The sequence below is a fragment of the Cavia porcellus genome, unplaced genomic scaffold (genome assembly GCF_034190915.1).
Source record: "Cavia porcellus strain 051 isolate PalLab524CR breed Dunkin Hartley unplaced genomic scaffold, mCavPor4.1 scaffold_12, whole genome shotgun sequence".
Classification (NCBI taxonomy): domain Eukaryota; kingdom Metazoa; phylum Chordata; class Mammalia; order Rodentia; family Caviidae; genus Cavia; species Cavia porcellus.
The window spans coordinates 72,023,231-72,095,319 of record NW_026947495.1 but is presented as its reverse complement, the minus strand read 5'-3'; the positions used below and the strand labels follow the sequence as shown (position 1 = coordinate 72,095,319).

Genomic DNA, 72,089 nt, shown 5'->3' with positions numbered 1-72,089 from the left:
ACTTTCTATATTGAGAAGACAGCATAGGGGAGGAGAAATATCCTTTCGTCAACCATCCTAGGTTTATAGGCAAGGTCTTTATAACAACACTGAAGGATACAAAGTTAATTAGCCTAAGTTTTACATGACATGGGAATTTAGGTTGAGAATTGCACACATAAGGATATGTATACAAACCTGTCTATCATTTTCCTGCATGGGGAAGTGTGATTGGGTAAAAATGTGTGATCAGCGGTAAGTGGAGGGAAACACTCATGGCTTGTTTGTTCATATTCTTCTCTGCAGCTGCTCACCTTCAGAGATATGAATATTCTTTTCCTCTGGGGAAGAAAAGGGCACCTCACAGGTGAGAGTCTAATGATCTGCATCAGTGGAAGGTCAGAAATATTTTCTAGGGTTTTTTTTTTTTTTATGTGTTTCAGGAAAGAAGCACAGGAGAAGAACAGAGAGTGACCTTCTTGCTTTTTTTGTTTTATCAAATTTTTTTTTATCTCCAGATATTTTGGATAGTGTGTCCTGAACCCATCAATAGCATTCTTAAGATGTTTTGTTGTATTTGTGGGAACAATGAGATAATGCATGTGATAAAACATAAGTTTCCTCATAAGTCCAGGATTTTAAAAATCAATATCCGTTTAGCTATACATTGAAACATGGTCTAGAAGTTAGAAGCCACTTTGTTTTTCAGGGGTCACACTCATAGGCAGAGAAGATGACCTCCAGGCTCACAGCAGTGAAGCAGCCTGTGCAAAGATGAGAAACATAGGGTCTAAAAGAGACAAACCCAGAAGCCTGAGAGCAAAATGAGTTGGAATTGATCTTTCAGATACAACAGGGAATACAGAACATTCATCCTGTGGAATCATGATGAAATGATGGGAAATGAGGTTGGACAGACAAGCCAGGACCAGAACATGAAAGTCATGAGGACCTGTAAAAAAATTTAGCTATTAGCTGGGGGTATAGCTCAGCGCTGTAAGTGCCTGCTTGGCAAATGCGAGGTTGTAGATTCAATTCCCGGCATACACACATACATTAAAAAAATTCAGATGTTAGCTTGAAAACAACTGGGAATCCTTTGTGAATTTTGGAAATAGAATACCATGAATAGTTTTGATTTGTAGAAAGATCACATTGGCAACAGAGAGGAGACAGGGAGAAAAACTAGTTGAAAGACTTATAATAATCTGTATGGTCAGCTTTCCTATCTCTGAGACACAATCCTACAAACCACAATTTAATGAAAAAGAATTTTAATTTGGCTCATGGTTTCAGGAGACTCAGCCCAGGACTGAAATATCATGATGGAAGGTCATGATAAAAATATAAAATACTTAAGAGGCAATCTAACAAAGTCAGGAAAAGCTCTCTACATTGAGAACTATAGCACTCTGAAAAAGGAAATTGAAGAGGATTTGAGAAAATGGAAGATATACCTTGTTCTTGGGTAGGAAGAACCAAAATGGTGAAAATGGCCATACTTTCAAAATTTTGATACAGATTTAAAGCAATCACAATTAAAATATCAATAGCATACTGAATAAAACTAGAGAAAACATTCCTAAAATTCATTTGGAATTAAAAGAGACTTACAATAGCTAAAAAAAATTCTGGGCAACAAAGGCAAGGAGGAGGGCATCACAATCCTTGACTTGAAATTATACTACAAAGCGATTGTAATAAAAACAGTATGGTATTGGCAAAAGAAAAAGAAAAGAAAAGAAAAGAGAAGAGAAGAAAAAAAAAAAAAACCCAGACCAGAGGATCAATGGAACAGAAGAGAAGATGTAAGAAGATGCAGAAACAACTTAAAACACAGTCAATCACCTTATCTCTGACAACGGGGCCAAACATATTCACTGGATAAAATGTAGCTTCTTTAATAAATGGTGCTGGAAAAACTGGCTCTCACATCCCAAAGACTAAAACTAGGCCCATGGTTATCACCATGCATTAAACTAAAATTAAAGTGTATCAAAGATCTAAATTAAAACAGAAGCATTAAGTCTACTGGAAAATAAAATAGGTAGAACTCTTTATGACATAGATGGAGGTGAAGACTTCATGAGAAAACTCTGACTTCACAGGAAACATTACAAAGAATCTACAACTGGGATTTCATCTTATTCAAAAGCTTTTGCACAGCAAAATAAATCATCAACATAGTGAAGAGAGAACTGGGAAAAAATCTTAGCCAGCTGCTTCTCAGACAAAAGACTAATATCTAGAACATATTTATGATCATTTTTTCATGCCTAAATCTTACAGCCTGAACAACTACTGCTAAGATAACAATATGCCATATATTAATTAATGTTAATTTCCTACTTTTTGAAATTCTGTATCATTTCTATCTTTTTTTTTTGTTTTGCTTTTTAAAATAAAAAAATAAAAAGGAACTGAAAATGTCAGGCTCCTTCTCCTCCCAAATTTAAAGACCCAATCCAGAAATGAGCATCTGAGATGAATATACAGTTCTCAGAAGAAGTGTAAACAGCAAATAAATATATGGAAAAATGTTCAATATCATTGGTCATTTGAGAGGTGCAAATTAAATCAATGTAGATATTTCATCTCACCCTAGAAAGAATGACTATCATAGAAAAATCAAACAATAACAAATGCTGGAGAGGCTGTGGGGGAAAAAGGAACCCTTCCCCACTGTTGGTGGGAATGTAGACTGATGAAATTACTATAGAAATCAGTTCAGAGCTTCCTCCAAAAAACTAGGATTAGAGGTACTATTCAAACCTCTGATCCCTTTCTGGGCATGTTTCCAGAAGAATTAAAAGCATCATATAACTATGATATATGTGTATCCATTTTTATAATAGCATAATTTGTCATAGTTAATCTTGAAAACCCAAATGCCCATCAATTGATGAATAGATAAAAAAGATTTTTTTATACAATGGAGTAGTTTTCAGCCATAAAGAAAGATAAAACTTGAGAAATATATAATGAATGGACCTTGAGACCATGATTTTAACTGAAATAAATTGGACACTTGTGTAACTACTGCATTTTGTCTCTGGTGAGAAACTTAGAAGTATAAATAAGAACAAAAATATATACTAGATATTTTGAAGCAGGAAGAAAAATTTCAAAAGGAAAGAGGAACAAGGGAGTGGAGGAGTAGAAAAAGAAGGCAGGGAAGAGACAAAAGAAAAGGAAAAAATGAAACAATACTTCAAGGGGAAGTGGAGTTGAAGGGAGGGGAATGGGAAAAACAGGGAATGAAGGTATCTCATGTTCAGGCACAGACTCCCTATGATGAATGTGATCGTTGTGTATCTCAGTGGTTCCAATAACGTTAATTAAAACAAGGAAGTCATGGGGACCAAGAAGTAAAGGAAGGGAGTCATGCCAGAGAGGAAGGGGCAACGGATTAGACATAGCTCCCAAGAACACACCTCCATGACTCCCCTAGATACAGCCACGTGTTTATTAATCTCTTGTGCAGATCTCAGGCAAAGCACGATGCTATAATTAAGGTAAACCATCATGTAATCCAAGTGAGATGTCTTATAAACCTGAATGTCTGCATGGATAGGGAAGAAGGGGGCATGTCCAAAACTATTTAGGAAAGGCACTCAGGGCACTGATAGCGCTATTGGAATCAAAGAGTGGAAAATAGTTAGATTCAGTTCGTCCTAGCGATAGGCTTCAGTGCTATTTTTTACTTGGGCAACGGCAAAAGAAGGCTGAGAATGTTAGGTCAATTCATGCTGCTTTCTGCCACTAATGATGCCATTATTTGTAAAATAATTTCACGTGTGCAATCTTAACCTTTCATAGAAAAGAAAATTTGGCCACTTGGATGAGAACTGAAAATGTACATGAATTTATTTATATGAGGAAAAAATTGGAACTATACATAATGACCATAGTGACTTCATTTTTATTTATGTAATTTCTGTCATGGGGAGTGACCAAGTAAAAAGTATCATAAAACAGCGAAGGGCTCAATGACTTAGCCAATTTTGTTCTTTGAAGAATATCTGTTTAAATAAACCAGAGTGATTGAAAGAGTAGGTTTCAGCTAATATAATGTAACTAGGGAAATAAAGCTCTTTTTGTTTACAGTTTCTGCAATCTGTATGCATTTCAATAGTTTAGTAGGGTACTGGAGATCTTTTGGTCATTAGCAGTGATTGCCGGTGGTAGAAAAGTTAAATAAATGTTCTTAACTTTCCAGTGAAAGGTATGCATAGGTATATTTAGGGATTGAGGAGTGTGTAAGTGTTCATAGATGGACGTGGGCTTTATGCACACCCTCACATATTGGGCGACAGGAGCATAGAGTCAGTTTAAAACATGCAGGCTGAACTCACCGCAGTGAAACCTACTCTCATACAGGGGATGAATCAGTGGGGCATCAGAGAGACCTTGTTGCTTTAAACATGCATATTCGACTTAATCAAGCTTCTAAGTATTATGAGTACGAAAGAATAATACTTTCCTTTCCTAAAACAGTCATATTCACTTTTAATTTTGAAGTTAGTATATTTCTCTTCATGAATGTGTTAATTTAGTAATTAAATCTGTGAAAATTTCTGATACTTTGTTTTTTAAAAATTTGGCAGTTTGTCGTAATGACTGCTGAGGTCAATACAAAAAAATCAGAAAAATGAATGGGAATCACAATAATAATTTTTACAGGAGCTGTGAAGAAGCTGAAGTCTAATGATAACTTGCAGGCTCCTATGGCAACTAGCACAGAGCGCTTTACAGCACAGAGACGCCAGTTCGGAGTAATTACTGAGATGCAAGTTGAGGCGTTAGGTTTGATATATTGCGGTCTTTTCTATCTGTCTTAATTTGCTTCCATGGCAACTGTTGCTATTTCACCCACCTGCCTACCATCCAGCTAGTGGCATTTTCTTTTAATGAGAGATATTCTTTAGTTGGATTCAGTTGCATTTACCAGCATCTAGTCGGGTTTTTAAAAACAATAATTCAACCCTTAATTGTAGACATTTTCAATCTTGAGATTATTGTTCTGCAGAGAAATGAATGTGTAGACCTGAATTTCTGGGCTTTTTATGTACTTTATGGAAACAGTAATTGCATTTTTCTTTAAAACAATGGCTTTGAAGATGTTAGCAAAATAACTGTTTAATACTCATGCCACTGGAAATGTGAGTCTCTGGTCCCAAATTTCCCCTTTAGAAAACTGAGCAGAAACCAAGCCATGAAGAACTCTAGGTCCCTCTGCCAATTAGCATTATTCTTTAATAATGTCAATTAATTGTTCTAATGTTGTTTCAATTCTTTCATATGATCCCAAGATATTGAACAATATTTACTATGCTGTATTTTTCTGTGAGCAGAATCTGGACTTCAGAGGGGGAGACCCAGGTCAGAGCCTCATCTTTGCCCCATGAACTTTGCAGCCTCTTGTTCCTCACCTGCCTCATTTGACTAGCACAAGATGTGTGATCTAATGGTATGCATGACAGTTCCCAGCACACAGTGAGAAGTAAGCACATGCCACATAAGTTATGGCCCTATTTCTGTCGTGAGGTTGAGGCAGATCTAGAGATCACCTAGGGATCTTTGAGAAGAACACATTAATTCTCATTTTGTATTTTTACTTAATTTCTTACACCCAAATGACTTTAAACAACTTGTCAGCCTGTTTCAGCAGGGACCGTATATCACAATAACTTATTATTGTATATGTTACGAAGAAGTAGCAGCGAGGAGTTTGAATATTCCTGACAAAAAGAAATAAATATTTAAGGAAAGGGAGGTACTAATTATCTAAATTCGATCATTGCATATTACATACAAGTACAGAATTATTGCAGTGTATCTCATAAAGATATACAATTTTATGTGTTAATTTAAAAGAAATCAAAAAGAAAGAGAGACAAACTAGAAAACAACACAAATATTTAGTACTTTTCCTATCAAGCTTTTACTTGAAGTTCAGAAATAGTCTTTGGTAACACAGTTCAAGGGAATTATCATATAATAATGTGGTATTTGCAGTGATCAACTTTGAAAGTACATTTTTGTCTTACAGGACATAAAATAACAAATATATTTTATATCATTATTGAAAATAAAATATCTACTATGTGTACTGTTGCTGTCTCTGTTTGCATGATGGAAAGAGAAATTACATTTAAACCTAGATCAAGTGTGCAGGGCATTTCAATTCCAGATAAATCAAGAATAAAAGTCCTTTTCCACTGGCTCAAAAACTATAGAAAAGAAATTTAAGGGTAATATTTTTCACAGTAATTGAACAACCAATCAATTTCAGTTTTACCTTGTAGGGTTCAAGTGAATCTAGGTTATGGGTGAGAAAAAAAGTGAAACTACTTAAATTTCATTTGGACGCATTTTCTTCTTTCCAGGGACTGTCCTATACAATATTTATATATTTCTATGAAGAAAAACAGTATTAAAATTTAATATTTATTCAATGTAATATTGTATATAAAAATTTCCCTAACTCTGTTAGCATAATTAAAATATAAACATTTTGTATAATTTTATATAACAAAATTCTCTATGGGGTGGAAGGAGAAAACCCATAAACTAAATAGTGTTTGCAAGTAAAAATACTTTAGGTAATTGAATAGAAGTAATACGTATATCCCCCAAATAGGGCACTTTGGCATTTAAGAAGATAAAGAAAGCACAAAATTTTCTCTGACCTTCTCTCCCCCTGTCCCTTGAAGCAGGCCATAAAAGGAGTCTCTGACCTTCTTCTAAAGCACATTGTAAGACTTGCATTGCATAAATAACTTCCATGGTCCTAAAGGAAAGGGACACTGCTATCCATGAAGATGGAGATGCCAAGAAGAATCTGAACAAATGGCCCTGCTGTTTCCCCCTATTTATTACTGTTAGATCATATTGATCTGATCCCTTTATATTTCTGCACAACTGTCTATAGAAATACAAAATTCCTAACTTCTTGAATCTTCATTGCTGAAGGCTCCTGTGTCATCTAAAATTTAAACTAAAGGAATTTGTATGCTTTTCTCTTGTGAATCTGTCTTTCTGATAGCATCTCAGCCAGCAACATAGTGGGTGACAGGTGTGGAAAGAAAATTTTTCCTCTTTCCAGTATCCATTACTCTGATATTTCCTCCAGGTTTTTCTAGCATTAAATGAAAGAGGAGCCATCACCCTGTTGCTAGAAATCCATGCATCACTTTTTCTCTCCTCTTGTGCCCTATAAAACCGGTTGCTAATCTTACTACCAAACTGTTCCAGCGCTATGGGGCTCTCTCCATTTACATGGTCGCTGTCCTAATTTGTACATCTTGTGCTGACTCCTGTGATAGCCTCCTAATTTGCTTCTCTTCATCTGCTTTTACTCCCCTAATCTATTCTTTGCAGAGCAGAATACTAAATATAAAAATGCAGTGAGGTTAAAACCTCTATCAAACCCTTTCTGTATCTTTTCCTTGTATTAAAGTGAAAAATGTTTACTGTGAGTTAACAACGCTTTACCTGATATGTTTCAACTCATGGTTCAGTTACTCTGCCCTGGAGCCTTGAACAACTCTACGCTTTCCTGTTTACATGTTTTCATTCATTCTCTCCTGTGTTCCACACCCTTTTCAGTAGTCAGTGGTCAGTCATGCAGATGGATGTTGACCGAGATAGTACTGTACAGTCGGATTTAATTATCCATTCATCAGTTTAAGAGGCTTTGGATTTTTCTACTACTTTGCTATTATGAACAATGTACAATAGTTACATTCATGTACACATTTTTGTACATATGTTTTCATTTCTTTGCAATGTATACTTAAGTGTGGAATTGCTTTGTCATATGGCAAATTTGTGTTTCACATCTTGAGAAACCATAAAGCTGGTTTAAAAATAACTTTACCCTTTGTATTTGCACAGTAATGTAATTCTAATTTCTTCCTGCCTTCATTGACACTTGTTAACATCTGTCCTTTTCTGCTTGTTTTTGTTGTGCTGAGACCTTTGCCATCCAAGGCAAAAGCTATTACTGCAGCACATTTCTCACTCTGGTGATATCTCTACTTCCTAGGTGACAAGTGCTTTCTCTGCGTGATTTTGATTTTGATTTCCAAACTCACTAATGATACTCATCATTTTTCCTTGTGCTTGCTGCCCACTTGTATACTTGAGAAATGATCTGGCAATTACGTTCTTAAATATGAACAGCTAACCAAGGATCTGTGGATGTAGAGAAAATCAAAGGTGACATAAAGTGAGATCAATGTGTTTTAGAAAAGCTTTAGAAAAATAATGATATTCAAGAGAAAAAAAATAAAGAAAATCAGCCCAGATAAATATCCTTGGACAGATGTAAAGATTTATAACAAAATACACAATATTCCTTTGCTTTCAAAACTCATCCCACTGTACTGGCCATTTTCTGAAGCAGTTTTGCAAATTCTTTGTGAAATGTGATAAAAAATACCCCAAATGTACAATAGATCATGTGACTTGGGAAGAAATTGTTCAAAAGAAAAGAGAAAAGGAAAAGGAAAGTAAGGAAGAGAAAAGAAAAAGATATACAAATAAGATAGTTAAGATAGTTACACTGCTAGTTGCTCTTGTCAATGAAAATAAAGATTTGTCCTTACATTGTTTGGACAGTACTTCAGGCCTGTATCTTGCACACTGAATAACTATTCTGAAGATAACAATGTACAATGTGCTAACTATTATTACTCTTTTATTATCTTGTTCTGAAATTCTCTGTTTTTGCTGGACTTTTTTATTTTTTACTTTTAATTTTAAAATAAAAAAAGAATAAAATGATGATATAAAATTTAAAAATAAAACAATAGGAGATTAACGGTGGCTCATATATTGCATATTGTTATCTTCAAAGTAGCTGTTCAGATTACAAGTTGTAGACATGACAAAATGATCAAAGGCACAATGAAAGCAGAAATTGTTCTTTTCGATGATATATGTATATATATATGTTAACTATACTACTAATATTTGTTTTTTCTTTTTAAAAGAAAAAAGTTACAGAAAATGCTTCTGCCATCCAACATAAAAAGAGGTTCATAGAAACATCACCGCAATCCTCCTCCCCCTCATTCACTAGATCTTGCACTTTCCCCAAAGCCAAAATGGCCACAAAGGATGAAGTCTTGAATTAAGTCAGGACATCTGGGCAGTTTCAGCAGGGCAGCTAACGCCATGGAACAGGACTTCCAGAACCCCCGCAGAAAGTGACGAGAAAAATGGGTTTCAGGAGTTTCAACTGAGGGACAGGACTTAGAGAACAGGAGTCGAACATCTTTTTTCTGTCCTAAGAGTTAAGTGAAAGAACTGAGACATAGGATTGGATATTCTGTTGTTTATCTTTTATAAAAAACCCAAAGTATAAATAAACAGCAAAATAAAAGATAGAGAACAGGAAATAAGGAGGTAGACCTGCTACAGATGGAAATGGAAGGGGAGGCAAAAAGAATTCAGATGTCATATGCACACACACCAACTCTCCTCAGTGAAGATATTTGTTATATACTGTAAACATATACTGATCAAAAGTTTAAGTATTGACTATATTTTTTATCACACTTGTATGGACAGCAGGCTCATTGTCCTACTTGTGGTTTCTGACCTTCGGGACTGATATGGGAACACATCAGCCTACAATTTGGGATTTTCTATCCTCAAAATACAGATTCATCCAGTATTAATGTCAAATTGGAAGATTAGCTTTTCTGTGCTCACCAGGTAAAAATGGAAAAGTCCCAGCCTCACTCGGAATTGTACTGCTCTGGGATGTCAGCTTGTTGGATCTTAAGTTGCTTAACTACTAATCATAGTTAAAAAGAGAATTTGCTGTTCCCGTCTCCGAGTCTGTGTCTTTGCAATCTCATTTGCTAATTTATCCTGGTTTCAAGCTAGAAGGAGCAGGGTTCATGTCAGAACCCAGGAAGTCTCATCTAAATCCTAGTACATCCAGTTCCTAGGCTCCTCGTATACTCCAAGACTGCCCTTTCCAGGGATGACAACAAAGCAAAGATGTTAGTCTTTCAGGGCCTTTGTCTTGGGCTAAGTAAAATGATCATTCTGCATCAATCTTTTGCTACCGTATCTTTCCTACGAAGGAATTTCCCATCTTAAAGTTAACAGTAAGTAACTTATTTAAAGTCACTTACTGTTAACTTTTAAGTGAAGGGCAATTACTTCTTCTCTGCTCTTTTCTTTTTATTCACTACGAAATTAATAGGTCTCTTCTCCTCTTTAGGGCTAGGCATTACTGAGCACACTGAGGAGAAATGAAAGATAAACCCAGTACAATACATAAATTAGCTCTGGAGTGATTTTTTAATGCTGTGTGATAATGATTTCAGTTTCCTTTATATCGGGAGTATCTGCCACCACTGAGGTTTTTATAGACATCAGAAAACCAACAAGAGAACAAAAAACCTCCTTGACTTTGGTGTATAAAATTAATACTAATGATTGCCATCAATAAAAATAATGAAAACTGCTCATCATCTATGGGTAATTACCTTATGTGCAGCACCTATGATGAGTGTCATTAATATCCATCAAATTATTACTATAGATTTTATTTGATTACAACACTTCATTATGCTCAAATATGCCAAGGTTCTTTGGTTCCACGTCTGCAATTTTAAGTTTGAATATTCCCTGCCTCCATCATAACTTGCTTTTCTTCTAGGTTAGTAATCTAGGTCAAAGTTACTTTCATTCCTAAGTGTCATTTTGCACACTTGTAAATAAACACTGTTTCCTGGCGTCCTTGGGAGAGCTGAGGGGGACCATGCAGGCAGCGTAGCTGAAAAGGGCCAGGCTGATTGCAAACATGACTCGCCTGCTCATTTCTCCTTCTGGCGGTTTTCAGTTTTTGCCTTTTGATTCCTGTCATTTCAGGTTCTTTCCTTCCTGTATCCATAACTTTCTCAATTCCTGTCTTTATAAGTTACTGTGTGTTTTATGTAACCTGATCTCTCCATCCTGGTACTTGAGCACTCAGTACTGAAAAGTCTATGTGTCCACGGGCTGATTCCTCTACAAACTCAGATATGATCTTGTGAATCCCCAGTATCCTTTCTCTGTCCTGTTTCTTGTGTTTGCTTAACTCCTTCTGTTTCACAGTTATGCCAAACGAACATCCCAATAAAATCTTCTAAGACTCGTGCCTTAACACTCAGACAGTGACCGCCGCATCACATAAATTGTGCAGATCCCCTCAGATCTGTGACTAGATTGGCCGGCATGGGGCTACGCTTAGAGGACCCTGTCCTCTTCAGTGCTCTTGGGAATAAACGTTCACAGTTCTGTTGGAGGCACATCCATCACTGGTGCCCTGATGCCCTGCTCTGGTTCACTCTCTCTAGGCTCCTGCTCCAGTAACTTCTCTGTTTCTCTCTCACACTGTGTCTTTTGCATTCCCCTCTCTCTCTGTTTATATTTCCCTTGAACCTTGACTTTCTCCTCTCTAAGCTCGTTAATGTTTCTTTAAATCTAAAGACCTCTCCCTACACTCTTTTCTCCATTAGCCAAGGGTTATAGCCTACATTTTTCTCTTTCTGTTACATCAACTCTATTGCATTCTTTTACCTACTGATTTTTTTTTTTTGCAGTATTGGATTGAATCAAGGGCCTTTGTGCTAACCTCCCTGCCTTTTTCCTCCAGTCCTTTGTTTTATTTTAATTTTGAGACAGGTGCTGATAATTCACTGTTGCCTAGCCTGGGATTTGAATTGTTGATCTTTCCGTGTCAGTTTTCTGGGTTATAGACATGTGCCACCGTGACTGGATTATTTACTGAAATTACCACAAGTGATATGGTTAAAGTTTAAAATTTTCTCCTAACTGCCAGATTTTCATCCAGGTTTAATCTTTATCTTGGTATGCTTTGAAAGCATTATATTAACCTTAAAACTATGGGACCTCTGTAGGCTGCTTAAACTGCACAATTTGAAGGTAGGGTATCATTGCTCTCCCTCATTTTGAATCTTCTTAAATTTTTCTGGTTTGTCATGTTCCACTCTGTAGCTTTATATCTGGATTTTTCCTTCCTGGCCTGTTCCTTGTGATTTGATCACATTTTTCATTGCGTAGATTTTGGTTTTTCCCCAGATATTTGTCTTTTCCATCAGCTGTGGTCTTACACTCTTGTTATAGATGAGCTACCTCCTTTGTATGCCTACTATCGAATTCTGAGGATGTGGAAACCCAGCTTTTATCTTGTGTTCTATTCACTATTTAGGAGAGTAAAGATTGGTTCGGCCTCAAAACAATGCAAGGGGTCCTCATGTGAGTGAAGTTGACAGACTAAGATTATCAAGTTAGTAATTATCACATCCTCCCCAGTTCTCATGTGGGTGGAAGGTCATGGGCTCATGGGAGATGCTAAACGCACCTGTGCATAAGAAGCCAATGCCAGTGGATGAGTCCACTCATGAGTCCCTGGCTGAATGTGCTGATATGAGGTAGGTTAGGAAGTTGGAAGAGGCAGTTCACTGACGGAGGAGGCTTGAAGGGTAATTCTTCCTAACTAGGAACTCTCTGCTTCTTGGGCACCATGATGTGAGCAGGTTTCATCCACTAAGCTCTTATTCCATACTGTTTTTCCCTTTAAGCTAGTCAACTATACATGGACTGAGCCCCCTAAAACTGCAAGACAAAATAAATCTCTTCTCTGCTAAGTTGGAGGTGTTGGGTGGTGTCTCTCAGTGGGAAGAAAGTGACTAAGATAGTGAGTAATGATTAGATGCGAGTTATGTATTTGAAATTTAGTATAGTGGTCATAAAAAAGTGTATCTTCATTTGCTTTTTCCTCGTGGCATTTTCTAGCAAGTGGAAGAAAGGAGGATGAAAATAAATTACAGAGTGTGTTGTGATGCTCTTGGATATATGATGTAACCCATTCTTTTATTTTCCAGGTTTCTTCATTTTATTGCTCCCCTGTACACAAACCTTAAATTTTAATTTTTTTTTTTTTGCAAGGATCTATGCTTGGGTTAAGTGTTCATTTTTAATCAATCACTGAGACAGGAAGGATGTGGAGTGATCCACTCACCTCACCCTTTGCTGTACAATGATAGTTTGTGTGGGTCAATGGCCACATGGGGACAGCACGGAGTAGGAAAGAAACAAGAGAAATAGCAAAACGCACTGTCAGTGTGGTCCAGTCTCAGAGTTCACGTGCGACTGAAGGTAGTGCCTGAACTCCAGTAAGTTACTCAGCTGTGTGAGCCTCAGGCTCTTCATGAGATCGGCTGAGACCTTGCCTGACTTTGGGGAAGCATGACAAAAGTGCTTACAATACCTTGTATGTCTAGCCCCTCCTGTCTTGTACTATAAGTTTTATAGAATCCTAGACTTCCTTCTGTCTTTGACTTTCTCCTTTCCGAAGAGCTCTCCTTCCTGTAAATCTATGGCCAGTCTCATTTCCACCCCTTCAACTTTCATCTAAACCTCTGTATCAGCTTTCTCATTTCAGCTCATTCTTTACACCACTGCCACATTTATTTTTCTAAAACACAATACAGCGATGCCAGTCTCATCTTCAGACCTCATCATCTCTGTATTAGCTCTCAGTGCTTCTCGACTAAACCCCTCCCAAGCCCTTGATGGATGACATTCTGTGTTTAGAAATATCTGCGGAGAAGTCCCCAGTGTTGTAAAAATATTCCCAGAATGTGAGCTGTAATTTTATTTCCTTATTTTCACTTTAGTAAAAGCAGTTGAGAGAACAGTAGAGGAAAGTTTTTGTAGAATTTATTTACAAATATGTTTTAATTTTTTTTTACTTTTATCATAAATACTTATATGAATCTATGGTAAAGCAGGTAAGTTTTTGAGATAAAATTCCAAAATTATGTCAGAAGTTTGTGTTTTTATGTATTTAGTCTCTGCTTGCATCCACTATAGATTTTCTGCAGGTTATTTCATGTCAGTGAGTTCTCAAAAGAAGTGATAAATATTTCATATAGGAATCTCAGAAATAGTGTGTATAGGGGAATAAAACTTCAAATAACACAAGGTGCTCATTATTTTATAATGACTTGTCACTCTGATGGGTGCTTTTACTTAGGAAATGTCCAATATATCTGCATAAATGACATTAAAAGTATTTTAGGTAAGATTGTAGAGGTGGATAAAGTTTTTGTTCTTAAGTCAATTTTTTAAAAAAAATCTATTGAGATGTGATCTATGTAGAAAGAACTATACATATTTAATGCATATAATTTGATGATCCTGGGTGTAGGCAAACATCTTTGATACTATTCAGTCATCACAGTCAAGGTAATAGACACATCCATATACCCAATATTTCATGGTCCTTTTTTCAGCTAGGAAGAACACTTAACATGAAATCCAACTTTGAAGTGCACACTGTGGTACTGCCCATCATTGGGACTGTTATTCCTCAGATCTCTAGAATTTGTCAATCTAGCATAAGTAAAATTTTAGGCCCATTGAGCAGAGACTCTATTTCTTCCTCCTGTCATGTGATGACCAGTGTTGGGCGGTGCTATGCTACAGTGCTCTGCCTGCTAAGTTACTAATTAGAGTTTTTAAATAAGCAGTTGCCCTGCATTCACAGTAATGCTCTGAGTCATATAATTGGCAGCACCTGAGCTCAAATTGATATATTTTCTCAGTAATGAATTTTAAAATTCAGTAGTCCAGAAGAGTGTATTCCCTTCTTAGCTGCTGAGGTGAGAGGGTAACTATGAAGCCCAAAGAGTTTTTTTTCAAAGTAGTTTTAAAATGCTTTTATAGAAATCACTGTATTTGTTATGTGAGGATTTTTGTCTATTAATATAAAAGCATTAAGTTATTAAAGTAACCTCAGTTATTTTTGTGGGACTGATAGTTGAACCCAGAGCCTTCACTGTGAGCTGTATCTCTAGACCTTTGAAAACCTTTTTATTTTTATTCAAGGTGGCTCTAGGTCATTAAGTGGCCCAGGGTGGGTTTGAACTCACAATCTTCTTGCCTTGAACTTCCAGAGTTGTGAGACTATGGTGATATTGCACCTGGCAGAAATATTTTTCAAATGTTATAAAAAACCCCACAAATTTAGAAAATTTCTGGTATTTATTTTATATTTGTATTCAAGATCACTGATTATGTAAAAATTTGATATATGTTCATTTTTCTAGAACACAAATGGATCCCATCAACTGTAGTATCCACCAGCTGGAGTTCATAAGTGTCAGGGGAATTAGCTGCCTACGTGGCTAGGACTTTATAGGAGCCTCCAGTAAGGAAGACAATTATTCACCTTTTCCTGCTACATAAAAGTTCAGTTCTAGAATCCAATTTTGTTCTTATAAGCTTTGATTCTTCCTTAGAGGTAAGTACATCAGTGGGAGATCCTTAGTCATCTGCCATTTGCACCTTCATGTATAAATAGGTGTTCTACCATAGTCATGAAATTCGATGTATAGCTTTAAACTTTAGGAGAGCATACAGAGAAGTTTCAGGCTTCTTTCTAGTGGAGAAAATCTTGACTTGATAAGTAAGAGCTGCTACTTGGGTTTTGTTGTTAGAGGACCGCCGTGTGATTATTTACTCTATTTGTTATTAGCTGGGAGATTTATTCCACACTTACTCCTGTGTTCTCATTGATAAGATGCTAAAAGCACTCACCTCATGGGCAATTGTGAGACCTAAAGGTTTAAGGTAGTCAAACCTTTAACTTCATGGGGTTGGTTATCATTGCTATTATAATCATCATCACCACCGTCATTACTGAGTCAGGAGGGACCTGATATTACAGTGAGTTTTGTTTACTGGTGACAAACCATCAGTATTAGTGATAAAGTAAAGGCACTTTTGAGTTTGTCAAGACTTGGTGACTTCTTTTGCGAGGGTTTCTGAGTCTCCTTGATTCTTTCTGAGTGTGTCCAGGTTTGCTTGAGATCAATGGAACATGGAATTATATTACAGGTGTGCCATATGCTTCACTGTGCCATATTTTAATTATGGGATTATTGTAACCTTTTCTGTTATATGTATGTCTGAAGTCAAGGAGGTATAAATCATGACTATGAATTCATTTTGCTTTTATAGAAGAACACTATATTATAAAAATAGTTTTAACTTTTTATTTTTGTTTTGAAATCATATGATGCTAATATATGTGGCTTATAGATTTTACCTAGCACATTCAGAATTATTTTTTCATGACACTGTTCATTTTGAAATCATCGATTTCTTTGTTTTGAACTGCAATCCAGAGAAGGAAAACATCAGTGGAGGCTTTGAGACTGCTAATTCTTCTTATAATTAAAAGATAAACTATTACAGTGATAATTCCCAAATTTTCAGATATTTTAAAAATCTTGCATATTTTACATACATTGTGATCAGTATTATTACGACAATGTCCTTTCCTAATAGAGTATAAAGTTGAAAATCTTCAAAGTCAAATATAAACCCTTAAAATTTTCTATTAATTGATTTTTGGATTATTTCTAATAAAAAATAAAAAAATCCTTTGGTCACTATTTCTGTACTTGTATTGGTATTCATTAAACCAGACATAAAACCTTAAAAACATCAACAATTATATCTCAGGGAAAGGGAGGATAAGTCAGAAAGGGAAAATAAAAATTATCTAAATTTGTGTAAACACACTTAAGATAGCTAAGATGATTGTGCTACAAATTCTATTAGCCCTTGGAACAAAACAGTTCCTATTCATAGGACTGGATCAGTTTTGCATTTTTGTGTCTGGTGATCTGAGGAACTCTTGAAGATCACTATTTAAAACAGCAACCTCAGTTCTGTTCGTACCACCTTTATTTGAAGGCCTATATTATCACTATTTTGGGCATTTTGCTATTGTTAATTATTTATATTTTTTTGTTTTTTGTTTTTCTAGTAATTTTTTTTTTAGTTCTTCCCTTGAATGCAGAAAGGAGAGATGTACTTGTAGAGGCTTATGCGTGCCTAGAACTTCTCTAAACAGTTTACAAGAATCGATTGTATTATGTGTGATGAAATGAAGTTACTTTGAAGAAAAAGAGACATTCTGATATCCATTGCTGATTCCATATAGTTGTGCTATGAAATCCAGTAATGCTTTTATTCTTTCTTCAGAGTGGTTTAGTCTGTTTTGTGTAGTTTAATTTCAACATATATGAAGGTATGGACAGCTGTTTTGAAGAGAACAAGAGACATTACGGCAGCCATTGTTGATTTTCCTATTGTCTGGTTTTGAAGGCCTGTACTCCCTTCATTACTCCATTCTGATCAGTTAATTCCTCAGTGTGACTGACGTTTTCGAAGAAAATAAAGGCTGGATAACTCTGTGACTCCACCTCTGCAGAGGACACCTCTGGGACATCTGGACATTAAAGCGTATTGTATTTTATGGCCTATGATCTTAATGTGATGGGATATGTCATATAAAATTATAGATCAAGCTAAGATAACTGTCGTATGATATTGTTTCATTTTTTGGTAAGCAAAAAGACACACAGAAACCCCAAATGAAACATTTAATATGATACTGCAAAGATGTACCAAGTTTGTACATAAGATGATACTAATTTTCTTTTCAAGCATTTTCACTGAGGCAGATCATAAAGTCTACCTTATACATTTTCTCTTTAAAAGTTGATTCTTTGGATCAGATGGACTTGACCCAGTAAGGTCCATATTACATACTGCAGAAAAATTCTGACTAAATGGTGTCATAGTATGCATTTTAACTGGAACCCTAATAAACACTACTAAATAACAATATATTATTTTAAAGTACTATTTTTTTTACTGTTATCCTAATTATTTGTAAACAAAGTATTGATAGGGAGAGAAAAAATGCAATAAAATCTAAGGATGGTTATATTCACTTTTGTTTTCCAAATTGATCAATCAGGTAAAACCTCCACATCTAAGTATCCCATTTCAGCGGTATCTTTTACATGCAGTATATGTATAGCAAGGCCTCTAGGTCCTTTACAAACTGGCTAGATGATCAGTGCACATTATTCTTTTTTGTCTGCTGTGTATTCAACTTTATGTGAGTTGTCATCTATAAAACATACTAGGTCTCATATTAGTTTTCCACTGTAGCATAATGAATGCCTGCAAGTTTAGTGACATAAAGAACATTAGTTGGCCACAATTTCTGTGACCAGCCATGCAGCAGATTTGTCCTAGCTCCTCTGCTCAGAGCCTACAGAGCTGAGCTCATAGTGTCAGCTGGGCGGGGCTCTTAGCTGGAGCTGGGGACCTTTTACCAAACTCTTTAAGGTTACTGACAGATCCAATTTCCTGTGGTTGTAGGCTCATGATGACTTATTTGCTCAATACCAGTGTGAGATTCCTGAGTTCTGTCTGTTAAGATAAAATCTCATATTATGTAATATAAATATAGGAGTGATTTCGCCATTAGGGTCCCACAAGCTCTACCCACAATAGAGGGAAAGGGAATTCGAAGATGTGAACCCAGAGGCAGAAATTTGAGGTTCACTGTAGAATTCCTGTGAACACAGGTGGTTACCAGTGTCCCTAATTTATGTGGATGCAGAAAACCAAACCAGCCAAACAAACAAAACTCACATAAATCCAAAACATTGAGAACTTCATTTTTATTCTCTTTGTGTTTTTTTCCTTAGCAATTCAAGCAGCTACATTTTGGTACTATCTTGCATGATAAGCTGTAGGTGTTTCTGCTTTTATGCATGAAATTTGGACAAGCAGGTGGCAATAATTTAACCTATGTTGCTTAAAAATAGATAAGCTATTTTAGAGATACATAAAATGTTGTTAACCTCATTTACTAACAAGAAAATGATATCATAAAATACTTTTTTGCTAAAATTGATCAGTTTGAGTAGTTAAAAACAAGTCAGTAAGGACGCTGGGTGTGGTGGCACATTCCTGTAATCACAGCACTTGGGAGGTTGAGGCGGGAGGATTGTTGCAAGTTCAAGACCAGCCTAGGCTACAAAGTGAGTTCAAGGCCAGCCTGAACTGCACAGCAAGACCTTGTCTGAAAAAGACAAAAATAAACAACAGCAACAACCAAAAAACCAAAAAACAAAACAAACAAAAAGTCAGTAAGGATTGCAGGTGAAGTACAAAATTAAGAAGAATTTTTGAGGTTTTTAAGAACGGACTCTACCATTTTTTGCAATGGAATAGTGAGAAGCTTGGGGGAAATTCTTCATGTTAAAATGAATTGTCACCCATAGTTTATACTCCCCTTGCTGTCTTGTTATGTGGTGTCACTCTTTGGTTTTAAAACTGTTGTGAGGTAAATATTCCTCCAGCCGTAACGTCCATGTCACTTTTCTCTTTTATTTGTCCACTTATTTATTTTTATTGGCACATTTGCAGAACATCATATTGACATTCTTGGCATGGCTTTGGTGACACACCTCAGTTCTCCTTTCCAATCCTTTCCCTCCCCCTTTCCCCTACCTCCTCACGCCATTTGGAAAGATTTGTCTCCCGACATACTAAAATCCGTCACCTGTTTTACTTTTTATTCGTATTTTGGATTTCTGTAGAAACTTGTGTGTCTGATTTATTTTACTTAACATCATGGTCTCAAAGTACATCTATTTTTCTACAAATAATTCAAATTTCTCTTGTCTTATTAAAGAGGAGAGAATCAAAAGTTTCATTTTCTGAAAGAATTACTTTAACTGATGGTGAAATTCATTGAGAAAGAAATGTATAAAATAAAATCCTGTATTTTTTATATTATTGGGTCATTTCAGTGCATGGTAAATCAATAGAGGAGAGACTTTAAAGGCAAGGCAATAAAGGATTTCAAGTCTGTATGAAGTGGAAGTGGATCTTTCAGAGGATCCTGGAAGGGCTTAGAAGCACTGTGAGAGGAAATGAATTAGAAAAGGAAGCAACAGCAAGAACAGTAACCTAAGTTCACGGCTACTTTTGTGGGCCAGGTGACCTACACCCCAGCTCTTGAGTCCAGACAGATAATTAATTTTATTAACTCTTGTCAGTTTATTGAATGTGCACGAGGCCAAAAGTGAAGTCTTTGCATCTCTAACCTCTGTTTTCCTTCTGTAATTCCCAGAAGAAATTAAAACAGAAGTTCAGTTAAGAAAGCCTAGCTTCAGTTCTAGTGCTCTTTAATACTGGCTCAACTGACAGAATTTGTGGTTAGTGTTAGCAGGGTCCTTGAAGTGTGAGATCAATGAATAACAATTCCCAAGAGCTGTTAAAAATAATATAGAGAACTTAAAGTAATATTTGCAGAGTTTTAGAATTTTCCAAATAATGTTTTTAATCAAAGCAAATGGAAGTACATAAAAATTATGTGGAATTTTGCCACCTGAGTCAGTTATGATTTATTGTACTGTTTCTTCCATAATACAAACCTTGCTGTTCGTGGTGACATAAATTATATTACAATTTCAGATTATATTTTTGCTGTGAATTTTTTCCATTTTAACTAGTGTTCACTCATAAGCTTACATGTTTTGTGAAGGTATTAGACTTACTTCACTTCATGATTTCATGATTTCTTATCTATAGCAATAGAAAAAAATATCTTTTATCAATTGTTGCATGATTTAAAGATGTACGTGAGGCAAAAATTTGCCTAAAAAATTCTTAAGTGATTGAGAAATGCTCATGTCTGAATAAGGATATAAAATGCTGCAATTCTTATAATATATTTCATAATGGATCTTATATACATAAACAATGGTCCATTTCCTCATTCATAGAGATTTAGACATCAGATTACATATGATGGCTTCATATGTCTTCATCCTTCATTGTAAGAATCTGAGTCAAAACTTTATTTTGATACATTATCATTATAGTTTAATATACAAAAATCTAATTAGTAGGTCATAGAGAGCCAAATACAAACATTTAAGTAATCTTGCTGAAAAAAAGATGAATTAAAGAGCATAACAATTGTATCACTTACCATTTGCATTGTGTTAAATAGCATTTAAACAATTTTCCAGAAATGTAGCTTTATAAAATAGACTTCAGTCAATTATAAGCAATTGAGTTTAATTTTTATAACAACGACATTTAGTAAGTATGCCATATATTTCCAGGAATTAGAAATAATGTCTCAAATTAGACTAACTTCTTTTGAGATAGACTATGCTAACAAGAAGGGAATTAATGTGTCAAATAAAATGAATGTATTAAAATGCGTTCAGCTAAATTTTAATAAAAATTAGAAAAAAGAGTAGTAATTTTACAACAGAGCAGACACTCTCTTACATATTGAATAATATCTTCAGCAACCAAAACTAATTGGTCTAAATAATAAATGAGCTAATAAGTGGTTTAAAGAGAGAATAGAAAAGTGTAGCTAATTGCTTGTGTTCCTTTGAAGTAGTGAATGGCACACTTAGTCATATTTTTTCATTTGTTAAGGGAAAAATGGAAACTATGTCGACTTAATTAATAGGAATTCAAAAGTAATCAACCTTTTTTCCTCTCTAGAATGTTTATTGTTAGAGACAAACAGTTGGAGTCAGTTTTTAAAAGCTCAGGAGTTAAAAAATGTGGAAAGTGAAGGAGGAGTGACAATAATGTGGTTGACTTTGATTGGAACAAAAATTCAGGATCAGAGCAGCAGCCTCGGAGTTAAACACTGTGAATGGAAATGCACACTGGCAGACTAACAGTGGTCATTCCACAATGTGAACTTAAGCAAAGCATCTATGTAATCGAGATGAATAAATCTCACTGTGCTCAGTTTTTCAGAGAGCGACGCAGGTTATTTCCAGCGTCTCATTCTCCATTCAGCTTTCAGCTCTGTTATTTCACACGGGCACTTGCTGAATCACACTCTTTAGTTCTCATATGCTTATTAGTTTTAGACTGTGGCGTGGAGTGACAAACAGAATGTACTACTGAAAATTTATTATCAGGAATTGTGTCACTAAGAGCAACTCTTTCCCTGATTCTGCCAGTTACTCTCTGAGATACTTTGGGCAGTCTCTTTGCTGAGATGACAGTTGGTCTGAGCCCTGCAGGATGAAATGGAGCTAGTGTACCATGATCAGGAGGAAGCAGTTCCTAGCAGAGGAAAGAGAAAGCGGAAATTTGAGAAAGAATTTGGAATGTTAAAGTGCTCCAAAGAAGGCCTTTGTGATGAACCGCACTGAACGTGAGAGAGGACAGGGCGAGATAAAGGCAAATAGGTAACCAACAGCTGGGTCCGCTGACTCTTAGGTGTGCCTCTTATTTTTAGTATGACGAGAAGGGTTTACTACATAGTTTTTATTGTAAAATATACATACACGAGAGTGTGTCTGCCTCTGCTTCACGCTGGGAACGCTGACTACTTTAAGAAGTCATACTGATGCCTGCTTTTTCCTCCCCAGCAGCATCTCTGCAACTCTGCCTCCCTTGTATCACGTTGGATTCTATGGTGAGCATTACCTGCGTTTCCTTTGTAGCTATTTCATATTCCATAAATATGTAGTGTTCTCTTTGAATTAATAATATCAGATTACTAGTGTACAGATGTCTGCATGACTTCTTTGCCTCAGTAAGGATATTTGCATTTTGTTAATTTTCCTTTGAGAAAAGTTTTCATTGTATGATTACACTTCAGTTGATTTATTGGTTCTATTAGTGATAAGTATTTGCTTATTTGCCCCTTCCCTTTTGTCCCCTGCTGTAGAGAACTGTAAAAAGGACATATACGTCACCAACTTTAGATACCAAACTGTTTTTCAAGATAATTGTACCACTTTACATAAATACTAGACGAGGATAAGAGTTTTGATTCTTTACATGATCTCCAACACTTATAATGTCAAATTTTATTTTATTGTTGTCATGGTTTATGTTGATGGCCCCCAGACCTCATGTTTGCATTATGCTTTTGCGATTGGTTCATTGTCTAGAGCTTGGATTGGGGGTGTGAGTGCTACACTGGCCTAGGGGTGGAGCCAGGATGTAATGGCAGGAAGAAGGTGTGTCTCGCTCTCTTCGGGTTTCTGCCTTGCTGTTTGCAGCTGCCATGAACTGTGGCCCCGCCATGCCACCCTGTCTTGGAGCCAACAGAGTACGGACTGACATCTCCAAAAACTGTAAGAAATAAACCTTTCCTTTCCCAACTTTTGTCATCAGGTATTTTGTCTCAGTGACAGAGTAAAAGGTAACTAAGACAATTGTATTATTACATATATGTTTTTCATTACTGGGGATTGAACCTAGGTCATCACATTGAGCTACATCTTTAGGTTTCTTAGAATTTTTAAATTTTGGACCAGGTATTACTAAGCTGGACAAGCTAGACTTGTGACCCTCAAGTCTTAGGTTTTCAGATTGTAGAAATTGCAGGTATGCACTAAAACACCTGGATAAATACTGATTTTTCAGATGATTCCAATAAGGTAAAAATACTACCCATTTATAGTTTTATATTGAAGCTTGCCAATTGTCAGTAAAGTCAAACATGTTGATATGTTTTTCTTTTTTGCCTTTTATTTCAACTTCTTGGATTTATTTATTTTTTTTTCTTGTTAATATGTATGGTTTTGAGCTATTCCAAATATGGGATATTTCAGTTGTATTTCTTACAAATATCTTTTGCCATAATATCTTCTGATGAATATGAATTACTAATTTTAATGTAATCTAATCATGAACCAATCTTATGAGAATTTTTTTTTCTTTTTCTTTTTTTTAGCTTTTGGCACATAATGACTACGTTTCTTGTGGGAAGTTAGTGTGTGTACACAGTGGAACTTAATTGTTTTCTATCCCCTCCCTCTCCCTTCCTTCTGTCTCTTAATGCCCTTCACTTTTTTTTATTTTGGAAAAAGATCTATCTCTTTAATTCATGTTTTTTTTTTATCTTGCTCTTTAAATTTTGAGTTTCTCATATAAGAGAAACCATGTGCCATCTAAGCTTGCATCTTACTTATTTCACTTAACCTAACCATCCCAACGTGTATCCATTTTCCCATCAGTCATTCAAGCTTATATTTCTTTATGGCACAATACTACTCCATTGCGTAAAAAGGCAACATATTCTTTATCCATTTATCCATTGATGGACATATAGACTGCTTCTAAGATTTAACTAACATGAGTTGCACTGCTATAAGCATGGGTAGGCATGTTGCACTGTAGTATGATGTCTTTAGCTCTTTGGGAAAATGACAAGGGAAACAGAAGGTCAGATGAAATTTCTAGGTTAGCTTTTTGAGGGATCACCACACTGATTTCCATGATGGTTGTACTAGTTTACAATTATACCACAGGGTAGAAGGGGTCCTTCTCCTCACAGCAGCTCCAAAAGTTTTTATGATTTGGTTTCTTAATGATTAGAAATGATTTCTTATTCTTTCTAAAGTAAGGTAGAATCTCAGTGTTGTTTTCACTTGCATTTCTGCAATGGCTAGAGATGTTATACATTTTTCATGTATTTCTTAGCCATTTTACTTTGTTTTCTGAGAAGTGTCTATTCATTTTGGTTGCTCTTCTTTGTTTGTTTATCTTTTAAATTTTATTTTAAAGAGAGTAAAACCAAGCAAAATAAAACAGAAAAATTCAATCAAAGCAAGCAGGTGTAAGTGACACAGGACTTCGAAACAATACAAAATCAACAATGGTTACCATAATGCCTTTTGTTGTATTAAAAATAACTGCAGATACCTTCAGACATAGTAAAAGTCAAATAAAACATAATAGAATAGAACAAAACAATGCATGAAATAAAGGATTTCAAAACAAAACTAAAAACAAACCAATGAATGAAATGAAGTATTTCAAAACAAGGTAACAGTAAATCCAAAATGGCTACCAGAATATATCTTTACATCTTTCAAATAGCTGCTCCTGCCATCATGTATAACAAAATCAAGCAAAACAAAAGAGAATAAAACCCAACCCAACAAAACAATGAAAATGACACAGGATTTCAAAACACAATAACGGGGAATTAACAGTGACTACCATGCTCAGAAGGAGATTCCCTTGTAGATGCCACACTGCGTACCATGATCCTCTGAATAGATGATCAGACCACCAGCCCTGGACCTGCAAAGTCAGTGAAACACCAAACACCACAATGGTTGCTCATGATTAATTCCCTCATAGAATTATTTGTAAGGGTTCTGAGTTGCAAATACAATTGTTTGTTCTTACTTTGAATATAATGCATTTTCTGTTTTAAAGGTGTCTTTAAGTGAATAGATACTAATTTTAAAAATTTAAATTCACTTCACTAATATAATTCCTTTTATTAGCATTGTTTTCTATAATATTTAATGAATAATTATCACCCACAATCAGAGAGATATTTGCTTATATTTTCTGCTAGTAGCTTTAAAGTTTTGTTTTGTACAAGTACTTGACTGGGGTTTCATATTATATAAAGTAGTGGTACAATTTTATTTTTATTATCAATGTAACTATTTTTAGCTCATTTATTTAATAAATAGTTCCTCTTTTTCCACTGATCAGGTAGATTATTTCAATCATGAACTTCATTCCATATATGCATGCATCTCTTGTTTCATTATTATATCATTCAGTTTGTCTACTCACTGAACGAATACTTCAGTGTCTAAATTATTTTTATTTTTATTTAATTTTATTTTATTTTGGTACTGGGGAGTGAACTCATGATCTTGTGCTTGCCAGGCAGGTGCTTATGCCACTGAGCTAATTCCCCAGCCCAGTGTCTTAATTCTTTTGACTTTAGGTTAAAGAAAATTTTCCTCTATGCCTTCCTTAGAAATGTCTCTCCTTGGATTTTTGTGGTCCATATAATGTTAAAATCCTTTAATCACTTTCAATAGAAAAAAAAATGTTCTGTTAGGATTCAGACTTGAGCTTTTCTGTAGTTATGAGCTCTAGAACAGTGTGGAGAAAATGATCAGCTTTATAATATTTAGTGTTGCTATCCACAAAGACTGTACAGCTTTCTTTAAATTTTTAGCTTTATATTTTTCTCATACAGCTAATATTTGGTTAAACTTACTTGTTAGTGTGATTGTATAGCAAATGATGTGTTTAAACTTTGTCTTGTAGCTATTTTTCCCTCGCATCTGGAGTTTCAATTAGCTTTTGTATTTGATGCTAGCCCTAGCCACCGTGCTAAATTCTTGCATTCCAGTACACAAATGTGAACACAAGAGTGTGCACAGACTGGAGAACACAGTAGTGGAAACCCAATCAGCTCTCCTGGAAGTAACAGTTTTCAGGTGCAAGTTCTTGAAATCCTATTAAGGGAACAGACTTATAAAACTCAAAGTATGAAAAAGTATAGAAAGGCAAGTGACTCTTTCAATACTTCACTCTTTTAAAATAATTGCTTGCATTTTATCTTCCTAAAACCTGCTCTGTATTTTTTCTCTAATCACTCCCTTTATGTACAGAGGTTGTTAATTCAACAGAACTAATAATTTACATATCATTTTATCACAACTAGCTATTTTAGACAGTTAAAATGTCAAATTGATGTACTTTTGTATGAGGACTTCAAGTTGTAGCTCATTCCTCCATTCAAAACCTCTCCAACAGTATTTTCGCATGAGAGCCATAAATTTTATTATGATCTGAAATATGATTCATAAGTCTTAAATCATTTACTATGGCTTCTCCTCACCCTATAAAAAGGGAAAATGCTTTGGGCAAGAATGCCAGTCTCTGTGTCTGAGCCTGTGTTAGACCTTGCTCATTAGGTTATCATAAGATTCGAAACTCATTTATTCTATGGCAAATCATTTATTTGATGTTATGTTAAGATAGTTATCTAACTGTTATGGATTAAAAACTGGTGGTCAGCTTAATGCCAGCTGAATTAAATCAGCATGGTGCTGAGTGTAGATGGGCCACTTGAGGAAAGTTGCCAGCATAAATAGAGAAGTCGAGAAGAAGAGCAGGGCATTGTGGGTTCTCCTAAGTGTCGCTGTTTGGAGGCCTTATTTTTCCTGGAGGAGCTTGTTATACTGGTTTACCCAAGATGGATTTGGCCATTATCATTAGAAGAGCTCAGAACCTTGTCACTGAGAGTAGCTGTGGTTCACTTTGGGGGAGGTCTGGTCCTTTTATCGAGCATGGCTTCCTGGCTCTGGGAGGAAGATGTGTACTGTTTAATTTGCAGGAGAAACTTGTCATGCTGGCTTTCTGGCATGTACTCAACTGTTCTCGTTGTCAGAGGAGCTTGGGACCTCCTTGTCACTGAGGATGGCTGTTGTGCTTTTCAGGGCAGCCCTGGTCCTTATTTTGAGCGTGACTTCTTGGCTCCAGTATAGAACCCTCAGCCTACCAGCACAGCTCCTTCATCCCGCTGGCACAGACTTCCTAGCTTCCACTACTGATCTTTGGGCCTTCCCAGCATGGATCCATAAAACAGACTTGTATGAGATATTGTCATGGGCTCTAGGTCTTTGGCTGGACTCATGCAGGGCATTGCTATGCAATCCAGGCCCTTGGCTGAATATTCTGAGTCTTTAGTGTTGTTGACAGATTTCATGTACTTTCTGTGTTTAACTCTGGGTGACCATCATAAAATAATATTATAAATTCTGTGTCTTGGTTGTAATTTTTCTCCTCACATCCCCTGATTACAAGGTAACCAAAAATAAGAACGTAGAGATTTAGTTTAATCTTAATTTCAATCTTAGCCTTTAAATGATTCAGCCTTTTGTTATTAATTACCATAGATTTAAGGTCTCATTGATTTACATAGACTATAACTAAACCTAAAACAAACAGTGTATTTTCCTTACTTATATTTTCCTTTTCCAAAACCATATTTGCTTAACCCTAGCATATCCTTTTCCTTCTATTCATATTTTATTTCTGCCTTTTTCTTGCTTCAGTTTGTTCCTCTCAGTGTATTTTAAGTATTTCGATAGTTTTGCTTATTTATCCTTTGATACAGACTGATCTGGACTAACTTGATTTTATCCAAACTTAAGTAATTTTTAAAAGTCTTTAAAAATGAAGAGCATCAAATTATGCTGTTTTAGTTATTTCCAGATTATTGTGATCATGGATTTGATTTCTTTTTGCTCCCTTTCGTTTCCTACTTTGATTTTGAAGGATAGTAAAACGTGAAATCTATTGCAGAAAGTCATCTACTCACTTTTCTGCATTGAAACACTAACATTGGCAGAACTTATTCTTTCCTGTACAACATTTGAGATATTTAAATTACATTGGTTTTTATAAATCTATGAACACTTTATTTTAAGCAAAATTGTTTCTTTTTCATGGAAAATATCAGGATGTATATGGTGGACTTGAGAGAAAAATGTGTTTGGTGCTGCTACAACAGAGTTTCTGAGAGTGAATAGCATACGAAGAAGAGAAATTTACTGACTGAAGTTGTGGCTGGCAAGTTCTGGATGGATGAACTGGGATCTACTATGCACCTTAGTGCTGCATCAGCACTGAATGGAGAGAGAGAGAGAGAGAGAGAGAGAGAGAGACTAATTTATCCTAATGAAAGGAATCCACCCAGAATCAAGGCCATTAATCCATCTTTGAGGTCTTACATATTAAATACTGGTTTGTGAAATATTTCAAGGTAAAAAAAATTGTTGTTTTGTGCATTTCCACATTCTCATTTTTCCCCAAACTACTCAACACCTCAGCATCACTGCTCCGAGTCAGTGGCTTGAAACAATATTTTATTCTTATGCTGACACCTCTGTTATACTCCTGACTCTCTTTCTGTCTTCAGGGGTGTAAGTCAGCCAGAGTCATGCTACTCCAAATGTGCTCCTCTGCCCATTGTGGGCACAGGAAAGTAGTCACTTGGGTCTACACATTTTTTTAATGGAAGGCATGGAAAAGTTCTAGGGAAAGTGACACTGTCTTAAACCCTGAGTTCAAAAGTGATACTCTCACTGGTGTCCACATTTCAGTGGCTAATGATTGTGTTCAGTGTTCCATGTTGGGTGAATGTGCTCTGCAAACTTTGGGAGAAGGAATAAACATTTTCTGAACATTATCAAACCTACAATCTTGCCCTTCTCTTGCCAGTTTATGGCTACCTTGCTTTTAAGAAATACAGCTGGTTTGCTTCTGTGATTGAACAGAAGTTTAAATTCAGAGGTCTCCAACTATATATTTGCAAAGAATATCTTGATATGCAGTTCTTTGTGTTGATGATTAGAAAAAGTATTTTCACTTTTGTGAAACAATGTTCATCAGGATTTTTTTTTTTACTAAAAGATGTAGTATATATTTTTAACCTGAAGTAGACTTAATTTATAACTTGATTTGTGAACTTTGTGAGCAGATTGAAGTAATTGTGAAAAGAAGACAAACTGTCCATGATTTGCAAATACTGGGGGTAAGAAATTCATTTTCTAATGCTTTTTTGCTTATGTCCCTTTTCTTTGGATCTCATATTAGTTTTCAAAGGAAATGATAGACTTCACTGCATATGTATTATTTATTAAATGAAATTCCTGGTTTAGAGTTGACAAAATATCTCATAATCTTGCAATCTTAGCTTGAATTTAGTCTTATATGATAATATCATCTGTCTCTGGCAAAACCCTATGATTCATACAATACTTCTGCATAAAAAAGTGTTTCTTTCTTTTCTCCATTTCTAGTGATAAATTCACTATTTCCTTAAAGTGAAAGTGGAAAATCATAGGGTTTTTTTTTTTTTTTGGCAGAATTTCATCCTAAGTACTTTTCAACTCATTTTTCTTTTTGTATAATGCTGGGGCTCCAACCTATGACCTCATGTACATTATGTAAGTGCTCCACCAGTCTTTATCTCCAGGTTCTTTGTACAACTTTTTTTTAAAAAAAATTTATTTTAAAGAGATTAAGACAAAAGAGGATATAACAAAGCAAATCAGATCAGAACAATGCAAGTAACACAGCATTTTATCACAAGACAACCCATAATTAACAGTAGCTACCATAATGTCTCTTTCTTTGAAATAGTTGAGCATAGCTTCATATACGAGAGTATCAAACATAACAAAACAGTATAAAACCATTCAAGAGAATGAAAGCATTACAGGGCTTTCCAAATCAAATAGCCAAGAATGAACAATGGCTACTATATTATCTAATTTTTCATAGAAAATTTGTTTATACTATCACATATAATAATATCCAATAAGATATAACAGGATATAACCAAAGGAAACAGAAAAACAAAAGCATAGGGCTTCAGAGTAAGAAGTTACTAAATCAGCACTGGCTATTCTAATGTCTTGTTTTCTTTAAAATAGCTGTTTATACTATGACATAATAAAATCAAAAAAACTAGGATAAAACCATTCCAACTAATGAATGCAGATATTATAAGGTTTCAGAGTAACGTAATGAGGAATCATGATTACTATAAACTCTTATGTACTCTTACCATTTCTTGCACTATGGAGACTATATGGTATTTATACATGTGAGTTTGATTTATTTCGCTTATGAGTATGGTATCAAGCTGCACCAATTTATTTATAAATATCTCAGTGTGATCCTTCTTTATAGCTGAGTAGTACTCCATTGCATAAAAATATCACAGCTTTTTTATCCATTCCTCAGTTGATGGACACTTAGGTTGTTTCCAAGAGCTGGCTATTACAAATAGTGCTGTTAGAAACATAGGTGCACATATATCACTGTGGTATGATGTTTTCAGTTCTTCTGGGAATATGCCTAGAAGTGGCATAGCTAGAACAAATGGGACTTCCAATCCCAGGTTTTTGAGAAATCTCCAGACTGACCTCCACAATGGCTGCTTTGTATAACTTTTAATTGATCCTCATGGCTCTCATTTGGAACTTATGTTTGCTCTGGGTAACATCTCCAGTTTCATGGCTTCATTGTGTGTGTATATGCTGATGACATTAGTACATATATGTCACATGCCTTCCACGAGTTCCAAATTTGTACTTACAAGATGTTGATCATCTTTGTAGGAATGTATTGTAAGCAAATCAAAAGGGTTAAAACTGTTGTGTCTCTTGGGTAAACGCACTGGTCCTCATTTAATTCTGTTGCACTGAGAGGATGGCTCTTCAATGAGTCTCACAAGCAAAATCCAGTGGTCAAGAAATACACAGCCAAGTGCTATCTATACTTAAAGAATAGAGCCTCTGCTCTTCCTCCTGTCAGAATTTTTCAGTCCTACTACTCTGTAGTTTAGTTAACTCCAAATCAGTCCTTGTACACTACAGTAAGCCCATCTTGTTTTTCTAACTTTTTTGTTCTAGCCAACTGTTGTTGGATGCTGTGGAGTGGCTATTTCCATTCCCCCAATTTCTCATGCTCAAGCTTTAAACTCCACTGAGAGATCATCTGAGTGGGTGGAGCTTTTGGAAAGTGATTAGATCCTGAAGTGTGGGAATGGGATTCCTGTCCCTGTGAGATGAGGAGAGGATACAGAATCGCTTTCTATTCTCTGCCACGGGAAAGTAGTGAGAAGGATGTTGTGCAAAAGTCAGGAAGAGGGCACCACCAGGACTGATCATGCTGGTACCATGGTCCCAGACTCTCCAGTCTCTGGAACCTTAAGAAACAAATTGATGTTGTCTAAGTCACTCAGCCCGTGATAGCATGCTCCAACCAACTAAGATAGTGTGTAACGTAATAATCTACTAGTAAATGCTTTAAAACAATATAGTATTTTATTTATATGTATTATTAGTACATGTTTGCCATACATAATGATCACATTCTTTATGGGGAATTTACATCTGTACATAATGTATCTTAATTTTTTCCCATTCCCTCTTCTTTCTTCAACCCTTCTTCTCCTCTTCATTTATAATTTTCTTCTTCTTTTTTATAAAATCCCTCCCCTCTGCCTTGTTCCTCTTTCCATTTAAACAAGTGCTTCCTACCTTTTTGTATCTATCCTCCATTTTATTTATTTACACATTGAGTTTCTCACATGAGAAGCAATGTAATATTTAAAGTTATGTGTCTGTTTTATTTCACTTAAAATTACTGTCTTGAGCTTCATGCATTCACCTAAAAATGTCTCACGTTTTATCATCCTTTGAGGAGGAGTGTTTCTCTATTGTGTATAAATACCACATTCTCTTTCTTCATTCATCTGTTAATTGGTATATGTGTTATTTCCAAGATTTGGCTGTTATAAACGGTGCTGCTATAAATATGGCTGTGCATGAATCAGTGTGTTTTGATGATTTTATCTCTTTCAGGAAGAGACCTAGAAGGCAAATGACTGGGCCAAATAGAACCTGTAATTTTAGTGTTTTTTTTTTGACAAATCTCCATACTGAGTTTTCCACAGTGGTTGTAACATTTTATACTCCTGCCAACATACAGAAGTGTTCCTTTGATCGCCACAGCCTCATCAGCATTTGTTATTGGTTATTTCTTGATGATAGTCTTTCTTTCTCTTTTAATTTGCATTTCTCAAATGACCAGAGATGTGGAACATTTTTTGTTGTCTTTTCATCTGAGAATGTCTATTCATTTCAGATGGCCATTTTTGGTTTGAGTCTTTAATGTGGGGGGATCTGATTTTTTGAGTTCTTTATATGTATGCTAGGCTAGGCCTCTGTCTGAGGAATAGCTGGTAAAATTCTTCTCCTTCTGTGAGTTGTCTCTTTGCTTTGTTGGTGGTTACCTTTGCTTTGCAGAAATTTTAAGTTGATGTGATTTCATTTGTTGGTTGTAGTATTTCTTGTGTGATTGGGGTTTTGTTCATAAGGTCTTTGCCTGCACCTATGCATTCAACAATTTTACCTATTGTGTCTTCCAGAAGATTAAGTATTTTTGTTTTAATATTTAGACCTTTGATCAATTTCAGTTTTAGTTTAGTGCATGGCGAGAGATATGAGTCTAGATTTAATTTTCTGCATTCGGAAATTAAACTGTATTTGGAGAGTAAAGGGGCTAGCTTTGTTCCAATGAAGGTGTTTGGCTTATTTATGGAAGATAAAGAAGCTGAGTGTGCTGGGAATATTTATGCATCTTCTATTTGGTTCAGTTGTTCCTGAAGTCTGCTTTTCCTCATTATGATGATATTTTTATCACTGTAGCTTTGTAATATAATTTCAAGTCAGAGATTGTGATGCCCCATGCTTTACCTTTGTTGCCTAGAATTACTTTTGTAAGTTTCTTCTGGTTCCACATGAATTTCAGGATTCTTTTCTATAGGCCTATGAGGGTTTATATTAATATTTTGATTCAGATTGCATTTAATCTGAATAACAGTTTTGAAAACATGGCTATTTTTCCTGTATTAGTTCTGCCTATCCAAGAATAGATGATATCGTTCCATATTCTGATACTGTCTTCAAGCTTCTTTTTCAGAGTACTGTAGGTGTCAATATAGAGCTCTTTAACTTCCTTGGTTAGATTATTCTTAGGCATTTTATTTTTCTTGATACTATTGTGAAAGGTGTTATTTCACTCTTTTCTCTTGGTGAGTTTGTTATTGCAGTACAAGAAAACTAATGATTTTTGAACTGCGCTATCAAATTTACTTACTAATTTAGGAATCTTTTGGTGGAGTTTTGGGGGTTTTCTCTGTAGAGTATCACGTCATCAGAAACTCATGATAATTTCACTTCTTCCTTTCTTATCCATATTCCTTTTACTTTTTTCTCTAGTCTGATTGCTCTAGATAATGTTTCCAGGATTATATTAAACAAGAGTGGTGATTGTGGGCATCTTTGTCATGTTCCTGATTTTAGAGAAAAAGCTTTTAACTTTTCACTATTTAGTAAGATATTCTCATCACTCTGTCTCCTGTGTTTCAAGCTCAATTGGGCAGTTATTGGTTGGTGGCTCTTACAGTGTCAGTAAGCTTTTGGATTAGGATGAAGTCATTTGAAAGCCTGATAGGGCTAGACATTCAGAATGCCTTCGTCATTAGTTGGCAGTTGATGCTCACCTGATGCTATTGAGCAGAACACTTGCAAGGGATGCCCAGATAACTAGAATTCTCACAGTGTGGCAACTGAGTTCTGAGATGAGGTGTTCCAGAATCACCCTTCCCATGAGGCAGGCAGCAAAAGCAACAGGGCCGAGTAGGCTATTCCTGAAGATTACTGCATCACTTTAGCTGTATTCTGTTAGTCAAAGCAATCAAAAGACAGTGGGAAAGCAAAAATCAACTCTGCTTCTCACTGGGGCAAGGTCACTTTGTAAAAAGGCACAGGTGATAGAAGACCTTTTTGTATCCTATTTTTGAAAAATATAAGTTATAAATCTCTTCATTAGTGTGTGTTCCCATCTAATGAATAAGTAGGCTCCAGATCCACTTACAAAATGATTCCTTGTTGAAAGATAAACTCACTGAATGACATGTTTTCTGTTTAGAGTATTTACCAATTTACATAAAACTTACTGGTGTTCTAATGCTTGCAAAGAAAGCCCTCAGCTTTTCCCCATTCAATATAATGGGCTTATTTATAGTCTATCTGTCCAGTTCCATTGATCTATTACCTAGAAATAAACTCAATCATTCACAGCCAATGATTTTAAGCAAAGATGCTAAAAGCATTTATTGGAAAAAGGACATTATTTGCAATAAATAATGTTAGGGAAATTGGGTATCCACATGTAGAAGATTGAAACTAGATCCCTGTCTCTCAACAGTTACACAACAAGGGAAACACAACAGAATGCAGAGATAACTCACAAAATGGAAAATCAGATTTGAATTGTAAATATCCAACAAGGGCTTAAGATCTAGAATATAAATTGAACTGTAAGAACTCAATAGAAAACATATTACCCGGTTGAAAAATGGTCAATAGGTCTAGATAGATATTTCTCCAAAGAAGACATATAAATGCCCAAAAAGGACATGAAAAATACTCAGCGTCTGTGTCACTAATCATAAGGGAGATACAAACCAAAATCATAATGAGATATCACTTCATGAAGTATGAACTATTGAAAGTTGAAATATAACAAGTGCTGGCCAGGTTGCAGAGAAACAGAACTGTAGCACGTTTCTAAAGGGAATATAAACGACGTTATCCACTGTGGAAAATAGTATACAGTTCCACAAAAATTAAAAATTGAGCTACCATCTGTGTAGCAATTCTGTTACTGGATGTATATCCAAACTAAATAAGTAAAATCAGGGTGTTGGAGAGACATCTTCCCTCCCAAGTTCTTTGCTGTTATTAGTCGTAATAGCTAAAAAATGTAAACAAACATCCATCACCTGATGAATGGGTAAAAGACATGTGGCACCTGCACACGGTAGAACAGTGTTTAGTCTGAAAGAGAATGAAGCCTGTCCATTTGCAATAATGGGAGTTGAACTGGAGATATTGTGTTTAGTGAATTAAGTCAGTCAGGCATAGGAATAAGTATGTATGGTTTCACCCACCAGCGGAATCTTGCTCTCACCCAATGGCACAGTTGTACCCCAGGACAGTGTGAGGTCCATTTGATCAACGGTACAGACATATGGGTAGATGAGAGTGAGAAGCTCTGGGGTAGTATTACATGGTAGGTTTCATGGACAACAGTTATGCACAGTACACTTCAAAATTCTATGAAGAGGGATTTTGAAAGATTTTGTTACAAGGATACTCAAGAAGTTTACATACATTTAACCTGATTTAAATATTATATGTTTATAAAACATTACATCATCCTTTTCTTTAAATTTAAATTTTCATATGTCTGATAAAAATGTTTATTTTTGGCAATAAAACACTAATTTATTTATAGGCAATAATAAAAATGTGTTGCATTTATTAAATATCTAACTTTTGGGCATAATTTTGGCATGTCTTAGATTATTCATGTATTTTCTCTTCCAGACATAAAATATTTATAAGGTCTTCAGTTCTTTTATGATTAATAATTAAAGGAAAGAAGTTGTAAAACCAGGTCTGAGAGGTGGCTGACTAAAAATAAATGCATATATTTCTTTACGGTATTGGGTTATTCTGTTACGGCCATATCATTTGAATAGGTGATAGGCAAATGTTGATGCATATAGTAGGCAACTGTAACTTGATAGATATTAGTTTATAAATTAAGGCTGGAAGCTAGAGTTTGTGGTAGTCATGATTGGAAATATTAAACTTTCAGGTTGGGATGATGGCATAATTCATCATCTGACTAGAATACTAAAAAGGACATGGAAAAGTAAAGTCTACGTGAGCACGGCTAACAGTAGAGTTTACTACAGGAAAGAAAGTAAAGGTTAATCTCCTGTTCTTTGGGGTTGATGAGAATGACTTCAGAAACATGATAAAATGCTCTGCTCTCTGAACCAAAACAGAAAGATTTTTCAGAAGAATAGTTGGGAGATTTTTGTGTCCATCTCGATGGCTTTTGTTGAGGGATAAAGAAAGAAGCTGGGTAATGGAGAGGGTCAACACTGAAAGCCCAAGAATTAGAATTTATGACATGAAAGGAGGAAGTGAAAAATTGAATGTACAATTTTATCAGAGAACTGAGTGCATCTAGAAACTGTTATCCAAAAGGAAGACTGGATTTTAATGGGAATAGTAACGACAGTAACTTGGGCAGGTGTTATGAATTCAAGTAATAATTAAAAAGGGCTGAGATAACAAAGCATAACCATATTTCATCATAGATATGGAATAGACAAGAGTAACTACTTTGTATTTGACTTTACATAGCTACAAATCACAAGCTGATACGTTTCTAAATGTGAATCAAGAATTGTTTTCTTTTGCAGGAATTATATACTACTGGTATCTACCAAATTGTAAGGTTTTTAAAAAAATTTTTCCCTTCTTGAGTTGTTAATTTTTAAAGTTGTCCTTATGTAATTTACTTTTTTTTCTGTAGCCAGTATGTCCTTATGGAACCATCTTTTACTTACTGTTGGTTATTTTAAAAACTTCCTGAACATAGAATACCCATCACCACACTATTTTCTGTATATTTACTAAGCTACATCTGTATTTTCAGCAATATTCAAGAAAGGCTAGTAAAATAAAAATTTTACTTTGTAGGGAGAAAATTAAACTTATGACTAATGCATGGGAAAGCACACAAAGTATTTCCTTTTATAGTGCATTGCCAAAGGTCTGCTGCAGTTCCTTATGTAAGCCTTTGTTCAGATCTAGGTTTAATTAATAAGAAAAAAACCCTCATATTACTTTTTAAAAACTTCCAGAAGTACATCTAGACTAAAAAATTCAGCAAAGAAATAACAGAATTGAACCAAGCTTGTAAACTAATGGACTTGGTAGATGTTTACAGAGTATCCCACCCAACAACATCAGAATGCACATTCTTTTCAGTTGCACATAGGCCAGTCTACAAAAAGTCCACATACCAGACCATAACATTCTTAAGTAAATTTAAATGCATTGAAATTATCCCATCCATGTTATCTGCCCACAGTGCAATGAAGTTGGAAATTAATGGCAAAATAAACTGCAAAAACTCCAGAAGCACATGGAAATTTAATAACACCCTCCTGAACAACCTTTGGGTCACATGAGAAATTAGAGAAGAAATTAAACAATATCTGCAACTGAATGAAAATGCAAATGCAACTTTTTAGAACCTGTGGGACATGATGAAAGCAGTCCTGAGAGGGAATTGATAGCTCTGAATTCTTCCATCAGGAAAACAGAATGAGCACAAACAACCTAATGTTGTACCTCAAGCGTCTAGGAAAAGAAGGTAAGTTAAACCCAAAGCTCAAGGAAGGGAGGAAATTTATAAAGATCGAGCAGAAATTAATGCAATTGAGATCAAGGAAATCATATGAAGAATTAATGAATTGAAGTTTGTTCTTTGAAACAATAAATAAAATTGATAAACACTTAACTATTATAAAAAGGGAAGAAAAAACTCAAATTCATGCAGTGTGGAATGAAAAAGGTGGAATCACTGCAGATCCTGTGGAAATTCAAAAGATCATCAATACCTATTTTGAAATTCTTTACTTGTATTGGATAGAAAATGCAGAAGAATTGGACAGATTCCTAGAAATGCTTGAATTACCAAAGCTGAATCAAGAAGATACAAAAATTCTGAATAACTCAATATCAGCTAATGAAATTGAAAATATAGTTAAAAACACCACCACCATCATCAATAAAATGCTTAGGTCCTGATGGATTCACAGTTAAATTCTATTAAAAAAATTTAGAGAAGATTAAACACCAATACACCTCAAACTCTTTAATGAAATTGAAAGGGAAGCAATTCTCCCCAGCTCATTCCAAAAACCAGAGAAAGACCTAACCAAAAAGAAATCTATAGGCCAATCTCCCTAATGAACACAGATGCAAAAATTCTTAATAAGATACTAGCAAACAGAATGCAGCAAATCATCAAGAAGATTTTACACTATAATCAAGAGAAATTCATCTCAGAAATGCAGCTATTGTTCAACATACATAAGTCAATAAACGTAACACATCATATCAACAGAACTAAAGACAAAAATCACATTATCACATGATCATCTCAATATAGGCAGAAAAACTTTTGAAAAAGTTCAACACTCATTCATAGATAAAACCCTACAGAAAGCTAGTGTAGATGGTCCTTTCCACTATAAAAAGCCTAGAATTAGTATCATACTAAATGGGAAAAACTGAAAGTTTTCACTCTAAAATCAGTAATAAGACAAGAATGTCCACTATCACCACTCCTATTCAATATAGTTCTGGAAACATTAGCCAGAACAGTTAGACAAGAGAGAGAAATGAAAGGAATAAGGATAGGAAAGGAAGAAGTACAATTATCAATATTTGCAGATGATATGATACTTTACATAGAAGACCCCAAAAACTCCACTAAAAGGCTTCTATATTTAATAAGCAAATTTAGTACCATAGCTGGATACACAGTCAACATTTAAAAATCAATAGCATTCCTGTAAACAAACAAAAACTCACTGAGAGAGAATTGAGGGAAACAACACCCTTTGCAATAGCATCCAAAAATATGAAATACTTAGGAATCCAAAAGGAAGTAATTATATTACTCTGAAAAAGGAGATAAAAGAAGATAGGAGAAAATGATGGAAAGAACCAACATTGTCAAAATGGCCATACTTCCAAAACTGTTTCACAGATTTAATGAAATCTTGATCAAAATACCATTAGCATACCCCAGAGATCTAGAGAAAATATTCCTAAAATTAATTTGGAATCGGAGAGACCTAAAAAGGTAAAGTCAATCCCAGGCAACAAAGACAAGGCAGGAATCATCACAATCCCTGACTTGAAATTATACTACAGAGCTAATGGTATAAAATCAGCATGGTGCTGGCAAAACAAAACAAACAAGAGATCTGAGTATCAGTGGACAGATTAGAAGATGCAGGCACAATCATAAACTCAACCACTTTATCTTTGACCAAGGGGCCAAACATGTTCACTGGAAGAAAGACAACCTCTTTAATAAATGGTGTTAGAAAAACTGGCTTTCCACATGATAAAGACTAAACTAGACCCATTTCTATCACCATGCTCTAAACTAGTCAAAATGGATCAAAGATCTATGTATTAAGACAGAAACCTTAAATCTACTGGAAGAGAAAATAGGTCAAAATCTTGAAGACATAGGGGCAGGCAGAGAGTTCATGAACTGGACGAGGACTACTTCAAAGAATCAACAACTGGAATATCTTACTATTAAACAGTTTTTGCACATCAAAATCAATCAGAAATAAGAGCTTGGGCATGAAAATCTCCACATTTTAGTATGAGAAATCTCTCAGGCTATTATCAACAGATCAACCAATAACAAATGCTGGAGGGGTTTTGGGAAAAAGGAGCCCTTCCCCGTTATTGGTGGGAGTGTAGACTGTTGCAACCACTGTGGAAATCAGTGAGGAAGTGCCTCAAAAAAATAAGACTAGAGGTCCCATTCGACTCAGTTATGCCCCTTCTGGGGATTTTCCCAGAAGAATTAAAAACATCATGCTACAGTGATAAATGTGCACCCCTGTTTATAGCAGTACAATTTATAATAGCTAACTCTTGGAATCAACACAAATGACCGTCATTCAAAAAATAGATAAAATAGATGTGGTATTTTTATACAATGGAGTAATACTCAGGTATAAAGAAAGATAAACTCAAGACTTTTATAGATAAATGGATACAACTTGTGACCATACTCATAAGTGAAACAAATCAGACTCAAATGTGTAAACATCGTATTGTCTCCCTGGTGTAAAAAGCTGAAGGGTAAATAAGATACTAAATATACAATACATATTTTGAAAGATGAAGAAATTGCTCAAGAAGAAAGAACAAATGGGATGGGGGAAAGAGAAAAGAAGGGAGATAAAAGAAAAAAATATATACATACATATATATGAGTATATATGTGCACAATCATAGCTGAGATAATTATACTAGTAATTTCTATTAGTTCATTAAAAAGAATGGGTTTTGGAAATACTGTTTAATTTTTCATTACTATATATTGAAAACTGAGTAACTACTTGGAGGATAACAATATATAATATTTGTTACATTGTTATTCTTCTATTACCTTGCTGTGAAATTCCATATCATTGTTTATTGTTCTTTTTTCCGCTTCAAAATAAAAAAATATTGTGGCAGGTTAATATGATAACTGGAAAATAAGATTAAATTTATCCTTAAATCGTAAAAGAAATTCCCAGAAGTATAGTGACTGCAAAATTATGAGTACAATTTGAAAATAAAGTAGCCAGGAGCATTTGAATCAAGAAAACAGAGGTTGCAATGTTAATTTTAGAAAAAATAAGATTCATAGAAAACTTCACATATACTTAAAGATATATAATTATTGACCTACTTTCAGATAACAATATAGCCTGGCCATAAGTAAAACAAAAGCTCATGGAATCTTACAGAAAGAAACAAACAACAAATGAGATTTTAATATTTTTCTTTCAGAATTCAACATTAAGGAAGAAATAAGCAAAACTATTTGAATAATGCTAATAATATTACTTTGCTTTCATATAAATGCTTTCTATGCATGGATAGAAATTAAAATAATAAAAATCAAAAAAGCTAGGTTATAAGTAAAATATTAACAAATCTTCCAAAGCAACTGCGTGTACAATATTTTATCTCAAGAACTCAAGGCTACTAAATGGTTCTTGCTTTTAAGAAGTTTTAAAAAGTTTTACAAAATTCTTAATCATCATATGGCATAACTAATCTGTAGTTGGTTCCCTCTCAGTGCATATTATTGTAATCTGGTAAATATTTATATAAAGAGCAAGTGATCACCTAAATTTAAATAAAGTAAAATAAATCCCAGTGTGGTTTTGGTTTGAGTTCATTTAAAATGAAATATTTTTGAAAGGATTATCATCTCTTAAAAGATGATTGTCTCTAAAAATTAGCATTATTTTTATTTTGACTGAGATGGGTATTTCAGAAAATATACTGTAAGAAATTATCTTAGAATGGCATTGTTGGTAATTGTGGAAATTGATTATCTTTTTTTGGTATTGTGTTATTCAGAAGTAACTTCTGGTTAGTAGTACTGAACATAGTGTTGATGAGTTCATTGCTATAATTTTTATTGATGCACTCTGTTATACAAAGAAGTCAATATTGCAGTTTATTTACCTCATTTTAAATAAAAATACTAATACTACTACAATATATGTAGTATCTAAATATTGTATCTAAAGAGAAAGGTTCCATGTATTTCTTACATAAAGCTTTAGATACATATATTATATCTAAAGAGAAAAGTTCCATGTATTGCTTACATAAAGCTTAATGAGGTTTTATTGTTAGTCAGATAATGAGCCATACTTTCTTAGGTTGCTATTGAATACCTGAAGGACATTTCAAAATTTCCTTTAAAAATGCTTACAGTGGGCATATCTCTTTAAATGAAGCATGTCTACAAAACACTATAGGGAACTTTTTAAAAATGAAGTGAAAAATTTGTTCTCATAGATAGCATTTTAACGAGATGAGTAATAAAGCATTAGCAATATCAGAAATAAGTAGCACAGCTTTTATAAATCTGGTAAGAAAAGAAATCAGTTGCTTATCTCTATCAATTTTAAGAGTGGTAAATTTTTATGAATTGAAAAATATATTGAACATGTAACTTTGAGTTCAGTATTAAATTTATATTAATTAGGTCTCATGCATCTATAGTTACATGTTGATATCTTACGTTATTGGCCAAATCCAATTTGTAATATCAGAAAGCATAAATGCCTTATTTCCTAAGCACAGAGAAATCTGACCTATATTCTTTATTTTCTAGCATTAAAAAGATTCATGTTTTGTTTCTTTACAAATACTTACTTAGATGTAATTCACAAGTTTGTGAAGAGCTGTTATTACGAAGAGGTAGATTGATCCAAGTGATAAGATAAATACAATTAGCATAAATCAAAAAATGTGCTTCTCTGGCTTATTGTTATTTTAACTACTTTATATAATCCAATGCTGCATATTTTTCTTCATAACAATAAGTCCTCGTTTTAAAATGTATGACTGAAACTTCAAATGCTTACTGTTACACTGCATTTATGATTGATGGAATGGTGTTAATTTGATTTCTTTTAATTCAATACTTCTCTATTTTACAAATAACTACTCATGGAATTAAGTCTATTTTAGTCTTCAGTTAGAATATTCTGGTTTAACTGTAGTTAGTTTGTGGTGAGTATGACGTATGTGTTTCCTTTCATTACTAGTGAGGAAAATCCGAGACTATCACCTGGGAATGATTGAAGTTATCTTTACCCCATCGTCTGGGAAAAGGGGTCTCAACATAAATATTTTATATTTAGTTGCTCAACTCTTGGCTTAATCATCCCGGGAAAGATGGAGAGTCTCTGTCTCGGGAGTTACAAACACTGGACCTCTTCGGGGCCCCTCATTCTCTAAGGTGGCCACGTGCCCTAAGAAAGAAAGTTGCATAATGCAGAGGAGCCTTCAAGGCCAAATGGGAGTTCAGTACCAAGAACAGCGCCCCAGGGCGCTGTTCCTTCCTCCGGAGAGGAAGGGTTAGCGGGACCCTTGGGAGAAGTCAGAGGAAGCAAATGTCATCAGAATGGAGCCTTTGCTTCTCTTAGATTCCCCAAATTTCTTTCGCTTGTGACTTGAAATAACACCAAATGTCATCTTTTGAATTTCCTTCTCTTTTGTTGTTTTCTTCATCGTCACTAATCTTCCTATAAAAATACATTTCCATAAAATATGCTTAAAAGGATTCTCAGTTGTGTTAAGTGAATTTTTAAGGTCAGTTAATTTTATTTATTCTGCGTTTTGAATTTGTTTCAAAAAACTAAAACAATGCTTGCTTTTCTATTATGTTCTATACAAAAAATGAGGCCTTCGATGGCACATATCTAGTGACGATGTCAACTAATTCCAGGATACTTGGTATGATGTTTTCAGGCCAACAGAAACGTATTTCCACGGGCAATCAGAAAGCAAGCAGGGCACGGGCTCAGAGCCTGGGTCCGATCAATATTCCAGTCAAACAGAAGATGTCGCTGTTGGGCATAGAATGTGTGGTAAAGAAACACCTAATAAACTTTTGTACAGTCTCGTTGTGTCTCTCTTCAGCTTGCTCTATCTCCTTTAAATTTCCTTTCTTTCAGAGAAAGAAAACGCTGGGGTGAAGTATTGTCTTCAAGTTGACAGGCACTGAAAAATGACTATATTCTCTGGACCAGCCCGCCAGTCACACACCCACATCATTTAATTTGAAAAGAAAAATTAAATGACATTGGCAGAAAAATTCCACCTCAATTAATAACTTTGTATTGCACTAACTGGAAATTAATCACCGCACAATATATCTACTTTGCTCCTGCCAAAAGAATATGTCTATCACCAAGAACTTTAGTAGACATCAATTAAGAAAAATCAGGCTGTTTCACAAATGCCTGAGATTAAAGTAACAGTTCATTTAAAGCAGAGCAAATAAGCTGCCAAAATATACATTTTAACTTAAGATTAATGGGTGTGAGTAGAACACATCTTAAGCAAAGCTTTAGTCTTCTGAATTAGTCTTTGCTATAATGAAAGTGCCTTTGATGCCATCGCACTTGGTGTTATGAAAGATGTTATGTGTGAAGTTTACATTATTTCTTGCAAAGCTATTTTACTGCTTATGTGAGGAACTAAGATTGATGGCAGAGCCTGTTTGTGGGTGAAGAACTTTCCTGCACGTGTATGTTCAGGGCGCGAGCAGCGAGGGCAGGCAGTGGCTATGAATTACACATCAAATAGAAGGGTGTTTGTGGTCTGAACAGCTGAACTTAATTCAGGTCACTGGCTAGCTTGACAGGAAGGAATCAAGGCAACGAAGCTGCCTCAGACGTATTTCCTGCTGCATTGTTTATCTATTTTTCATGAAATCTTTTGCTAAATTACCTTTGCTATGATCTTCATTTCATTCTACATGTAAGTCTACCTTCGCTACCTGTATTTATGGATCAGGAGAGAATGACTTGCATCTTTAAATCTGTTTTCATTAGTGGAACCAACCACCAGATTGCCTTTGGAACAAAAATATAAAAAATGTAATTTACAAGCAATTTATATTAGGGTCATATTTATCAAGTACTTACTATGTACCAGGTGCTAACTCAAATACCTTGTAAGGATTATCTCCTTTATGACAAATCTGTAAGGGAATTTCTATTTTTATTCTTATTTTATGTATGAGGAAATTGAAACAGTAAATTATTCAACATTACTTTGCTGAAGAAAAGCAGAAAGGCATTCAGGGTAAGGCTGGCATTGGAGATCTCTCTTAAACCTTTGCTATTCCAGATTACTTTCCCAAAGCATATGAAATATACTGTTGCGGTGATTACTACTCTTTTGTAAAACTTATTGGTTCAATTTTCTGCTGAGAGTTAAGAACCAGTCAAAAGAAGTTTTCACAATCCTCCTTAGTCTGCCAAGAGGGGTACAATGAATTGATCCTACTATGGTCTAGACACATTTTATTTTTCTATTTTTCTTAACCTATTGTGAATATCCATAAGAGTCAGGAAATATTTACTCTTATTTCAGTATATCGTTCCTTATTCTTAAAGAAGATAATTGTTAGTGAAAGTCTATTAGAAACTAAAGGTCTTTGAACTATGGTCTCATTATGTAAGAGGAGAAAGAATTTGACTTACTTTCTCTTCTAGCTTCATGAGCAATAGGATCCTTTAAAAGGCTGGGATTAGGGTGAATATCGTAGACCTAGAAAATTGTGAAACATATCGACCCCAGTTTGTTTACAGTTTCTAACTTGGGACCTAATAGATGTTTTTTTCAGTTTAAAGCTGAATTCAAAACAATGCATTCTAACATGCATTTAAATATAGAATTATTACTATAAGAAAAAGAGAAATTTAAGACTAAGATTATTTTACAGCTAATTGATTTCTACAACTTGAGAATCTTCTGAGATTTCTAGAGATTAAAATAATGGCTTATTTATTAATCCAAGGTCAACAGGATTCAAGTGATTTTGCACTGACTTATAAAACAGGTATACCTAAATTATAAGACCATCTAAGTAAACCATAGGCAGCTCCCCTGAGCCATTTGCTTTAGCCAGATATAACACTTTTGAGAGTGTATGGCAGCAAAATATCAAGTCAGACTTTCTTAGTTCTTATGAAATTTATACCTTGAGGAATTAATGTCATTTTAAATAAATAGATCAAAGAACAAACTTATTGGTCATTATTAGGCTAAGTGACATCAAGAAGAAATAGGAAAGTCTTGGATCTTATAAATTGTGTTTAGTTTAACCTTGATAATTAATAGAGTAAGTAATTCCTCTTATTTTTCCTTTCTGTATTAGAGCAAACAATGTTGGCTAAGGAAAGAGTTTGGTCCCCCATAGAGTTCTTGATCTACTTGGAGATACAAGTCCTATGCATTTATATATTCATAGATCTATGAGAATATGTCTAATAACCCAGGGGTGAGGAAAGTAGAGCTTGGTGAATTATGCGATCATGTCTACACACACTCAGGGGCGGAAAGAGTACACCAAAGACTGCTGAGGGGGAGCCCCTCGTGAGTGGCAGGGCCTGAAACTCGGCCTTGAGAGGTCTGAGGAAGAAGCAGCAGCCAAAGATGCCTCCGAGACAGAGATAATGTAGAGGAGCCACCAGGGAGGGTCACAGTGTTAGGCGAGTGTGGTTAAATCAGGGGTCAGGTGAGTATCACCATCAGCGCAAACCCATTTCTATCAGTAGAACACTTCTTAGTGTATGTGTCACATTGGCAATGAAGAAACTTGGGTTGAAGAATTTGTATTTATTCCAGTTTGTTATAATTGATGGAAAAAATACTTTTCATTCTATTTCATTCACCCATAGGAAAAAATGTATGCTTTCTGTTAATTAAATTAATAATTTAATTTTGTCTTTGCATCCAATGACACATAGCTCCAAATTTTCTGAGACCAAACTGTAGATAAGCTTGCTAGGAAACAGACTCCCATCAGAATCATCCCATTTTATGAAATGGGAAGCTAAGGGCCTTTGTTCTACATCAAGGATAGGTTTTGCGTGAAAACTACGTACCCATGTTTATATATTACTTCATCAAAGCTGAGCTGTAGAAACAGCCTAGATGACTATCAACAGAGGCATGAGTAAAGAAAATGTGTAAATATACACAATGAAGCATTATGCATTTACAAAGAAGGATGAAATCACGTTACTTGCAGGGATACAGGTGAAACTAGAGATGATCATGTTAAGTGAGGGAAACCAGAAACACAAGTTAAATAAGGTAGGGTTTCACTTATATGAGAGGCGAAAGCAAAAACAAAACAGAATAAAGTGAGACACAAGAGGAAACTAGACTTCTGGAAGTGGGGAGAGGCTTTGGGAAAGAGAAGAGGAAAGCAGGGAAGGGAATGGAATTGAAAATGACCAAGATGTGTTAAATGAATGAACAAATTTCCCAAAACAACCGTTAGCATCCTGTATTATTATCAATCTCTAATTTAAACCATGAACAGTTCTGGGAACTTAAAGAAATATAACAGGACATTATTTGTGGGATTTTATTGAAAAATGAGATTTAATTACTCATTCTTTTAAATACTATGATGACTAAATGAAATCATTCTATGAATGGAATAGTCAATATAAATATTATGCAAAGAAATAAAAAATTAATATTTAACACTAATATGACAATTAACATTTTTCTTGTTTTTTGACATAAATAATTCCAATATGATTTTTATATAGTTAAAAATATGTGTAGCAGAATAATTTTTATAAATAACAATATAGTGCTCATCATGATTCAGTTTCACTTATTACACAATGATTAAATTTTGAGATCAAACGGTATATTAAAATGATTTTAAATGTGGACAGAACAAAAATTTTTAACCAATTAGTTTTAATTGCAAAAACTAATAAAAGGTAATTTTTTCAATGGAATAAAGATCTTGTGGACCTCTAGCATAGATTTCCAAACAATATTTTTCTCTGAGAGTACTCAATAAAATTTAATTATCTAGCTTCTTGAGAACTGGGATGAAACTAAGGAAATGTCATCTTTTGTGAAATTTGGATAGTTTATCTCAGCTTAACTATGATTATGGGGAAGAGTGATTTTCAATATATATTACTTACTAATCATTGATAGAAATCTGAATATTGGAAAACTTTTACCTGTCATTCAGCAGTTAAAGTTCACCCTAAGGCAGCTTCTTTCATAAGTCATAGACTCAATCTGTCAAGTTATACTCTGCTTAGAGCATTTGGGTGATCATTAAATATTAGCAGCTCTGGAATTTACAAAACAAAGCATTTAAAGTCTCATGGGCTACTATAGTTGTTTGATGCTGGGCAGTCACACGAACAGAGATTTGGACTAGACAACTCTGTTGGGAAAAATTAAGAGTATTGTCCACTGTGATGGACAATGTAAGTATAGGAGCCATTGATCTCAAGTGTAGTTTATTCTGTACTTCACTGAAATCTCTGGAATTTTAAACTGAGTCGAATATTCTCCATCTTCTGAAATTTTTATTGATGCACTGAGTCTTTTCTCAATTCTGTTCAGATGGTTTGGGATGTTTCATCTACAACTTCTGTCTTTCTCACATTTAAATAGTTTTATGGTGTCTCTTTCCTCACACTGAAGTACTTCAATGGATCATTTGACTGTTTTCTTATGTTCTCAGTTTATAAGACTTTCAGTAAAAGTTACTTAATGTACTGTCTGTCAACAATTCTCCAGAACAAAAAATCAAATATGTAAGTTTATAAGCATTTCTTTCTTTTAAAAAATAATTTTACCCAATTTTGACTCAAAATAAAAAACTTTGATTCATATAACCTGGTGTTTCCTGGAAATTCTCCCAGCTTTCAAACAGGAATTTCAAAGTACACATCTGTGTTAGTGCACTATGTTTCATCCCTGGCCTTCTTTTCCCCTCATGTTGGAAGGACTTCGTGCCGCTGAAAATCCCAGTTTCTTTCTCCATACTTTAGTTGCTCTTCTGATGAAACATGGCCCACCTGGAAAGTTTTGGAGCATGACTTGAGCAATTTCCCTCTTTTTCTCTCTCTTCTAGCTTGATAGCTGCAGAATGCTTGAGTTTCAGACTCTGTTCTCATCTTTGCGGGGAGCCTGAAACTACCTGGTGTTGCCTTTGCCTGAAGATTCATCTGTTACTCAAGGGAAAGTCATTGGACGCCTGGCAGAATTGCCCATTAAAACTGTGTTCTCCTATGTGCTTCATTAGAAGAAAGGTGACACAGGGGTGAGTCCATGTCGCCATTGTCTTCGGATTAGGGAGAGGAAAAACCATTTATTTGATGCCTTAAATTCCCTAAATCTTCATGTATATGTTATATTTATTTCATGAATGACTACTCAAGCTTTTATATTTTCAGCTTGCTAGGGAAATGTGTCTTTCTCTTGGCACTTTTCCCCTGGCTTTACATGATAAATTTAACTGGCAGAAATGAAGTACTATTACACTCGCTAATGTTTTGAATAGGAAAACAAAGCAATTCCAAGAGAAGCACATTTTAGCTTTGGTCATTACCAACTGAACAAAAAAGGATTCTGAAAGGTATCCAAATCTTTTAGAATGTCATTATTCTAAATTAGGTCAGCTCACAAATTTTTGCAAAAGTTTTGTACAGAATGATTTGGCCTTTGGGCAAATTCAAAGTGACTATTTAGGGTGCAGCAAAAATATTTTCCTTGTCTTATAACTATTTTACTATTTTTCTTTCTGCATTTCTTCTTTCTTTGTTTCATGGTTGGGGATTTGAGGATTCAGTGTCTTTGGGTTTAAAAATATGAATGAGAGTTTTGATGATTACATCTATTTATCAGGTTCAGTTCTGATTTGTGCTTGTCTCAACATAATATAAACTAATCTGTTAAAATACTCCAGTTGAGATGATAAATTAGATAACATCTCTAAAACGAAGTACATAATTCCTGATGTTTGTGGATGGAATCATGCTTTCAGATGTTTTAATATTATTCTCATTTAAGAGAGATGAAGTAGAGTTATTTAAGAGCTCAACGTAGTAGACTGTTTTTTGCTCTACTTTGCATTATGTGTGAAATCATGCTAAAAATACCCGTAAGCATCTCCAGGAAAAGAACTTGTCAAGTTCTTAAACTTTCTGCTAGACGGTAGGACGCTAGTATGGCATGGTCCTAGTAACATGTAAAAAGAGAGAGATTAAGAAAGAAACTTACAGGATAATACAGCGTGGCTTGGGTGACTACAAAAGATAGTTTTTTCAAGATAGAAAACTGGGTGGAATTGGGCAAATTTGCAGTCTACCAATCTAATAGATTTAGTTGTTGATCACAGTGGAGTGAGGGGCTAAAGGCAAATCTTAATGAATAAAATGCTGGTCCAAATTGCCCTGATGAACTGGTTGTTACTCTTATCAAGTAACCAGTTTTAGATGATTTATAATTCTATCTTACTGAAGGAAGTACTTTAGTAACTAAGGTTGCTAAGGTATCTTTACTATTTTGTCAGTCAGAAAATTTCTTTTATGCTACTTGAAATTTAAAATAACTTTGGCTTATTATATTGAAATGGAATTCATTGTTTTTAGCTGTTTTAAGATTAATCTCAAAATTTATTTATAGGAGTTTACACTTTTTTCGGAATATAGTGAGATGGTGATAATAATTTTGCTTGCTACCTGAACTAAGACTTGACCCAGGTGTCTAGGTTTCCTCTAGAACAGTTTTGAATTGCTTATAATGGTGAGAAATTTTAATAAGTACCACACATTCCACATTGTCAGTGTCACCTTTGAGACATGGCAGGCAATTTTAGTGCCTGGTTTTTATTTGTATTGATAATTGCTTTGTAAGTCAACACTCAAAAATCAGTAGCATTCTTGAAGAGACACAACAAACTCACTGAGAAAAATTAAGGTAACCACACTTTTCATAATAGCATTGAAAAAAAGATAAAATACTTAGGAATTGACCTAACATAGGAAATGAAAGGCCTTTACAGTGAACAGTACAGTACTCTGAAAAGAGGATGTAACAAAGAGGATGTTAAAAAGTGAAAGATATCCCTTGTCTTGAGTAGGATGAATCAACATGGTGAAAATAGCCCTACTGCTAAAATTGTTGTAAAATAAATCCCAATCAAAATACCAATAGCATGCCTTATAGAATCAGAGAAAAGAATCCTAAAATGTATTTGGTGCCAGAAGAGACCTACAATAGCAAAAGTAATTCTGGGAAACAATGGCAAGTCAAGCGACATCAAAATTCCTGATTTTTAAATCATACTGCAAAGATACAGTGATGAAAATAGTATGGTAACTGCAAAAAAACAGACCTGAGGATTAGTAGAATGGATTTGAAAATACAGAAGCAACTCCAAATGCACTCATCTATGTTATGTTTGACAAAGAGGACCAACACCCTTACTGGAAAAAATATAACATCTTTGATAAATGGTGTTGGAAAAACTGGCTTTCCACGTGTTGAAAATAAAAATTAGGCCCGTGTATCTCATCAGGTACTAAACTAAAATCAAAATGGATCAAAGATATAAATATTAAAATAAAACACTTAATCTGCTGAAAGATAGAATAGGTAGAACTGTTGAGGACATAGATATAGGCAAGGACTTTATGAAGCAAACCCAGATCACAAGGGAGTATTTTGTACAGAATCAACAACTGGGATCTCATCTTATTTAAAAGCTTTTTTGCACTAGAAAAGGAATCATCAAGAGAGTGAAGAGACAGCCCTCACCGTGGGAAAAAAATCTTAGCTGTTCCTTAGACAAAGGACTAATATCTTGAATACTATGTATTAAGAACTTTAAAAAAGCTGGACTCCCCCAAATTTAAAGATCCAAAAATAGGCAGCCAAAAATAGGATTGCAATAATAGGCATCTGACATGAATAGATACTTCAGATGAGGCAGTAGAATGGCAAATAAATGTATGAAAATGTTCAAAATTATTGGCCATTCAAAAGATGCAAATTAAAGGAATGCTGAGATTCCATCTCACTCTAGAAGAATGGCTGTCATCAATAAATCAGCCAATAAGAAGTGGTGGTGAGACTGGGGGTACACGGAACGCTACTCCACAGTTGGTGGGAGTGCAGACTGGTAAATCCCTGTGAAAGTCATTGTGAAGATTCCTCTCTAAGAGTGGAGAATTCATTTGACCCATCTACTCCCCTTCTTGGTATCTTCCCAAAGGAATCAAAAGCATTCATACCACAAGGCTATATGCTCACCCACATTTTTAGAAGTATAGTTTATAATAGCTAAATTTTTGAAATAGTCCAGTAGCCCATCAACCAATGAATGGATAAAGATCTTTTTTCTACAATGGAGTACTACTCCATCATAAAGAAAGATGAGCCTGAGACATTTGTAGCTAAATGCATGAACTGTGTGATAATACTCTTAAGTGAAATAAGTTGAACACTTGTTATGTTTGATACATTGTGTCAACTTGAGAAATCTAGGAACTTAACTAAGTAGTTCAGTTGCTCTATATCCTCGAGTGTAGAAGATAAACTATTAGTATACTAGGATGTTGTTCATTGTGTCAATTTGGAAAGGTCAGAGGTTTAACCCATTCAGCAGGGAGCCAGGGTCCTCACTTTGTAAACATCCTTAGCCTGTGTAAGAGGAGGGCACACAGATGGTGTGGGTGCTACATTCACCAATGGGCATAGCGCCTTGACAATAGAGGAGGAAAAGAAGCTTGCTCTTCCCCCTCTTCCTGCTTTGCTCCTTTGGCTGTCCCTGCTGCCTTAAAGTGTTGTCCCTGTGCCATGTCACACTGCTTTGGAGTCGGCTGATTACAGTCTGAAACCTCCACAAACTGTGAACTAAATAAATCTTTATTTCTTTAATTTTAGGAGTCTGTTATTTTGCCTCAGCATCAAGAGAAAAGCAACCAAGACAACACATGCAAACATCACGTAGTTTCTCTGGTGTGAGAAGCTGAGAGTGTAAACAAGGACCAGGATGTATATTAGATATTATGAAATAGGAAAAAAGTACTCAGTTGGGAAGGGTACCAAGGAAAGGGAGGAGGAGGAAAAGAAGGAGGGGAAAAGAAAAAGAAGAGATAAAAATGGGAAAAAAGCTTTTGTAAGTAAGTATGGGAAGAGGAGTTGAAATGGGAAGGAGATGGAGGACAAAAAGAGCTAAGTCATGTGGAGGTACAAAGTCCACATGATGAAAGTGATCATTACATATATTTAATATGCATCAATGACTTTAACTGGTAATAAACATTGTGGAGGAGATGAGAAAATATATCTGGTTTTGGCAATAATATTTAGTTCAATTTTGCTTAATAAAATAGAGCTGGGAATGTAATTCCCTTCCAAATAAAGAAGAGTAGAACAATAACAACAGGACAAAGAAAATTGCTTCAAGTGATGTTACACCCCTTGACTTTCAGAGAGTTAATAAAATCGTTTATTATTTGTTTTTTATTAACAAATAATGGTATGGTATGGTATGGTCTAAAATCACATATCAAAATCTTCTCCAGTTCTCTACTTAATTCAGAATGCTTTTTAGTAATTATTAAAAAAAACACTAGTTTTGTAATAACAAATGAAGTCAAATGGCATGTTAATATAAGATGAACGTTTAGCTTGTAAACTGAGGCTGTGGCTTCAAAATAACTAAAAATGTGGCCGGAACTGTGGAGAAACTTGCTAATACTGCTGAGTATTGGATAGTGCTGAGTATTGTGGCAGAAATATACAAATGATATTTTTAAAGAGAAAGCTGTCTTCACAGTCTCATACTAACATTTCACAAACTTTACAGTATAGGAAAATTTTGGGAGAATCAGTTTCCCATGTGACACATGACCTTGGAAACAAAAGAACAAATGATGCACTTTGTGTGTACATTTTGCCATATTTACATCATCGGTGGATTAGGTAGCTCAAAGATTCTTTTATATAATTACTTAAATCTTACTATTAGTAGATGACATGATATTTTATTAGTGTATATTAATTATACAGAGAAGAAACGTTTTAAATTACTATTTTAATGTTGAGTTTTTGCAGCTTACTTTGTGTAACTCATCAAAATAAAGTGGTAGTGGTTCAATTTGTCTTTTTAAGAAGATCATGATAATAATATTGAATGATGTTCTATCATGCTCAACTCAAAGAAGTCCATCTAATTAGATCTATTTACAATGAAACCCGTTAAAACTATTGATTTTCATAAAAGTTATACCTACAAAATTCATTTTTCAGTGTACTTTAATAGTAACCGAAAATTTTATTTTTGATTATGAATTTATATTTTAAGTGGACATATTTAAGTCTCATGATGAAATTGCTTGTCAAAAATACAATTGACTAACCATTTTTTTTAAAAAAAAGTTCGTCATATTATACATGTTTTATGAACTCTGCCTATTGGCTCCATGATGGGGGTCGGGAGGAGACTATTCAGCAAGAAGACAAAGCTTGCCTTCCTGTTAACCAGCTGGCACACGAAATGGGAAACCTGAAGAACATGCCCCGCTCCCTGGAAGCAGTTGGCTGATTCAGAGGACTCAGGTGAGATGATAGCTACCGAAGTGAGAGGAATAGCTTGATGCTTATGTTGTTTGATTGGCTTTGCAGGCCCGGGGCTGGTGGTCTGCACATCTATTGGGAGGATGGAAATTTATACTGTGGCACTATGGGGGATTTCCTTCTGCCTGTGTTTTATGTCATTTTTCTGTTTTGTATTATTCTGTTTCTGATAACATGAGCGAATATTTTGAAGGTAACAACCATTGTTAAATTGCTATCATCTTGTTTTGAAAACCTATGTAGCTTTTTTTTTGTTGTTGTCATTTTGCTTTTTTAAAGTTTGCTTCATCTTGATTTTTCTGTTTGTTCTTTCTTCTCTTTCAAATAAAAAACTGAAAAATAAAAAAGAAAAAAATGAACTCTGTCCTGAAAGCCATTAGATGGTATATTAATAAGACTGATATAAATGGATTAGGGTATGTAGATTATTATATGTATAGAGTATTTTAAGTTTGCTTTGTGTTTTAGGGTAAAGATGTCCAGAAGAATTATATAAATTTAAATCTTAGTTAATTTTCAACTTGTATGGCTTGATTAGATGTTTTTCCTTCTGTAAGCCCCATTTCTTTATTAAATTGATAATTCTCAGAGAGCTGTTTGAAGAATTATCTGACAACATATATGTAGAAAGCTCATTACAGTACTTGGCATGTGAAAAATCTATATTAATTATGATTATAATCCCTGCCATTTTATTAGTAACATTAATTTAATGTGTGCTTATGAAGTATGACATATTTTTTGATCTCCATGTTTTTATAACTGCTTTGATCACCTCCTCTTTACCCCGCGGTGAGGGAGGAATTTCCACTCGAGAGTTAGAGATGGCCAAACATGTGACCCCGACATTGAACATAAGAGACCCAGAGAAGTTTGCTGCTCACACACCTGCCGAGTTTGCGGGAGGCCAACAGGGGCAATGTCCCTGAGCAGAATTTGAATGGCAGGATTCTGGACATCAAGACTTGTAATGACAAGAGTGTGAGCCACCGTGGCTCATGTGAGACCAAGTGTTTGATTTGTCTGATAAATTCTGCAGGCTAGCAGGGAACTGAAGTCCACTACTCAGAGGTGATTGCTGCCTGAGTCCGTTGTTCTGTTGAGGGCTGTTTGGTTAGGGGACTTCACCCGTGACAGCACAGAAGGGAAGGAACTTGTCCTTTAGATATTGAAGCCCCTCCCAGATGTACCTGTAAAGGGGACACATAATACTTCCACACTTCTTACTCCATAATGACACTAGTTTAAGCCAGTGCTGGATATTTAAACAACAAAATCATTTGTACCAATGTCTCTATGACAGACACGCAACAATATGGACAACAAAAGACTTCCAAGTATACTGAATCTTTCATCTAAAGTTTATGCTTTTTTAGCTTTTAAAATACTTTTGGCAGGGGAGAATTGTTAATTTATAGCCAAGCTATATTCTGCTTCAGTTATTTTTGAAGACTTAGTTGGAAATTTTGACTTGGAATACAATTTTTGTCACTTTTACCAAGGGTATTGTGCCTTTTAAAAAATAAGTCAGTAACTCCACATTCTGTGCTTGTAATTTCCAGGCAGATATAGCCACTGCGTATTTTACCATTTAAGTGATTCTGGGTGTGATTAGAAAGAAGCACATTATACCAATCTTCCATAATCTAAGTGAATTTCCATTTGCTGAAGTTAAATTTAGGATGGGCATTTTCATTCCTTAAGTACTATTTGGTTATCTCTTTTATGGGCTCACATTACGATTGTCATCATGCAATATATATGGTGCGGTAAAATAGTCTTCAAGAACCTATTCTTCGATAATTATTGCCTTCCTTAATTCAACATCGCCCCAGGTTATTGACTGAGAATGACTTTAATGTATATGAATGCCAATTTTAAGTGCTTCAGTAAATGCTTCAAGTTTTGTCTTTACTAGATACAGAATCTTAAATTTCTAATTCCTACATTACATCCTCTGTGGGGGTTTGGAAAGTTGAACTAATCCTCTTAATTATCGACATACAATTTTGTCAAGTGTTAGCAAGATCCCATAGAATATATAACTAAACCCCCAGCTGTCAGGTCCTTTGCAATTGACGATGACAACAAACAGCACAATTTAGAATTTATAATATCACATGAATTAACTAAGCAATGTAGTTTCTGTGAAATACACCTAAGTGACATCAAAAAATGTGAATAATAAGCAGGAGCATTGGCTGGCAATTTATTGTATTATTTCCAGTTATCAAATTGTCTTTAGTTTAAACTTGAACATGAAGTGTTAGGAAGAAAAGTAATCTTAGTGCTAAAAGTCTTGTTCTGTTTGCCACAGAGATAGCTTGCTGTCTGCTTGATATTCGTTTCTTCCTCTTTTCCATTATTAGTAGAAACCTAGTTTTGTGTCTGACTAATGTTCTCCTCTGCCACATTCCCTTGCAGCTAAAGATAGTGAAAGGAATCAGATAGAATTTGGCAAACTTCTTTAGTGGCTGGGTATCTTTCTCACTTAAACCAAAGAAATGCCTAACAGTTGTAAGTGGTTCTATCTAAACAATTTAGTAAATATACATGTTCTAACCAGATAGTAGCCACTTGAAAAACTTCTAAACATTAGCCAAGAGAAAACCATTTTGATTTCATTCTGGACCAACCAAAATTACATATTAATGGAAGTTTTCTGCTTTAAGTGAGTGCAATGTTTCAAAGTTTGGAATCAGATTGAACACTGGAAACACTTTTCTCATTTCTTTGTATGTATTAATTTTAATATGAGTTGCTTTTTAAAAAATAACATTCACTGTCTTTTAAAGATAAATCTTGGATAACAAATATTGAAACTGAATCTGTGTGAGTTAATAGCTCCATGTCTGATAAATCTTATTACTATGCTGTCTTCAAAATTTAAAATATCCTGTCACGACTTGCATAAATGTGCAGCTGTGCCATGGAGTAACTTGGTTCAGAACCATGGGTATGAGGAGCAGCTGTTGAGCGCGACATTAGGGAATTTTGGAAGTGAGCAGACACAGCCAGAGTGCACCTATTTGCCTTTTGTATTGCATGCTTCCCATTGGAGTGCAGACTTTGTAGTGTCCTGTGCTGCAGAAGTCGTATTATACTCATGAGAACAGAAGCCCTCCACTGAAGATGACCAAAGAGTAAGTTGGAAGGAAACTGAGAAGACCTTAATGTCTGCTTTGTCCTCTCTCGTGGGCCTGGATGGCTCTTCAGTGGGATTTTGCCACCATAAATAGCACTGTGGAATGAGCTGAATGCAACCTTAACTGCCTTATTCTGAATTTTAGTAATTCCCCCACTGGGTAGCAGCTTGAATTTGATGATCAACCAATATTTGAAAGAATGGGAGAAGAATGTCTGAAGGCCAGCACACATTGATTAAGGATGATACTTTAATATTCTTTAGGAACAGAAAATGCTCCAGTGTACTGAATTCTTGACAGTGAGTTGGCAAAGCAGTGAGGTATTGCTGTAAAAGATCTAATTTAGTAGCTGGGCATAGGAACATTTGTTTCAAAAAATGAACTTGTGGTGGACAATCTGACTAATGCTATTTACAACACCTTTTCCGAACTTTTCCTTTTAAGACATGAAACTGTGGGAACACTGGGCTTTTGCTATTGAAGTAAATGAAAATGCCAGTGTCCATCTATTCGATATGAACAATCTTTCTGGTTTTCAATTTCACTTTATGTCCTCCTTCTACGGGCTCTGCTGTCACCGAATATGAAAGATCCAAGGACCAATTCTTCTTTCACTGTTACTTGGAAATGGAGTCTTGTGTATGACTTGCAAATTAACTGAAAGAGAATGCCCAACTCATTTGCTGGCATCAGAGAATTCTACCATTAACTGTCAGTAAAAGGGAACAAGAATCTCTAGTGCAAACCCAAAAATTCAATTCCTGTATCTTTTTTTTTTTTTTTTTTTTTGTACCAGGAATCAAACTCAGTACCTTGCGCTTGCAAGGCAGGTGCATATCCTGCTGAGGTATGTCCTTGGACCTAATTCACATATCTTTTAACATCAAAGATACGAACAGAAGTTCATAAATTCTTCATATTCCAACTCTAGACTCCAAATAATATTTTATCTCCTTATTCCTTTCTTGCTACTCCTTCTTATCTGCACTGCCTACGGATAGACAAAAGGAAGCTTATTATTTCATCTACAGGGAACAAAGAAGGAATGTAAACTCAGAAAATTTTTGTTGTTTGTGACTTAAATACTGTCTATTTTTGAAAGACATTTCCATTGTCCTTGAATTATATTTAAAAAATTGCCTTCCATAAATTAAGCAATACATAAATACTTATTAACATCTACCATGTACTAACATTTCCACATATTTTATTTAACATTTAAATTATTTCAGCCTAAAAATGAGTGTCCTAGGTGGTGTAGAAATTGGGAGAATCCACACACTGGGCTCGAGTCACTCTTTGTCATCCCACTTAGAAAGGCGACCGCTTGCATCCTCATAGCTAACTGTCTGGAAGTGAGAACAGAGTTCACACATGCCAGTGCGAACCACATTGGTTCCAAGGATTTCTTGGCTCAGCAGATGTCTCACCTAGGTGGACAGCACACTTATCAAAAGCCAAATCAGTTTCCTTATGAAGACGTGGAAACCCAGTCTCCCCATCAGATGCCCACAGATTCTAAACCATGGCATCATGAACTCAGCTCAATTCATATCAGGATCCCACCTTGACAGATTTGCCTTGCCTGCTTGATTTCAGACTCTGAAATTCTCTATAACTAGTACCCTTCTCTAGCTTCTGCATTACACTGTTTTGTGCTCTCCCTTTCTATGATGGGCTAATGAATTTGATTTTACTTGATAACAGTTTTTCCAGTGGGTCATTTAAGCAGCTGTCAGCCAACATGACTGATAATTATAAATTTTGTTCTCTATCGTTCAGCAGTGCTGTGTAGCGAAAAGTTAACTAACCTAATGAAATTTGGCATCTGTTCTCGGTTCCTGGGAGGTTACCTCTGATTCATAACTCCTTAATTTACAGTGATGACCTTGGTCCTATCTGTGGCCTATTTTCACATCACATTAATATACAAATTCTTTTAGTTTTGAATTTTTCTTGTATTTTGTAGAATTATAAATTTATTTTCTCAACCAGAGGTTTGGTTTTTCTTTTTAAGATAAACAATGCATCATAGTTACAAAGTTTTAAAAGTTATCTTTCCTTTTAAAGAAACATATTTGCATTTTCCCTGTTTTATGTTGAAATTTGATTTGCACTTAAAGTTAGCCAAAGGCTGAGAAATGATTGAACTTTGTCTGTACCTACATTACTCATCTTCCCATCACTGGGACGAAAGACCCAACACCCACCACTACAAGGAGGAAAGGTTTATTATATTTTGCCTAACAGTTTGCAGTGGATTTAGCTGTTGATTGGGTATTTCCATGACAGAAAGAGCATGGTGGGAGGGCATGGCAAAAAATCTTTAAACATTTTAAATGCATGGGATAATTTCATTTCAATTTAATCTATATTCAATCTATGTGTCTATCTACCTACCTGATATAGGTAAGTTTATTTCATTTAAACAAAAGCAAAGCTACTATTGATCATTATGACAAGAGCTAGTATTTATTGCTTTTTGTGTGCCAGATCTTTTTCAAAGTGTCATATAAATATTATCTGAGTTAATCCTCACAATGTCTCCATGAGATACAGTTTATTATTATTCTAATATTAATATTGAAAAAGTAAAGTTTTAGTTTTGTTGATGTTCCCACGCCTAGTAAATGCTGGAGTATGATAATTATATAGTCACAGTGCTGAGATCTTTGCTTCAAAAGTATTTATTTTATTTGGCTTTTGGATTACAAGATCAAACTATATTTCCTCTATCTGTGACATGTACACAATCCATTTCAATAGATGATGATTGCTACGTGGAGTAAATTGTTTAAATAGAAATATGAGCATGAAACTCTGCCTAGAGCAGTCTGAGAACATTTCACAGGAAAATGTAGAATTTGAGCTGAATCTTCTAGGATGAATGAAAAATTGCTAAAGTAAGGATAGATGTTGAGGTTGAAGAAAAAGTGTGTAAAATTCTAAGGGCTCATGTAAGCATGTGTATCAGAGAAAGAAAAATAATAGATATTAAAGTTTGGAAGCAGTATATCTTCTGAAAAAATAAGTCCTGTAGTTTTGATAAATTTCCTACACACACACACACACACACACACACACACACACACACACACACACACGTTGTCTGAGGAAAGATATGTTCCAGTTTCCTAAATTACTGGGAAATGACACCTCTATATTTTCACTGCTGACAGCTTGACACTATTTTTCCCCCACTTTTGCTCAGTGAAATAATTTGTTCTTTATTGGACAGTCTTACAGGTTTAGAGGCCAGACTGTCCAGCAGAGAGACTGCAGTTTCCTACTGTTTCCGCTTATTTCCATCCTTAACAACACAATTACAAATAAACGGTGACTGCCCGGGCTGTCTCTGACACTGATGCGAGGAGAAATATGGCAGCAACCTGGCAGCTTGAGCAGCTCAAATCGTAAACACTTAAGGTAAAGAATATCCACTTCCAATAGAGACGAGTAGTGAGAGACCACATTTCCAATGTACAATTAAAGAGCTTTACCGGGGGAGAAAACTAAAGTGCATTGTCAACATATTATCTGTCCAAAGTCACTTTGTCTTCTTTCTAGTGTTGAGAAAATGTGGAACTAGAAAGAGGACTGATACACACAAGGTCTGACTTGGAAAAACTCAGAGAAGCATAGATTTAGTGCTTAATTAAAGCAATCATGAGACTTGGGTAGGCATCTACTGTATCTCCAGCTGTATGTATGTAATTAAGATGTTCACAAGCAATTAAAAGTGTTTATTTTACAGAAAAAACTAAAAACATTATGAAATGATTCCATGTAGATGGAAAATGGGGAGGAAAACAATATTTCTCCTAGTCTTCCTACCAAGAGAAAATTTTATTGAAACTTGTTTCTTTCCAATGACTTTTGAATGATGATCAATATTAATATTGATGTATTTATTTAAAATTATAACAAGTGGACATTTTTAATGGTACAGAGAACTGAGGATTGAATGCAGTACCTTTGCTCTGAGCCCTAGATAGATTTAAGTTTGGTTCCCAGCAGCTTCCGTAGAGTGTTGTAATTCATCTTGATTTGTTAATTATGCAATCTGAGGATCCACTAATAACTGAACAGTTGAATCTCAGCCAATCATAATATCTGAACTTCCAGCCAATAGAGACTTAAAGCTGCCAAAACATAAGCATATAAGGCAAATATGAACTGTAGCCCACCAGGCTGCTTCTCTAGAGCACTTCCTTTTCTCTGGCTCTGACTTGCTCATGTGGTAGTGTGGGATATTCTGTGGAAGGCTGCTCTATTGTATGGTCATTTTATTTGCTCCAATGAAGTTTGGTAAGTTGAACTGGTATAAGTTTTTAACATTAGTTTTGGGCTCCTAAAACTGTGAGCTGAAATTGAGAATTCAGAGAAGGAAGTCACTCAGCATAGCCAGAATGTGAACAAGAATAGAAATTGATAGGAGCTGAGATTGAAGATATGGGCAGGATCCAGATGAGAGAGATTCCAGGGCATGAGCTGGAGGGGAGCACTTATTATGTTTATTAAATCATGTGCACTTCATTTTATAGACAATGAAGAATCATGGAAAATTTAAACTGAAAGAACATGATCAGTTTTATGTTTTAAATTTGCTGGTGGCAATATGATACTGTCTCTCAAATACAGTATTCAAAAATATACTTTACTGATATTGTTGTTATTTTCTTGTCTGTTTCTCAGGGGGGATAAAGAACACAGATCTCTTGACCCAGAACTGCATAAAATTATGTCCTGTCTTTTCAATGCTCAACTTTTGAAAATTATCAGTATTGGCATTTTATTAATAGTTAAACCTATGAAAAAATTCCTGTAATGTTTTAGGGATAAAGATTTTTTTAAGTTTCATTAAAATCTGGCTGTAGAGTTATGAATATCTCCTATTACATTTCTCAGAAGAAGAGCACACTGAAAATGACTCTGCAGAGAGTGTGGAAAGAAACAAAGAAAGATACAAGAGGTGGACTCCGCTACCTTCGCAAAGGGGAATGTGATCTGAACTAAGGAAATATTTTTATATTTGACAAGAATAGATACATGTGAAAATATTTAGTGGTATAATTAATACAATGTGCACATCAACAGTATGTGAAAAGTGAGACGGGAGAGTTAGACGGCTCCAAGTTTCCTGGAAGTGATGGTGTTTTGGTTGAGATTAAATGAAAGGATGTTTACAAACTGCACAAGAGGTCACAGCAGGAGGCAGGACCCTGCAAAGACGAAGAGGAGTAATCTTACCCAGCTCTTCTTCTTTTCCTTGCTCACGTTCTCTCCTTTCCCTTTTGTGTGTGTTTTTTCAGCGGGGGGGGGGGTGTTGGGTATTTAGCTCAGCGGCATAAGCGCCTGCCTTGCAAGCAGGCAGTCATGAGTTCGATCCCCAGTACCGATAAAAAAAAAACAAAAACAAAACCAAAAAAAAAAAAACCCACTCAGTTTCTCTTCTCTCTAGTGCCTTTCTTCAGACTTCTGGAAAATAATAATCTGTACAAATTTTAAAAAATCAGAGGGTTGTGGATTAAACTAAAGCTCATTTCCAGTGCCCATTCTCCAGGGGCCTGGGGCAGGGTACATTGGGTACCACGTCATGCATGGTTCTAACACTCCTTTGAGGCAAGCATCTTTCTCTGGTTTTATATCTGGATGTGTCTCTCTTCTCCCCTTTCCGTTGTTTCTTAATTTTTTTATTTTTTTGTTTACTTTTGCTCTACTATTGATAAAATGAATGGTAGATTTTTATAGATTTTTAATTTATTCATGAAAAATAAGTGAAGGTTTTATGCTTTCGTTCCACAGCTAATCAACATGTAAATAAATCTGCTTTTGCATTTGTTCCTGAACAAAATTTTTCATTTATTGTTTTTTCTGCAGAAATATGCTTTTCCCATCTGTATGTATTGATAATTCTTTAAAAGGTCAGTTGTTTACTGTCATAAACTGCTGCCACTTGATGTGAGTCTAAAAAAAATCAAGCAAGGGTGCTCCATGTAAATATGTCCCTTCTGATTTTACCACTGTAAGTTAAACCTGGAATGCTTGTCAACTAACATGTGGGACAACATTTTAAAGTTAAAGTAGCAATTAAATGCTTCAATACAAAAGTAAAAAGTGATTTAGGCAAAAGATATTGGGCAACTTGAATAAGTTATCTGTTATTCAGCAAAAATGTTGATCTCAATAAATGTTCCACAAAAGGGCAATTTGAGTTAATAATGAAATGAAATGAAACAAAACACTTTATACCTTATGCATACTTTTTAATCCCCCAAAATGTAAAGTGAAAATCTTGAAAGTGGCTGGATGAAGAAATCACACTACTGACACAGAAACAAGATAAGGATTACATCTGTTATTTAGGAAGCAAACCAGAAAAAAAAAAAAAAAGGAAAACAAAACAAGAATAATAAAAAGAAAGAAGTATACAGCATGTTAGATGTTGAGCCAAAATATCAGTAATCATTTTACGTGTCAATGGTGTAAATACACCAATTAAAAGAAAAATTGTCAGGGCAAATGTCTATCAGAAAGTGGGTGTAAATAAAGACTGGCATAAACTAGAAGGAAGTGGATGGTGAAGAATATGTCATGTTTATCTAAACAAATCTTGAATAGCTATATTTACTTCAGATAGAACTGACATCAGAGCAAGGAAAATTTTCAGGATAAAGAGGAGCATGTAATATGGTAAAAGGGTCAATTCTGTAAGAAGACCTCTTCATATAAATATATCCTACAGTGGAAGTGTCAAAATACATGAGACAAAACCTGACAGAATCGCGTGGAGAAATAGATGAATCTAGTACTAGAGTTGAAAACACCTTCAACCTGAAAATTCACACAAAAACCTACACACAGATATTTATAGACAATTCAATCATAATTGCTGAAACTTGGAAGCAATCAAGATGTCTTTTGGTAAGTGAATGGATTAACTGTGATATACCCAGACAATAGAATATTGCTCAGAGCCAAAAAATACTGAGCTATCAAAGTCATGAAAAGACATGGAGAAATCTTACATGTATACACCTACGGGAGAGAAGCCCGTCTGAAAAGTTATACATTCTGTGCTTCTGACTGTATAACATTGAAAAGGCAAAACTACACAGACAATGAAAAAATCAGAGGCTGCCAATTGTTGCAGAGGAAGGAGGAATGAATGGGCGAAGCACAAAGGATTTTTAAGGCAGTGAGCCTCCTCCTTTGGAGGATGCTATAATGGTGAGTGCACAGTGGGAACCATTATAAGTTTGTTGAAACCCATAGCATGTGCAATACAGAGAATGAACTCAAATGTAAGTAGGCAGTGATGAGTCAGTGTAAGTTTATCGGTTTAATGAATGTGCTGCTCTGTGGGTGCAGGGGCAGGATTCCTGTACCTTCCATGTTAGTTAAATGCTACTTTAAAACTCAAAAAAATAATTTTGTTAGGAGAGTGAAAAAGAGACTGGCAACGTGAGTACAGGAATCTATATAAATGCTATGTTGGCTTTGTGAATTACAACTCAATTACATAATATTAGAATTCCTTGAAGTTTTTAAAATGTTGCTTATGGGTGATTGATTTATTTGCTCTAATTTTTTTGGGTTTCTGATAATCTTGTACTGAGAGCCATAGTATTAAATGACTAGTCTGCAAAATTCTCACCTGCCACTTTGAACTGAGGGGCAAAAAATATTACATTAACTCCTTCAATCAACTGACCAACCTATGAAAAATAATGAAGAAAAGACCCATAACACTAAAATTTGCAATGAACCATATTCCTCCTTAGCTTTATTATTATTTTTAGTTGGAAAGGGAAGAAATCGTGCTATGTTGTCTCTTATCATACTAACTGCTAGGGACAATTACTGGTATTGTTTATTTTATGGCATTCCAGAAAGGGTTGAAAAATTTTAATAGCATGTACCTAAAATGTTACTTAATTTTTTAAAAAAAATTTTTATTATTTTGAAGTTAATAAAATAAAACTGAACAAGAGAGAACAATGCCAATTGAAACAGTACAGTAAAACTGGTGCAGAACTTCACAGCAGGTTACCAGGATAACAGTAATAGGTATCATAGTATATCTCATTGTCTTCACAATAGTGGTTCTTTCAATCAGGTATAGCAACATCAAATGAAATATAGAACATTATAGAACTTACCAAAATAGAATATTGAATTGAGCAATACCATCAATCAGAGCAAAGCAAAGCAGTGATAAAAATATTTGCCTTCAAAGAGATGGCAGAAGGAAATTCCCTTTGTTATACTGCAGATAGTCAACTTCCCAACAGATGTTCAGATCTCTGGCTCCCATTTGCTAACAGGACAGGGTGTGGGGGAGGATGGGATATTTGATTCTCAGCCCCAGCACCAGTAGGCTCAGGGTCACTACCAGGAAGGCGAGCTGGTGGCTTGCTTTCCCAGAGCCCCAGGTTCCAACATGGCGCAGATCTCAGGAGACACTGGTGGCTCTCCCCTTGGGGTGGCCGCAGCTTGCCTGAGCCACAGCTCCTTACCAGGGAGGCAAGATGGTTGCTTGGTCTCCCCAAAAGTTACTTTCTTTAAAAATTTCCAAATATATTTTTTGAAATACTCATTTGCAGAAGCACATGCGGCAAGTAGCACTCAGATAAGTTGAAAGAGACAGGTGAGAGGCCACAAAATCAGACTTGCAATTATTTGGTGTTGGCAGTCACATGAGTTGTCTAGTCTCTGCAAGAGGAGGACAGTTTCTGTGTTTTTCACTGTCAGCAACATGCTTGGCTGTGAGTCTGGAACAAAATAGGTGCTCTATAGATATTTGATGAATGATATAATTCACTAGAAAAGAAAGAAAGCTGATGATAAGTAACCTGTCCAATTTTTTTTTTTTTTAAAGAAAGAAAAACCTTGCAATAGCAATCTTGGGTGTTGCATAGAATTAGACCTCCTGGTTTTGGTAAGAGAAGCAGGGAAGTTTGAATCTTAATGATGAGCCATAGAAATATTATTTTGAGAATCAAGTTGATTCCTGAACTGACTCCTTGGCTTCCATCTCCTTAGTGAATGCAAGAGGAGCTAGGGTTCAAGGGCTGGCAGTTCTATTGTGAGGTGAGTTTTTATTACTTTGTTACTTAAGCCCCTTGATGTGGAGGGTGAGGGGGTGTGATTGGGTTGGGAAGTAAAACTTTTAAGATGTAATTAAATCTATATTTAATGTGACTTGGTTTAGATAGCTTTGGGTCAGATTTTAAGATCTCATTTTCTTTTACTTTTTCTAGTTACTATAACAAAAAATTTGTGACAACTCATCTCCTAGATTAAAAAGGATGCTTTTGTATGTGTTTTATATTTCACCTGTGTTATTTTGTATTATTATACTATACTACATTAGTTGTACTGCAGGAGGTATATTATTTGAAATCTGATTTATTCTACCTCTGCTTGTTCATTTCTGTCTTCTGTAAATTGATTTTCCTTTCTGCAGCACAGAGTAGGCACGAAAGGGAAAGGAAAGAGTGGACCCCTAACAAATGTTCCTGCGGAAACACTGCTCAAAATCTGATAATATAGGCAATTCAAAGATAATTAAAGTGTCAAAAAATCCATGGGCACATTTCATTAGGGCTGTGTTTACCACCTCAGATATCAACATTTTGTTTTGCAGACATAATTTTCCACACTTTAAAAAATGTTAGATTTTCTTGCCAGGTGAGTAACAGAAGAGCCTACTTCAGCATTTTAGTGTTCAAAATCTCGACAAAATTTTTTATCAAAATTTGAGAAGAATTTAAAAGGTCATTGAGTTTATTCAAAAATCATTTAACAGTGGAGGGAAATAAATGCTAGTTCTCAGCATCTATCCTTTGCTAAATTTGTAGCATTATAACTCAACAAGTCTATCTCAGTCCAAAAATGAAATGGTGGAGACACAAAACAGAAAGCAATCTGTGTCTTTGTTGTTGTTAGTTCCAAAATCTTGCCTCCAGCTTGAACTCAGCCAAGACAAATGCAAACTCTCATGAGATTCAAGCCAACAGAAATTTCACTTCATTGTTGGCCAAAGGAGTAGTGCTGTAGAACAGCAGAAAACCACATTTTCAAGTGTTTGTAATTCAATTCCCCTCTACCACCTGCATGAGGCAAATAATTCATTACAGTTTCCAACAGCAGCTTTGCCAGCTGGTGGACAAAATAAAGAATGCACTGAAGTCTTTAAAAACATGTTGGTTCACTGGTTATGCCCACACATCCATTGTATATATTCCGCCTGTCACTCTTACTGGTCAACTAGAATTTTCCATTCTATAAGTGGAATGGAAGCTGTTAGCTCAGTTGGTGGAGTGCTAAGATAATCATTGCTGAAACTGAATAAAAGGGATGAACAAAACTGTCGTGAATTTCTCTGCATTTCTGACAAGCTGGGGTAGAAATGAGATGGGAGTAGTTCAGCTGTAGAAGAGATCAGACAAATATTTTGTTACCTTTTTAAGTTCCAGATTCTATCACTATTCATGTAGGGATGTATTTGTATCTTGTCAAATATTTTTGAGTCTTTATGAGACAGACAACAGGTAAGAGTTGGGAGTCCAGTGGTGAACCAGCAGCCTTGACTGCGGACCTAATGAAGTGTATAGCACGGGGAAAGGTACAAATGTGAAGTATAATCACAAATAAACCTATCATTTTCAAATTAGGAAAAAAGCTATGAAGTGAAAATTATAAACTATGAGAGATGATAGCCTGACAACATAATTTAACAGATAGAAGGTTTCAGAATAAGTACTGAAATCTCTGTAGATATTCTATTTGATTTGAGTTTAAAATCATAAATTGTGGGAGGATTTAGTGACAAGAAATGGTGCAAAGGAACTGACTGTAGAGAGCAGGGGAGAGAATACCATGCGTTTAGGCTGGAGATAAGATTATTGAAGAACTTGCCATGCTATGGGTGTGGAATCTCATCTTCCATGCAATATGAATTTGTTGTGGAAGGGTGATAATTAGAAAAACGGTGCCATTACATTGGCGGTTTTGAAAAATTACTTTGTGTATTGTTTGGAGAATGGGTAGGTGATAGGAATGGCATGAGCTGAGTGGGTGCAGGCATGGTGCTGGAGAAAGACAGTGCAGCTTCTGACAGAGTTGGGGTAAAGACAGAACAAGGTTCACAGAGAAGTACGGAAGCCATCGGCGGCCTCAGTGGAGAACATGAGGATGAGGTGGGGAAGCATGGGGAGGTGTTAGGCTGACCACTGCTCCTTCTTTAGGAACTCGATTTATGGTCTCCGGTGCAATGCACAAGGGTAGCTCAGAGATCAGTTTTGGAGAAAAGTGATGAATTAGTTTTCAGACATGTTGTGTTGAGACGACTTTTTGACACCTTTGGTGGATGCATCCAAGAAACCTTTAGAGATACAGAAATGAAGAGGAAGGAGAGGTCTGATGTGAAGACATAATTGGAATTTTTAAAAAACAAGTTCTCATTATCTAGTCCAGCCTGTGGTTGAGCTCACTACGTAGAACTCACAGCGCTGCCTTAAAACTGGAAATTATCAGTGAATGGATGTTTAATCAATGCATTGATGTAAATTAGAGCGGCTGGGGAGAAAGTAGGGTATAGGACAGTAGACTGCAAGAAAAAAGTGCCAGTAACTCATTCTTTACACTTCTCAATATTTGCAGTTAGCTGAAACACCAGAAGCAGGTATTAGTAGCTGAAGGATGCCTGAAAATTCAGGAGAAATGTAACTTAATTACTAAGCATTTACAAAGGCTTATCAAAATATACAGTAAAGTATCTGGGTGTGGTGGTACATGCCTGGGGGGCTGAGGCAATACTAGCAGCTGGGGGGCTGAGGCAAGAGGATTGCCACAAACCTGGACTTGTGAGTTCAACACCAGCCTGAGCTAAGTGCTACACAGTGAGACCTTGCCTCAAAAAGGCTCAACCATAGCAACAACAAAACAACCCCCAGCATATATAGTAAATTCTTAAATTAAAAAAAATATGTAACAGTAGAAGACACATTGCCATTTATTCCCCTCAAAATACCCCCCTCCCTTCAAGCATACATTTTTCCTTAATTGTGCCACATTCTGAAGCATTTCTTGAAATTCTCTTCCTTGAGAGTGTCTACGTGGTGTAATAAAAAACACATTGAATGTTAATGCTGAGAGCCATCCAATGGAAAGGCAGGCTCATAAAAACCAGAGTCACACCAGAAATGTCACAGCTGATCTGGCTCCTTCCTAAAGTGAAAAAGACCATTAAGAGGTTCACAAGACAGAAAGGGAGCTGCCAAAATACAATTTAAGACACTCAAGAAAGAGGACTTCCAGAGCTGCTTTGCAGAGTGCCCAGAACGTTGGGACAGATGTGTTTTGAGAGGGGTTAATGGGAACGTATCTTTTAATGTAATAATTTTTAAAAAAATTAAATATCCACCATATTTTTTTTTAAATCACACCTTGTGTATTAAAATTGGCAAGAAACTCCTAAACTGGGGCTTTCACTTTTCATTTCTACAAGTATGATATCTAACTTCCAATTTCAACACAATCTGGGAAGTACTGGGTGATGGCAGCTGTTGTGATTCTTTTATTTTTTGGTATTTTAGTGCATGTGTGTTGGGGTACTTCACTGTGGTTTGTATTTACAGTTCTTTAGTGGCTAACCAGTTGGAATTCCTGCATGCACTCATCACTTGTATAGTATCATTGGGTCTTTTTTGGTGATGTATTTGTTAAAATATTTTGCCCGTTTTAAAAACGTGATATTTTCTAATTCTGAATTTTGAGAGTTTTCTTAAAAAACCATATTTTGGATAGAAGATTTCATTGGATTGTCATTTAAGAATTTTTTCTTCAGTTTAAATAGCTTTTATTTTCCTTCTCTTAATATGTCTTTTGTCGAGGAAAAGTTTTTATTTATTTAGTTAGTTGTTTTACTTTATTGGGACAGGATCTGGCTATGTAGTTTAGACTGGACTTGAACTCACCATGTGGTACACACTGGCATCAAACTCGCAGCAATCTTCCTGCCTCTCAAGGGCTGGAATCACAGGAATGCACTATCATGCCCAGCTGCAGAGGAAAAGTTTTTAATTTTAATGATACTCTAGTCCATTCAGGCAGCTATAATAATAAAATACACTTAATTTGGATTCTAAACAGAAGAATTACTTCTCCCAGATCTAGTCATTAGGGAGTCCAAAATCAACATCAAGAATTTTGGGATTATTTTTCTGATTTCTAAATAAAAGCTTGTTAATACTTTTACTGAGATTGGGATGGATCTCTAGAATAATTTAGGAAGAAATGGGACAGGACAAGCTTGAAACTCGTGGTAATCCCTTGTTCAATCACCATGAAGTAAAAGAAGGACTTATTTGATGAGAAAAAAATGTCATATTTTGTCTCCAGGGATTATGTCTTTGTGTGCTTGTGTTTTGAAAGAGTAGGCACAAGAGGAAGTGAAATGCAATTTAAGAATGTATCTACTTGTGATAAGAGGTAGAAGGTAGAAAAAAGAATGTTTGCCTATTAGAAGTGAAAAACTTGGTAGGATCAACGAATGATCCTTGATTATTTTGAGCTTAATTTGAGCACAGGAGATGTTGACGAAATGTTGAATGATTTAGATTTGAGAGAAAGCATACCAAATTCACATGAAAGGAACCTCTAGGATCTCATCGCCTCCATGGCAGATGCAAAGCACAGGGATTATTTTAGTGCGGAGGGCAAAGAATATACCAGAATAGGTGAGCTGAATCTTTATGCACTGTAACTTTTGTCTTAAATAAAATCACAGTAGCAAGTATGATGCTATGCATTTCCCTAACTAAAATGTCTATTATTAGGCAACCTATTTCACCCATCCCTATTCATTATGAATGTCAGAGTTTTCAAACCTTAATAGCTTTCACAATGCATTTCAATTTAGCAAAATTTAATAGAAGAGAATAAAAATATCCCAGGGAGCCAGAAGCTAATGAATACATGGCTTATTTCCTTGCCTTATGTTTATTAATAGATACAAAGACAACCGTATTAGATGATTTTCTGTATAGACCTTAAAGTTCTTATCATTTCATTCCTTTTACTATTTTAGTATTCGCTACCAAATGAAATACTTTGAGAAGTGCTCTGGAGGTACGGAAAGATACAGAAGCTTGGAGATAAGGGACCAATTAAGAAGTCACTGAGGAGGGAAAGCTGTCAAGGCTGGACAGTAGGCCATAGGTGGACAGCAAGCAGTGAAAATCCTTCCCTTGGAAGTTGGAAATTTTTTGAAAAAGGCTTTATTGACATCCCCAGCTCTGGCAGGAATAAGACAGGGGTCGACACTCCAAAGGATCCAAGTAATAGCTAGCAACTTTTATGTGTGTTCCTGAATGTTTTAGGATCAATATGATTATGTGTAATACTGAAGTAGACAAATTTGAGATGAAATAATCTATATTCTACAATAATTATTCTCTAAGTGGGAGTCATGTTTCTGGAAGGAAAAACTTTGGTGGTCTGGCATCACTGTTTATAAACAAGGGCTTAAAATTGTCTGAAAAACCTATAAAACCATAAAACAAACAATTTGCTGTTGTCTCCTACTAAGTTCATCTTGTTTACCATCACCAAACTTGGTTATGATATCTCAGGATAGGACTATGAGGTATTCATTCCCTGTTTACAACTGATGCTATAATCTTAATTCTTTTAATAACTAGTTCTCTATTCTAATTAATTCAGAAGTAAAATTAAGTAAAATTTAAGATCTAACAATTTAAACACATTTTTCTCCCTTACATGAATGCACTTTACAAATGTTAAAAAGTAAATAAAAGGAGCTAGACCTTGCTATCTTTATTTTAGAAATGTTCTCTAAGATATTCTGCTAAGGCTTCAGCAGCTGCCCAGTTCCTTCCTCTTATTTAAAATTGCTTCTTCATTGACTCACTCTGACTCCAATATTGCATTAGGCTTCTTTACAAACGCGTAATGGAGAGATAAGGGGATTAAAACTTCTGGAGACATA

General features: G+C 35.2%; 1 long non-coding RNA gene across 1 annotated transcript; it reads left to right on the top strand.

The window, feature by feature from the left end:
- The first annotated feature begins 22,308 nt into the window (after positions 1-22,308).
- On the top strand, positions 22,309-62,382 carry LOC134478218 (uncharacterized). The gene is made up of 5 exons (XR_010050705.1): positions 22,309-22,354; positions 48,415-48,603; positions 52,230-53,909; positions 60,312-60,499; positions 61,982-62,382. It is a non-coding gene; the product is annotated as an uncharacterized LOC134478218 (long non-coding RNA).
- Positions 62,383-72,089: the final 9,707 nt, after the last annotated feature.